Source organism: Crassostrea angulata, chromosome 3 (genome assembly GCF_025612915.1).
Source record: "Crassostrea angulata isolate pt1a10 chromosome 3, ASM2561291v2, whole genome shotgun sequence".
Lineage (NCBI taxonomy): Eukaryota > Metazoa > Mollusca > Bivalvia > Ostreida > Ostreidae > Magallana > Magallana angulata.
The window spans coordinates 2,595,419-2,667,507 of NC_069113.1; the positions used below are offsets into that span (position 1 = coordinate 2,595,419).

Consider the following 72,089-nt stretch of genomic DNA (forward strand, 5'->3'; position numbering starts at 1 on the left):
CTAAATATAACGAATACAAATATTTGTATGACTCATTTGGTCTACAGGACTATCATAGGAACTGTATATCATACAAAAAATATTGGGTTTTTTTTCTGAAAAAATATCCATGTAGATGGTCTGAACATAGAGTAGCAATTGAACAAGGTCGTTATAACCAAACTGCGCGTTTACGTCGCATTTGTACATTTTGTGCACAAAATAGTATTTAAGATGAATTTCACTTCATCCTTAAATGTCCAAAATACAGCCATTTAGGATGTTTTTATATTAGGAAGTATTACTGGTCAAAGCCTTTTTTACATACGTCTAGTTGATTTAATTTATTTTTTAAGCTTGTCTTATTGCTTAGTTTCAGAAATAAGAAACAATGAAGTTAGCTATGCAATTCTTTGTTATTATAATTATTAATCCACATGTATATTTTTGAACCAATTGCGATAATGTTTGTACATGTATTATACATACTTGTTTGCTTGATTATCACATTGTATATTTGAGGCAATATCTTATCATATTGGACGTGTTGTGTACTTACAACTTCGTTTACTAGAATTATACATTAGCATGTAATTTTACAATGCATATAAACCATGTAGTTTTGAGCTAATAATCGTACTATACTATACAATACATTTAATTTTTAGCGTTTCTTTTGCCAGTATCTGTTGAGACAAACTGTTGAGGACCAACTACAGACAAGTCCTTCATACACTACATCTTAACGTTAGGAGTATATGATGATTTTACTTATATCCATTAATGTATGACTTTGATATTCTTTGTTTCATCGAAACGCATGTTCATGTCTATGTAACGAATAGTCTAACGTTGGGCAGTTAAAGTCCAAACATCGTTGGATGTTGCAATGGCAATGCATTTCAAAATGCCTAATGCTGGAAATTATTGCATTAACAGTTGACATCTTCGTAATGATATATCGCCGCTTAATGATAGAATTGTATCATTATGTGTCACAAAAGTGTGTCTTGCAGATTATATTACAAATTGATACAAATCGTTACAAAGAAAATAAAGCAACACTAACTGCAAAACGTAAGCGATTTCATTCGTTTTACAGTCGTTAACATTATCGTTATAATTTTAACGACTGTAAAACGTCTGAAGATTCTTACGTTTTGCAGTTAGTGTTGTTGTTTTTTTTATATGTGTGTGTGTGTGTGTGTGTGTGTGTGTGTGTGTGTGTGTGTGTGTGTGTGTGTGTGTGTGTGTGTGTGTGTGTGTGTGACATTTTAATTTTAAAGTTGTTTCAAAAGTGTTTGTTGTAGATTAATTACTTTTTGTTATATTCTTCATAGTTGTGCAACAATGTAAGGAACTTTGATACTACAGTATGTGTGCTAAAAACAAGGATGATCTAGTATTCTAACATATTGTTAATCTGGTTTATACATTGTAATGATTCGGGGAAATTGTTTACTGCTACATGACTGCTTTTTGTAAAAATCAAAAAGAAATATAACACAAATTTTAAATATACTGTTAAATAAAACTACAAATACTGGCTTTAATTTCATATTAGTTATGCAATTAAGGTAATACTTAAGAAATAAACAACGATAATTCAGTGAACTTGGTGTTATGAAAAGCAATTGCTCTGTTGGTATATTCCATATGCCAGCAAAGCAATTGCTATTCATAACGCTATGTTTACTGAATTATCGTTGTTTGTTACTTATATTTGAATTTAACCCCATGCGGATACCCTGGAGTGTAACATATAGATAATTGCATCAAAAATAAACATTAAGAATGTATTTTTTTAACTCACATAGATTGTCAAAATCACATTTGTTACCAGAAGAAATGATATGTTACAACAGCAATTCCTTTAAAATTGTAATTTTTAAATGCACCAATTTTATAAGTTTGAGAGAAAACAAAGCTTTTTATATACCCATGAAATTTCCTTTCCTGATACTCTCACTTTTACATAGCGTGATTCGATTTTCCGGATTCCACACAGTAGGTTTCTGATTCCGTATCACCACTCTCTGATACTGATGACGTAGTACACATTAAATATCGTCGGCATTTTAGCGACGTTATAAGAGTTCGTTTAACATTAGATTTTTTAGATAATTTATTATTTTTCAGATACAATAATACACACAACTAGATACGATCTCGTTACGAGTAACTAGTAGGTCTTCCGTTCAATTTTTAAACGATAAGATTAAAATATCAATGAAATTTCAGTATTTCCTCTCAACCCCTCCCTTTTAGATAATGTATACGATTGTCAATATCGTTTACAATGCTTAACAAAGTGTTTTGCTTTTTCACATACAGCACATTAAAGATTTAATATTTTAGTTCCCTACAATCTCTAATTATGTCGTCAAAGGATGTGGCAATGAGTTTAACAAACTGATATTTTTTACGATCAACAACTTTGCTTCTATAATGTATTACAAAATCTTGATCGTTTTTAAGTTATGTGTAAGAGATTTTACGAGTGTCTTGGCCCCTAATTAAAGGGGCCAGTCCCGTTTGCTTGAGTTCATTCAAAAGGTTTCACAACTACTAACATTTTTGTTCTTACACCTATCTTTAATTGTTGTTCATTTTGTAGATACAAATGACTGAATATTTTAGGGGGCAGCTTTTAGATCCTTAATGGGGACATTTAATTGGTGTTTCAATTAGTGGAATCGATCAGTATTATCAATACAGACATTTTCTGTTTTACAGTGCTTAACAAAATATGTCTCCTACTCTAGATATATTGCGTCAAAGTTTAAGTACTTTAGCCCCTCAAAATCCGTAATTACGTTATAAATGGGCGTGGCATTGATTTAACTTGATGGATAGTATTACGATCAACAACTTTGTTTATATAATGCATTACAAAATCTTGTTTGTTTTAAAGTTATTTGTAACAGAGTTCACGAGAAGCTTGACCCCTAATTTAAGGGGCCAGCCCCTTTTTCATGATGTCTTTGAAAAGATCTTAAGAATACGAACATTTTTTGTTCTTACACCCATCTAAAATTGTTGATCATTTTTGAGATACAAATGATAGAATATTTTAGGCCCCAGCCCTCTAGATCCTTAATGGGGATAGACATTGGGGTTTCAATTAGTTGAATTGCCTAATATCATCAATGCAGGCATTTTATCTTCTACAATGTTAAACAAAATAGGTCTCCTTCTCTAGATATATTACGTCAAAGTTTAAGTACTTTGGCCCCTCAAAATCCCTAATTACGTAATAAATGGACGTGGCATTGATTTTACCTGATGGATAGTATTACGATCAACAACTTTGCTTTTATAATGCATTACAAAATCTTGTTTGTTCAAAAGTTATTTGAAACAGAGTTCGAGAGTAGCTTGACCCCTAATTTAAATGCCAGCCCCTTTTTCATGATGTCTTTGAAAAGATCTTACGAATACTAACATTTTTTGTTCTTGTACTTATCAGAAATTGTTGATCATTTTTGAGATACAAATGATTGAATATTTTAGGGGCCATCCCTCCAGATCCTTAATGGGGACAGACATTGGTGTTTTGATTAATGAAATCGATTAGAATTATCAATGCAAACATTTTCTCTTCTACAATGCTTAACAAAATATTTCTCCTTTTCTAGATATATTGCGTCAAAGTTTAGGTACTTTGGCCCCTCAAAGTCACTAATTACGTAATAAATGGGCATGGCATTGATTTTACCTGATGGATAGTATTACGATCAACAACTTTGCTTTTATAATGCATTACAAAATCTTTATCGTATTTAAGTTATTTATAATATAGTTTACGAGTGTCTTGGCCCCTCATTTAAGGGGCCAGCCCCTATTTCTTGGTTTTGTTGGAAAGAACTTTTAATTCTCTACCACTTTTATTTATATATGTCTAAAGAAAATATCAACTCATAAAAAGATACAGATCAAAATGAATGAAAATTTTGATTCAAAATTCGTATCCATTTTTCGATCCCAGGCGAGCTCCTAAACTTTGCGCCACTGGCGTAAAAAAACTGCATTGTGCACAACTTTAAACTATGGTCTACCTATCCTAAAAATTTTATATTCACATCTCTGATAGTCTCTGAGTTTATGTCTGCACAAAATTGGTCGTAAAAATTTACAAAATCGGCCGTAAATCGGAACCGGAAGTGACGATTTCAAAATTTAAAAAAACTTCTAGAATTATGACCACTGGCAATCATCTGTGAAAAAAAGGTCGAAATCAGCCGAATAGTTTTCGAGAAATCGCGTGCACAAATTCGTGGAAAAAAATAATGCGAAGAAGAAACAGTACGAAAACTATAAGGTCTTCCGTTGGAACACACATGTATTTAAATAACATGTAAATTATATGCATGTAATCTTGCCTAAGACCTAGAAATAAAAGAAAACATATAATAACATTAAGAAATGAAATTGTAGTTGTAATATGTACTTTGAAACTTTGAATTGCAGCATATCTTTCAACATTAAATTTTAACTTTAAATGACTAAACAATACAAGCAGGTTTGGCACCTTATTAAAAATCAGACAAGAAAATAAATACTGTATCATAGATGAAACAACAAAATTAATCATTTTGTTTTGACAGGTAAATGGAAGTTCACCAAATATAACATTAAGCATATCAAATCCAATCCTTGCAGAAGTCTTTTTGTTAATATGAAGACTCAATTCATTCCATGGAGTATAAATTTTATCACAAGAAAAAAAAATTAAGACTATGGCTTCTACATTCACAGATGTCAAAAGACTTAATTTTATTTTTTTTTTAAGGTAATACCAAACTGAAAGAATTCTGTGTAAGATTCTAAACTGTAACCACTGAACAGAAGAATCATTGGTTGTTTTAAAACAAACTTTAAAATTATCCTTTACTAAAATATCATCAATACCATGCCTTTGTCTTCCATTAATTATAGCAGTTGGGATAACCTTAAAAGAAGTCCTATCAATAGATAATAATTTCAAATATTTGAAAATTGTTGTTGTAATGATATTATATTGCATAATACATGTATCATTAAAGTTATGTATACGTTTAAATACATCAAAAACTAAGAGATTACAATTCTCATCAAAAAATTCTTCCACTACCTTTATCCCTTTTTATACCACGATTAAAAAAATGTTTTGTTGTCGACTTTTATATTATAATTATACCATACTGGAGCGTTTACAATATTGTCTTTAATGATTGACTGATTATTAATAGTTTTTATATAATATGACCAAGGATGGAGAACATCTTTCCAAAAGGCATTGTTTTCTTAATGTAGACATTCCAAAACAAAGGTTGTTTATCAACAGAGGCATGCACTCGTAGATTGAGGATTTACCAACTGTTTACCGCTCCCAGTCTTTCACCTTCCGAATGAATTCTATAAATCCATTAATGTATGACTTTGATATTCTTTGTTTCATCGAAACGCATGTTCATGTCTATGTAACGAATAGTCTAACGTTGGGCAGTTAAAGGTCCAAACATCGTTGGACGTTGCAATGGCAATGCATTTCAAAATGCCTAATGCTGGAAATTATTGCATTAACAGTTGACATCTTCGTAATGATATATCGCCGCTCAATGATAGAATTGTATCATTAGGTGTCACAAAAGTGTGTCTTGCAGATTATATTACAAATTTGATACAAATCGTTACAAAGAAAGTAAAGCAACACTAACTGCAAAACGTAAGCTGAATAATGCATTTCCCCGCACAATATTTTCATTTCGCGAGGGGATGATCCGCTTTGCGGTGCCCTTGTTTTATTTGCTTTAAACAAAAAATACCGAGATTCTAAGTTACAGAAATACTTCGAAGGTTTTTCACTTACTTCTATCCAACGAGCACGAGACCTTATCATATGTCCTTCTAATTTTTCTTTGCGGAGAGTTTCTAAAGGATTTTTTTTTCATCCAACAGACCAATATCCACAGAAATATTTAACTCAAAAGCCTCCTGCGACAATATTTTTTCTCTATTGTCCTTAACCTTTTTCTTATATGCTGAACATGATATAGTAACCCCCCTAATTTCATTAATACCTCCAAAAATAAACTTTCATTGATACCACTTTTACACTGTAAATCCTAACTTCCCATGTTTTCTAAATATTGACTACTAACAGAATGAATTGTTTTTTGACCTTTGACACATATTCTTTATCAGTCAAAAGACTATTATTAAATTTCCAAAGACCATGTTCTTTCCTAAAGGGATTAAATTTGATTTCAAGTAAAACAATAGAGTGTCTGACCTGTACCCTGGCTTTATGATACAGTTCTCAACTAAATTGGACAAACTATTAGAAATCAGAAAACAATCAAGACGACCTTGCTTTAATGGATTTTTTACGCCAGGTATAAGCTTTTTATCTGGATGTAAAACTCTATAGTAATCAAAAGTTGTAAATCCTCCATGACTTCTAAAACTTTGCAACGAGCCTTAGGGTTATTTATACCACCATTAATTATACCATAATTATGGGAATATATCCTGTAAAGGATTTAACACTGAATTAAAATCACCACATAATATATTAATGCGAGCAGATGTATAATCCAAAATGGAGTTTTTGTGCACTTTGTAGATTTGCAGAATTTGAGAAACATTGACAAAAATTATGTGACATATCATTATGACATATTAATTATACTAGACTTTGACCCGTGCATGCACGGGTTGATATTGCATATGATATCGGACATTTACGAAATAGATACATCGACGTACCGTATTGTTGACATTTACATAACCAAGCTCTAAGCCTACAATAATGCTGTTATAAATTTCACTACACTCTGCTTAGTTAGAATAATCTAACTGTGTCTCGGGACAGGTCTTCACCACAATTAAAATGCCACCCATATACAGCTGATATACGCGTAATGTAGTAGAAAATTGCAGAAGCGCTCCGTAACGATATTGAAGAAAATTAATGAAGCTGCATTGAAAATAACAGTCAAATTATTCATAACAAACCATTTTGAGGCTGTAAATACCGTTCATTTAAAAATTTAATTCATATCATTGAAGAATTCAACACTTTTTCACCAACGTTTTTTACTCATTTCAAGTTGACATTCGGAACTTTTGGGATTTTTCCTAGTGAATGCACTGTGTTAGAGTTATCTTCCGTATTTTCTTTGATGAACAGAATATATACATGTAACAAATTTCCAATGAAAATTTACCCGTATTTGTATTATCGTTTCTGAGTTTATCCATGCAAATCTGATATTGTGAAAATATAAACTTTATGCATAGCATCCCGTGAATTAGCGTAATTGTAATGCGCATGCGCAAGATTGTAAAATCCAAAAATCCAGACCATTTCCGGAACTATTTTAGGTATTTTCGTTAATTATTAATTAACGAAGCTTGATTGAGAAAAAATAAAAACAAATTGGTAATCTTGAAGTACCAATGATGTTCAAAATGTATAAAACAAAAGACAGCACTCTCCCTATTTATCGGTATTAAAGCCCAAAAATTCGAGTCTTTTATTTTAATGTAGTAGTGTAGATTTAAAAGACTTAGTACTATTAAACATAACTCGCCGCCTTCCGTTTTTTCAAGAATGTCTATCTTTCATCTCTTTCTCACTGACTTTATCTTTCTTTTACATACAAGTAGTGTACAAGTACAAATACACGTGTAAATGAGTTATATGTGTAGTATAGTATATATGACGAATTGACTTTTTTTGTATACACAAGTATTCTTTTGCAATGTCTTTGTTAATAGCATTTTTATATAAATAATAAAAAAATAAAAAAAAATAAAACAACAAACAAACAAAAAACGAGCAAAAATATTTCGAAAATCTTTTTCTTTGTAGATTTTATAAATCGATTAAGATCAATACCACGCAAAATAACGCTGCCTAACGTTATTCACGGGTCAAGTTATTACGTCAGTCCGTGCCTAACGCTAATAATAATGGCAGACGTCACCTGCAGTGACAAAAACGGTAGATCTATTATTAAGAAAAAAACTTCAAGACTTTCATAACTTTTATTCATTTAACTCTAAGCATCAGGAAAAAGAGGAAATTGCAGATCACAATATTTCAAAACACGAAGAGACACTTGAAAATGAAGAAATTCATTAGGACTTTCTGGTGGCCAACTTAGAAACAAAGTTAAACGACAAAGTCAATTATGAATGCACATTTTGGCCGTCGTTTCGTTGAAATTCAACATATGGCTGACCAAATGGTGTGTCAACAGTGTGGAAGACTGCTTCATATCCGGGACGTAATTTCCAATAAAACTCTATGGATTAGCAAGCGTGTTTACACTATTGTGCCGATCTTGCAACATTCAAGATCAACTACAAAGTTACGATAGGTATGGCAATAGGGTGCAAAAAAGGTAACAAAGCTATAGACGAGTATTCATAACTCACCCTCTCAATAATAACCCTTTTAATGATCTCACAAAGTTAGTATATATTTTCCGTCATTTTTAGTAGGTAATAGATTTTCAGGTATATCGACGACGTATAATCAATTAACAATTGTTACTTCCATAATTAGAACGATTATTTCCTGTTGTCGTCTAAGGGAAATATGACATATAGTTTGGAACGATTTCGTTGATCTGCTACACAGGTGCTTGGGGACAGGACCCGCATCCCCCCCCCCCCCCGACCCCCGAGGTAGTTGACGCTTTTTTGATAAAAATTCCTTTGAAAGGCATGTACAAAACATGTCACATTTAAAAAAATATCTGAAAATTGATTGAAAATAAACAATTGATTTAAAACAACCCCAATCTGGATATGAAAAGAGGAAAGGTATGCTACTCCGCTAGGCAACTGTGACGAAAGTAAACATTTGTCGGTCACTTTGGTACGATAACATCAGAGAAAATCTATTTAATTTTTTTGGCGCTCAAAAAGACTAGATTTTATCTGTTATACAGAGTTTTGTGAAACTGATTTTTTTTTTTTTGGATTTTTCTCTTCCTCTAATAATGCGAACATGATTATGTAAGATCGAGCCCATAACATTTACGTTTGATTTCTTAAAGAGTTTTTCAATACATTTTCTCGCATTTCTCAGCCAAATTTCCCCCTCTTTTTGAAAAATTTGTTGTTGCTGTTCCTCGTATAGTTTGCCGAAAGATTTTGTTTAATTGTTCACTTCCTCGCGTGCATTTGTGACTTTCAATGATGCAATGGAAACTCCTCTGAACCAGTTAATGAAAGGCTTCTCTGCAAGTTCTGAGATGATTAATAATGAGACACGAGAAGTGGTGGTGCCCCACTCCCAACCCCACCCTATCTATGTCCATGCGTGTATTAAAGAAACAGAGTTCTTTTTTCCAACATAAAAAACCTACATTTTTCTCAATAAAATGATTTTATTTTAAGAGAAAGTAGATTACTCTTATATTTGTCTTATAAGATGCGTTTTATGATTAAATTCAGGTTGGGTATCAAATAATAATTGTTTATATATTCATCTCTCTCTCTCTCTTACGAAAGCCGAGAAGGATCATTCGAGATTCGAGATTCAAATACGAGATTCGAAATACGAGATTCAAGATTCGAAATTCGAGATTCAATATCTAAATTAACCAATCAAATCATGGATCTGAAACCTGTATCCTAGCAACATCAAACTGTTCTAAATAAAGATCATTCGTACATGCTCTTTCCTACAAATAAAAGTCTTAATAGCTCTTATGTAATGGTTATAAATTGGTTAAACTAACATTGATGAATTAACCCCACACAATATAAACAATTGTTTTGCCTCGGACTAGAATGTCGCGACGTCATTGGATGAAACGCGTCACGTGGCTGCCTTACAAATTTCTTTAAAAGGCAAGCGTCAAAATTTATAGGGCAACATGGCGGACGTAACGTTATTTGAACTGATTTTCTACACAAACGTTTATTTACATATCAAACTTTAGGTCCTCGACAAAACAAAACACTTATTAGGTTTGTTACTGGCTGTTTAAAGTAATTTGTGGGGTCGGTAAAGTCCATAGAAGGCTCGGCTCCGCCTCGCCTTCTATGGACTTTACCGACCCCACAAATTTCTTTAAACAGCCAGTAACAAACCTAATAAGTAATATTAAATTAGTGATAAAACTGGTGGCTTTGCGAATCTATGTGATTTTGTTTGTCCTGTATGTATATTCGGTGTGTTCCCGTTTTGCACACATTTAATAATTGGGTATAGTACAATAGGTGTGAATTATGTTGTGATAGTAATTATAGTCTGCTTTCGGTCAAAGATTATACCTGGATTTTACCTGTGTTTTATCAGTGCCTTAACAATAAAACAAGAAAGATACAGATATTTTGTTGTGTTTTAGGTCTAATTAATAATAACTATCACCATTTTTTTTCGGTTGATAAAATAAAGATAATGATATATTTAAAAAGTCTGATAAATAAATAATGATTAGATTAGATGAATTGACTTTTCATTTTTGTCCATTTACCTTAAATATAAAACCAGATGAATTAGGAAAAATGGTCCAACGCCAATTGGAAGCTGGTTCAATGGATAATTATATGATGAAGGGGAAAACTACATAGACAGTCATATGGGGTACTCCGTGTCTCTTTTTACAATTGAGTTGCAAATTATGTAAAACGCATGTTTATAATTGATTGTCTGGTATCAACAGAAAGAATATTATGAAAGAAAACAGATTTTTATCACAAAATATTTCAATGTTTGAAGTAGCGCCCTTGACAGTAGTTCTTATGACATCACCGCTTTAGTATATGGCGGGTCACTTTCTAGTTTTTCAAATCGGAGGTTAAATACATAAAAAATCTGACAAAAATAATATTTTAATATTGATGCGATATACGGGTACCTCCAACTGAAAAAGGTTGAAAATGCATGAATTGGGAATACATTTGATAGGTTTTGTGAAATAATATTTACAGTTTTTGAAGCATGCATATAAAATTGCCTATTAATTTATCATCATACAGTTTGTCTATTTTCTTTGATTATTCAAGATATAACACAACATAAATGAAAAATATTTAGCAGCCTTTTCACTAGACACGTTTCTTCCATTTATGTCAGCAAAAGCAGTAATTAAATATTAAGATATTCTCTTCAAACTTTTAGCATGTACATGTACTTCCTATCGGCAGTTAGTTAAACAAACGCGCTACGTATTCAACACTTTTGCAATAATCTTTCTTGTTTAATAAATATAATGAAATTGTTTATGACCAAATTGATGTTTGAAATCAAATTTATGAATATGGATGTCAATTATTATGTAAATGTGCTTTTATGCAAGTTATATTGTAACATAAAATACATGTTAATTTCAATTGCGAGTAGATATGTTTTATTTATTTTATTGTCAATTGCCCTCGCAGGAACTGTGATATAGACTATAGCAATTAAGCAATTATCTCACCTGGTCAAATTCCCGTTTCGCACACATTTTTTCGATACCTAATTTTCAAATGTGTGCAAAACGGGAACAAATCGTATTTTCCCCCCGAACCATTTTAACCCGTAGTGTATTCGCCCCAACTGTGTAAAAATCGGCTCGAAAAAAAGATCTGTTTAATCGAAATGATTAAAACTGAGTGTGGTTTTAGCTATGAAACGAAATTCAATGAAATAATCGACATGTCAAAATATAGGTTATGATAAAGTTTTAAGCCATAGAAGATATAATGATTTACAACCTCGACGACAACAATCCAGATAGGAATAGTGTAGGGTATCAATGTCATTGTCGATATGAGAGAGAGAGAGAGTGAGAGAGAGAGAGAGAGTGAGAGAGAGAGAGAGAGAGAGAGAGAGACAGAGAGAGTGAAAGAGAGTTTTGTAGTGTCATATTCAATTTTGATTTAGAATTTGAAATTGTTTGATTTGATACAAGCATATACAGACAATTAAGCCTCTCAAAGGAAAAAAGAGAGGAGGTAGCTAGGGTAGGGCAGACCAACTAGCAAGCTTTACTTTGATCGGTGTTAGCGCACGTGTGATTTACATCGACTCTCTCTCTCTCTCTCTCTCTCTCTCTCTCTCTCTCTCTCTCTCTCTCTCTCATCACCTAGCATTTCCTTTTCCGTGGAGGGGCTTGGGGTAATTGTGATGTCTTACATTAGCTAGCGAAAATGATTAAAAAGAACATGAAATTTTCTTTAAATTGTGTGCGGTTGTTATACTCAATAATCTGTTTTCAGTATATAAAGGACTAAGACTTAGTGCGGTTTTATGCAATTTTTGCCCCCCAAAATCAAAGTTTTAGAAAGAGCTTTAAAATAAGGTAAAAGATAGTTAAAATCATATCGGAAATAAAGGTGTAAAAGGTTATCACCACAGTGACGTCATAATGTAGAAATGACGTCATGAATATTGCATTATTTTGATAAATTGATTTTTTGTAGCAAAATATGGGTGTTTTCCGATGGTTTTTCGACTGGGAAACATCGAGCGCAGGCTTGCTCAAGTACCATTTTTTAGTATAATATGTATAACTATCTGAAGAAAAACATATGTTAAAATCGCACTTGAGCAGACATGCGCTCTATACTTCCGAATGCAAAATATAGAGCAAAAATGAGAATATCTTCATTTGTTTGCAAATTTGCGGGAATTAGGTCATTTAGGTGACGTCATAGATAAACAGCGAGTGAGCAATGATGACTAAAATCAAGATTAAAGTTATAGGCATCCTCTTTACAATGATTTGTGAAGATTTCATTTTCATACAATACTATTTAAAAATTGGTTGAAATCGGGGGCAGATATTTGACCATACCGCACATAGTCCTTTTGGGGGGGGGGGGGGGGCTATATAGTCCTAATTTAATTTGTCAGTTAGTCTGTCCCCACTTCGTTCTCTCTCGTTTTCCAGGCTTTTTTTTTTTTTTATTTGGCTCGGCAAATTAATTTCAAACTTTCTGTGTAGCTCCATAACGATGCACTATAGATAAATTATGAGTATATATATATAAAAAACTCCTGATGATTTAAAATGAAACTAGTTGAGTTTATTTCGGTGTTGTGATTTTTTTTCATATATATATATATATATATATATATATATATATATATATATATATATATATATATATATATATATATATATATAAAAAATCCAAAATGAGTGAAAGGTGATATCACACAGTATAAATAATCAAAAAAGCCAATTACATTAATTACATTAATTACATTACATACTTAATTGGATTATGTTACGGATTCACACATAGAAGAAATGGCAGAACCAAATACTACGGATATAGTGAATAGAAACTTTGGAACTGTTCATTTTCTTTTTCTCTTTTGATTATTTATACTGTGTGATATCACCTTTCACTCATTTTGGATTATGTTACGGATTCACAGTGACACATAGAAGAAATGGCAGAACCAAATACTACGGATATAGTGAATAGAAACTTTGGAACTGTTCATTTTCTTTTTTTTTTTTTTTTGATTATTTATACTGTGTGATATCACCTTTCACTCATTTTGGATTATGTTACGGATTCACAAATAGAAGAAATGGCAGAACCAAATACTACGGATATAGTGAATAGAAACTTTGGAACTGTTCATTTTCTTTTTCTCTTTTGATTATTTATACTGTGTGATATCACCTTTCACTCATTTTGGATTATGTTACGGATTCACACATAGAAGAAATGGCAGAACCAAATACTACGGATATAGTGAATAGAAACTTTTGAACTGTTCATTTTCTTTTTTTTTTTTTTTTTGATTATTTATACTGTGTGATATCACCTTTCACTCATTTTGGATTATGTTACGGATTCACAAATAGAAGAAATGGCAGAACCAAATACTACGGATATAGTAAATAGAAACTTTGGAACTGTTCATTTTCTTTTTCTTTTTTGATTATTTATACTGTGTGATATCACCTTTCACTCATTTTGGATTATGTTACGGATTCACACATAGAAGAAATGGCAGAACCAAATACTACGGATATAGTGAATAGAAACTTTGGAACTGTTCATTTTCTTTTTCTTTTTTGATTATTTATACTGTGTGATATCACCTTTCACTCATTTTGGATTATGTTACGGATTCACACATAGAAGAAATGGCAGAACCAAATACTACGGATATACTGAATAGAAACTTTGGACATGTTCATTTTCTTTTTCTTTTTTGATATATATATATATATATATATATATATATATATATATATATATATATATATATATATATATATATATATATATATATATATATATATATATTTATCTCATACGTGTGGTGTATATTACCCGTGTGATGAACCTTTGCTATATCACACGGGTGATGCTATATCAAATACTTCCGGTCGGAACTACTTTTGACACAGCCCCTCGCTTCAACGCTTCAGTGACCTATTTTCGAAGATTTGCTAGTACTTTCAACATAACTATATCTACTACAAAAATTAATATAAAATTGATTTTGTCAAAGATTTAAATTACAAATATGAAGGAAAACACATAACTGCGTAGAACAGGCGTCGGAACCGGGGGGCTATTGTGAGTGGGGGGGGGGGGGGGGCACCTTTTTTGCAAAGTTATTCATAACCGTAACCACAAGACCCTTTTTTCTTGTTTGTCAAGATTTTTGATAAATTTAGCCCACTTCCAACTTTCAATTTGCTTTGTGAAGTTTATAAAACTACAAATTACGTTAAATATCAAGGAGTTCATCCTGACGACGCGATGAAAACAGAGCGCTCTGGTTGTGTTTATATACAAGAACTTACCGAAATAATGTTTCATGAGACTTTTATTCCACCACCAGTAAGCATCCTTATTCACTATTTTCAATTAGCCTAGTGTTTGTTTTATTAAACATCATGTATCAGCAACTGTTCCTCGTTCGAGTCAATTCAAACTAACGAACATTCGCAACTTTGTGTAGGCCCCCTATGTCAACAAACTTGATTATTCAAGTCTTCTAATCGGAATTTCCATTTAATCAAGTGAATAAGCTCTAAGAAAAATTATCTAGAGCTAAAACAATTATTTTAAGGTTTATTTCAGTGAAACTTTACATTAAAACAGTTAGATTTATCTCAGGAATGACGTACTAAATTGTATTGCGCAAGGTCACAATAGCCGCATAACACAACGTTGCATCATCGTTTTTAACCTTTGAAAAAAAAACCAATTTGGGTCACACAAGGGACTGTCTCAAAAGCTTCATAATATAAATCAAATTGTATGAGATAAATAGAACATCTATAATTGTGTGATTTTATATTTGCTTTATCCAACTCGTTGAAATGGTTATATTCGCTCGGCAAGCCTCGCGAATATATACACCATTTCAACTCGTTGGATAAAGCAAATATAAAATCACACAATATAGATATCCTCTATATATATATATCCGTACTTGATTAAATTTGACTCTTATAATCGGATTTAATGTTCCAATAAATACTAGGGTAGGAAAGAGTAGATGGAACTTGTTTACGCATATCCTACTGTACCATTCATTCAACACAGGTATTAGCACTCATCGAGTTCGACTTTTATTTTTTTATCCACTGGTTTTAAAGCTATTAATTTTTGAAAATATTTCGAATTAATGGCCCGATTATATATAAATTAGAGCTGCGCTGGTGCATCTATTTACCCAAATGGACCAAAATATAACAAAATGAATCTAAAAAAAATGACAAGATTAGTTTTAAACGACTCGTTTTTCAATTCTTATCGGGTATATGTCCTTTAGAAAAATCTTGATCCACACACGTTTAGCAAATAAAACGACAATTGTTTCATTTTTTTATGGGGAGGGGGTGGTGCCGGTAAAAGACATGTATTGTTTGTGGCAGTTGGGCTATACTCTCATTTGTAATGATAGGTAATACTACATATTGATATAAAATGAAAGTTTCCAATTACACTGTACATAGCTTCTATCATGCATTTTGACCCGTGCGATAGTTTAAAACAATTTTCAAAGCATTTAATGTAATTCAACTGATCCTTTTTGGAAATAATTTTTCTGGATCCCCGCCTGATACGTCCGCCTCCATGTACATTAGAATTACATGTACGTTGACTATATGTAAACATTAACTTAATCGGCTATGTTATGTGACGATAACATTTTTATCAATGTATTTGCAGGATAGGTAACAAATAACAGCCTATTTGTTGGTTTCCGCACTGGTTATTTGGTAATTTGCCGCCATCTTTTATGCATTCCCCACACCACACACAGTTTATTTGGTGTTCTGTGTGTATGGCGACAAATTGGTAAATTTGCACTTCTCGTCCCTTGTAGCTTCACCCTGATTACATTTTATCTGGCTAAGTGTAATGTAGTAGCATATTAAGTACACACATCTTTGCAGTGCTTATTTACATCTTTGGAGAGTTACTTACATACAAAGTGAACTTTTGTATGATTTATAGGCAATTATTGTCAATTTTGATGCGATTTAATAAATAATAAATACATATAGAAACCACAAAATAAATAAAGCACATAAATTAATAAACACAAAAGTTCATTTAAGCAAATGCATGAAAAATATGACCACACGCTAGAACACGGGCTACAACTAGTCGGTTCACATTTTTAATTACGGAATCACTGGTTTCTAACTTTACACTATACACTGACGGATATGGTTTTCCGATTATGACGTACACTTCCGTTCGCCACTTATCCTGAATCTTGTCGCGTCCTTTGATTCCTCTGTTGCGTAGATACACCCGATCACCAATCTGTAATTCACTGTCAACTTTTCCCGCTTCGTGTCTTTTCTTTCGGTTATCTTCATTGATTTGGATTTCTGCTTTGGCCCGATCGTACGCAAAATGTAACTTCTCAGAGTGTAGTTCGATCCATCGGTCCATGTTTAGATCGGTTGTTGAAGTAGCGTTGCCTCTCCCGAGTAGGAAATCTACAGGTAGGTATGGGTCGCGTCCGTACATAAGGAAATATGGCGAATATCCGGTGGATGCATGAGGCGTCACATTATATGAAAACACCAGTTCCCTGATGTATTCCGGCCATTTCCGTTTTCTCGCTGGGGATAGAGATCGAAGTAGATCATGGAGTGTTCTGTTAAACCTTTCACATTGACCGTTGTCTTGAGGGTGGTATGCAGTTGTTCTTGATTTCTTGATGCGGTATATGGTACACAGTTGCTGAATAATTTCTGCCTCGAAACACCTTCCTTGATCGGAATGAATTCTTTGGTGCTTTTTCCATTTTCTTGCTGAAAACGCAATTTCTATGTCATCAATCCAGTCATCAACAGATATGTCAGATTTTGATTTTGGGCGGCCACAAAATGTCTTTATTTTTCTTGTTTCTGGGATAAAGGTTTGCTTTTCAATGACTTGTTTCGATTGCGATCTATATTTTGCTTCTAGTAATTCCATTTCCAATTCATGGACACGGTGTTGTAAATCAGCTTTCTTCATGGTGATAATTTTACAATGGTATCAACAGTACTCATGAAAACGATTCACAAAGCGGTAAGTATTAGGGCTTTAACACAGACAGGGAATCGTTCGGCGTGATATCTACTCACTGACCCAATAGCAAGTCGAACAATTTCTTTCCGATATAAAATTCACTTCAATTAGAAACTAAGCTGCATATTTGGAAAATAAATTCCTACGGTGGTCAATGTTGGATATGTTTTCTCGCAGCGCCATGATGTAACCGAGCAGAAAGGAGACAGATGGTGATTTCAGTCGATTTATTAAGTAGATAAATAAAGCATTGACCTATAAACAAAGAAATAATACATTAGACATAAAATAGAGTTTTACATGTACATTTAATATGTTTAGTTTCTGAAATCTTTGACAATAAGCTACCGTTACTCCAGTATTCATTTATAATATAAAAACATGTTTTGTAACAATTTAATATTTGAACCTACAAACAAGTTTTAGAAAATACAATGACAAGTTTAACTGCAAAAATACGTTAAAGTATAAACTTTGCAATTAAAATAAAATGCCCAAATCACTAACATGATAGTAAAGAAATATATAAGTAAATATGATATTAACATACCACAAGATGCAGCAGATACACGCTGGATTGACTTACGATGTTGAAAATGAAATACTGCCTAATTTTACTTAGTTTAAACGGTTACTTATATCAAATAGAGAATTAAATTTATTGGATAATGAAAATAAGAAAGACCAATGAAATTAGAGAACCAATGAAAAACGAAAGACTTTACTCAGCCAACTCAATCAAGTTGCGCAGTGTAACTGGCGGTTATTTAAAATTTAAGACTGTGTTTAACAAAAACGGATAATAAAATTGATAAAACGAATAAATACATATAGAAATATGTTTCATACTATCACATATATATTAATAATTCCGTATGATGTGATAATATTTCAATGATTAGTTTATAATCATAGTACTAGTGTATGCCTGTATACATAAAAAACGATAAGTAATGCTTATATTTATTGGTGAAACCTGGACTGATTATTTATATTTAGATTAAATCATATTTTAGATACTACAATGTAATCTTCATGCGCGGAGGGGGTCTATAAAGAAGGGGGTCAGGGGGTCTGGACTTTCCTCGGGAAAATTGAAGCTTAATATACATAGTAAAATTATTGAAAATTGGCCTAGGAACCCCCCCCCCCCCCCGAAAAAAAATTGGCTCCGCTTATGAAGCTCTCTACCATAACCGCATTTTTACACAAAAAGGGTGAATAATGCCGGGGTTTAAACTATTGGTGGTGAAATACCCCAGGGTTCAAACGCATCAGGTGGAAATGCACCAGGGCAAACAAAATCACTTAGATCTGCGAAACACACTTATTACTAGTCTACTTGAATATTCTGTGTAAAAATGAATACAAACAATTATTTAGTTAGCTAGGGAGAAGTGAACATAGCATTTATTTGTATATAAGAGCATGTACTAATAATCTTTATTTAGAACAGTTTGATGTCGCTAGGATACGTGTTTTCAGATCCTTGATTTGATTGGTTAATTAGATATTGAACCTCGAATTTCGAATCTTGAATCTCGTATTTCGAATCTCGTATTTTGAATCTCGTATCTCGAATGATCCTTCCCGGCTTTCATACTCTCTCTCTCTCTCTCTTAATCATACATTTTCTCTTGCAAGGCTAAGTATGTTGTCATGATTTAGTTACCTTTTAATCAGAAAAAAAACCTCTCTCTGAAACTCTCTCTCTATTTTTTGCAGTTCATTTTTGTCATGATAATTATTTTGGTCCGGTCCAAAGTCAGGAAAATCAAAGATATCAAAAAAAATTCAAAAGTATTCCTATTGCATCACTATTTAATTTGAGCATAGCATCTCAAACCGTAAAACTAAACAAAACTCCTGTTAATGAAATATCTGCATTTACTTAATTGTGTACCTTTTACAAAGATATGTCAATAAATAGTTGATGAAGTGGAGTAAATGATTTATTTTTTGAAAAACTAGCTGAAGGTCAATATTTACGTAGAATCATACATTGAATCACATGATTACCTTTACATCCGTAATTCTTACTTTCTAACGCCAGCTGGAGATGGCTCAGTGGTCTTGTACACTATTAATTGTATTGACCTCTTTGAGAAGAAAAGTTCTTTGATGATAAAAGTAAAAAAATTCAGAGCTGAAATATTCGGTATTTTTCTTTACTAGATCACAGTTAATGGTTAAAAGTATCATATCTAAAAATACATTAAGACCAGATGGATAGTCTGCTGACCATCCGTTCTCCTTACAGAATGGTTTACAACAGCACCGAGTGTCCGTTACAACCGCCCTGATGGAGGGTTACATGTACTAATACACACACGGAGTAACATATCGGTCAATAAAAAATCTCGCTTCCATTTTTGTCACCGGGCAATCATCCATCAAAAGGGTTATAATTTGGTTTTCTGGCTGTCAAATTCATCATCCGTCGTCAGACGATTGTTACGAAATATAAGAAATGAACTCTGTTTACCTTTTCCCTGTAGATCTGTCGAAACACAAGGGTTTTTTTTAATTTATTAACTACTGATCATCTGTGGTTGGACTACGAAGATTAGGAATATAAGGTATCTACTTCTTTACATTATTTTCAAACAACTAAAGTTTTATCTATACTGTGTGTATCTTTTAATTGACCCCCCCCCCCCAACATATGACTTCAATTTGAATCATATTAGGTCTCCTATGAAAAGTAAAAAAAATTGACTAAAAGTCTGTTTGAGTGTAAAACTGATAATTTGAATTTAATAACTTTTATGTGCGGGGATACTCAGCATTTTTAGATTGAGGATGCATTCAAAGTTCTGAATTTGGTTTAAATTTTTTTTTAGAAGAATAGTGTCCTTTCTGATATATTTCATTTTATCAAATAAAATATACAACATGACTACTAGTTGTCATGTACAAATTTTGATTCTCAATAATCTAAATTTTTGTAAAGGACAATAGGAATACGGTTTGTAATTTGAATTTGATCAATATTCGTATCAGCTCTAGATATTATATAAAATAAAACAAAACTCATTTAAATCCTTGTATTCATTTTTTTAGCGTATTTCTAGCTGACAAAAAAAAGAGATAAATCCCGCTCAAGTTAGTGAACTGTTGCGTGGACAGAGAGGTCCACGCAGACAATAAATGCATGTATACGCGAGATAAAACAGGGTTTAATCACAGCGGCCAAGCCCGTTTTAACATTAATTTCAATGTAACCATAAATAAAGAAAGGGGTCGAACTCTGACCCGGAAAAAAAACTACCAGCTCGCTTCAATAGGTAAACATTCAGCTTGAGCAAGGCTAGCCTGGTTCCTGCGTAGGGTCATGGGTAGACCAGGGAACTAGTCTAACACAAGACATGATTGTATTCATTTATTTTAATCGGGATTTCTTGCCATAAGCATACGTTAAAGAGATTGTACAGAAGTCTGTAAACAGTACAGAAACAAGTTTTCTTTTTTAAGAAATGATAGGTATGTGATATCAATTATCAATTATCAACATCATTAATTATGTTATGACCGCGAAAGTAAAATATACTTAAAATAACATAAATTTGTGTTGTTTACCAAATTAGCTGAACTTTACTTATAAAATTCTTACGCATGTAAGGCAAAACATGATTAGAAGAACTATATAACTTTATCAAAGTTTGAATCTCAAGAAAAAATGTACAAAATATGTAATTAAAGATTTACACGAAGTTTTTACTGCATTGTTTACCAAGTAGTGCTAGGCGTAATTTGTGCGCAAATAGCAAAATTAACCGCATACATCATACAAACACAACTAAAGCCGATCACAAGCATGGTCATCACTGACTTGTAATGTTGGAATTATATGAACTCTTTGAATTCTGAGATTAGTAAAAGGGTCAAAGTTGTACATGTCATACACATTTAGAGGTTAATGACAATATCCAGGCTAGCTTCTATTATTCATCATCAGTGGCGGATCCAGCGCCCCCCCCCCCCCCCCCCCCCCGTTTGATTTTTTTTTTTTTTTTTGTGGATGATTTTTTTCTGATCATATAAAGTCATGCTTTACTTTAATATTAAATTCAATTTGTAAAATGAAAAATACAAAGATTTATAATTTGTAGGCATATTCATGTAGAAGTGTTATTTCATTCGATATAGTTTAGTAATTAAAAAAAATAGGAACGGCTCAACTTGTGTACGAGTGGACTTCTTGTGTAAGACTCGGTTTATGTAGTACATAATATTCACAGAATAATTACTCTTCTATTACTTAATCCTGTGTCGAGTGCTACTGTTGAACGAGGAAACTCAGCAATAAAACGTATTAAATCGTCCCAGAGAAGTACTATGGGACAGGACCGGTTAAACGCCCTTACTCTTCTCCAAATTCGCAGAGATATTCCCCTAGACTACAAGAAAATTGTCGACATCTTCATTAACAAAAACCCAAGAAGAATGGTGTCTAACAATCCATTTAGATAAAACAGCTATAATTGTGTACGATATTTTGAAGTATTTCTTGTTTTTATTTATTTTAATTATTTACGACCGACAAACTCATTGGTGCAAATTTTCTCCTGGACAATTATGACAAATAACAATATTATTGAGTAAAATTGCAAAAGCCTACAAAATGAACAAAATTTAGTTAAAAGTCTTATCCCAGATACAATGAAATAAATACTTCTTATTTGTAAGAGCTCAATTGAAACTTTCTGCAGCTTTTGTTATTTCAAAATTAAATGTCTCATAACATTTTGGTAACATTTCTAGTGACTAAAATGACGGGAAAATAAGTAAAAATTGGCCCTCCAGACATTATTTTGCCTTTCAAAATATCTAGATTTCAGGAGCTTCCGGGGGCTTTGAAATTGACACCCCTCGAATACCATCATCAATCTCCTCTTATTACAGTCGGTTTTTTTTAAATGACAGTAACTTGTTTTTATGATTTTGTATAGCCTACTTTAAACCTTTTGTAAATCAAAGACAGGCTGCTATTCCGGATATATCACGTAAGTGGAATCAATTACTAGTATTTCCTTGACATGACGCTTTCTATTAACATATTTACATAAATGATAACATGCTATAGTTCTCCTTTTAAGTTAAATATTCATGGAATTAAGATTGTCAATTGCTATAATTGTTAAACTTTAAAAAAAAATTACACTATTTATTGTAATGTCTTTCTCCTGCAATTATAATAATATGCCATGACTTGTCTGTCCTGGTCTCTCAATTAGAAATAAATGATCTATATCTTATACTTGTAGAACCTTCTCAGTAGAAAGAAGCAAAGATGTTTTTCGTAATAAAAAATCAAGAGAGGCAAAATTTGCTGATCTACCTAATAACATTTATTGTGACGTCCAACATGTTCACTCCAGTCGCAGTGACCACTAATAACCGGATACTGCTGAGCAGCGTGGTGGTAGGGGCCACTCTCGCCGCTTCTCTGTGTGAGTACCATACAGTGGTTCCAACAACATTCGTTAAATGCAAATTTTCGCATATCTTAACGTTTAGTTGATCCATGAAATTGATTTTTTTCAAAAGAGTGTAATATCTAATAACATAATGCATTGATCAGATAATTGTTCCTTTTAAATGGCATTGAAACTAAAAAAAAAAAATTCATTATGCACCAAACTTTATGCCCACAAATATTAATATAACCAAAGTCAACTGGTAATAAATTGTAATACTGGTTTGTTCAATCATTTACATATGTCGGGACATATTGTTGTGGATTTGAATTAGACTTTGTCTTAGAAGCCCATTATATATATGTCGGGGCATATTGTCGCGGATTTGAATTAGCCTTTGCCTTAGAAACTCATTATTTTGTTATCTGATTGACCGAGGAAATGGAAAACATAACAATCCAAAATCTACAACCATTTGTAAAAAAAAAAACCTAAGACATGTAAGTATATTTACATCTACCAAGTATAATTTCCTCTATTTCTTACGGAAACTTATAGTTAATTCATAGCTCTATAGAAACAGCCAGACTGAAATCTACACGCCCTATTTATCGATTGGTCGAAATCTACAGCGGCTAAAAGTGACAGGACTTAAAATTGACACGCCCTGTTTATAGACTGGTCTGAACCTACAGCGACCTTAGTAAAATCCCGGACTGCACGAAATAATCATGACGATGCCAGACTCAAAGTCTCACAGGAGACGACTTGGCTGTTTCTTTTGTACATTAACAGTAATTTAGGTAATTTTACTAAATTTTCATAATCAGTTTATTAATTAGTTGAAGAAAGATGTTAATATAAACAATAAAATGCTTTCTTTGATGATTCATGCGGGTTATGAAGGTAGCGATCATTGCAGGAAAAATTTACATAACCCGCTAACGCGTATTTTTCCTGCAATGTCGCTACCTTCATATCCCGAATGAATCACCAAAAAAGCATTTTATTGGTTTTGTAAAAAATATCTTATTGCAATAGAAAATATGTTATACTACATGAATGCACAGCAGGTTGTGTTGTATTACAACTGGATTCGGAAACAAGTTGTTACACGTAATATACTAATCCATTTCCTTTTCGGGCATGATGAACTATCCAATTTACAATTTGCCTCAGTATATTGTAAAAAAAAATAATATACAAAACATAGATCAATTTTTGTAAGGTAAAAATGAAACAAAGAGCTTCTTTTTTTCAGCTGGAAGGTTCGATTTGAGTGCAAACGATTTAGCTGTTCTTACGACTGTCATGCTTGTGTTGAACTTCCCGGGGCAGCATGCCCCCGCAGCCACCACGCCACCATCGCCAACCAAGCCACGTGTGTACTTTACCTTGATAATTTGATATCTTTCAAAGTATTCTACACCACTCGCGCAAAGTTTGTTCATTACAGTGAAGTGATAGTTTCATTTGCCACAAATTTACATATAGTGTTTCAGTAATTTTCTAGGCAGGGCATCAATTTTCGTAAACAATTTAGTAAACATCACACTTTAAAAGATACGTAATATTCGTAGTCACTATTATTTTTCAACAATAAGTGTGATTTTAACTAAATCAACCAAAAATAAATATCAATAAAATAATTTATCAACAGTATCTTGCAAAATAAAAAGTAATTGTAGTACTCCTATACAAACCAAGCCAAGTCTAAAATATTTAAACATTATACATGTTATTGTTTGTGTTAAGTCTGTGATACCGACTGGAAGGCATACAACGGTCACTGCTACATCAGAAATGCTGGTCCACTCAGCTTCGCAGATGCATCTGTGAGTATTAACATCTTCCAGATTTAGGAAATGGATCTTCCTCATTTTTTACACTATCTAAAAGGTGTATGTATATAAACATTATAAAAATATTTTGAATATTTGACATTTTCATAGAAAACATTTAATGTACTCGTACATTACGTGAAAAATTAGTCTTCTTAAACAAATTTGATTTGATAAACGGTTGATATCTATAAACACATGTAAGTGGCAAAAAATTGCTCATTTTTGGGGAAATTAATTTATGGTTCATTCAGAAAAAACGGCAAAGTACATATGCTGGAAAAACGAAAAAATAATTTTGGGCCATTTTCTTTTTTCATTTTAAAGGCAAATTGTCAACACGTAGGAGCATATCTGGTTGAAATTGACACTGCGGATGAAAACAACTGGATAACACAAAATCTGTTGAAGGATTTTAGTGAGTATCATTACACAACATGACCTTTTTCCATGCAGGATTATAAAATAATATAAGGCTACGTTTTTAGGATTTTTTTTAGGTTTGACAAAAACCAACCCCTTTAAGTCTTATTTATAAGATGAGAATAAATTAAAATTCTTGAAATGTATTTTATCTACCGTATCAAGTTTGTATTTGTAGTATGCGAAGAGAATGGTAGTATTCTTGAATGATGATAATACATCCCTGCTACCAAAACAGTATCATTGATGATAACAGAACTAATATCATAGCTTACCATGAAGTCTTATAAAGCCAAATGTTGTGTTAATAAAATTTGACGTGCATTTCAAATGCTGTGCCAATTTCAGAGAATAGTAGAATTGAAGTTATTATTAAAAACATTTTAACAAGAGCTTAAGATAGTTGTGTCAAACAGCAACAATGTGGCTGGATTTTGAGATAAAACTACGCGATCTATGCATATTTCACTTGAAACCACTTCATTTTTAAATTGTTTTATTTTGATTTTAAAAAAATATTAGATATATCTTAAAAGAAAGCCCAATGTCTTGTTAAAATGGTTCCAAAAGTATTACAAAGAGAAATAACAGTTTGACAATTTTTTGTCATTCAATCTTATTGCAGAAGCACTAGCATTGTGTTGTTTTTGTTTTATATTATATTTAGCGTCATTTTCAGGTTGCGCTGATCCCTACCAATGTGGATCTTGGACGGGTGGAAACGACATTGATAAGGAGAACACCTTTGTGTGGAAAAGCTCCAACAAACCATTCACTTACACAAACTGGTATGATTCAAACCCCGATGATGATCAAACAGCGGAGAATTTAGACTGTGTGGAAATCTTTTACCTTGGCTCGTGGAATGATAGGCCTTGCGTTGATAAAAGGGCGTTTCTTTGTGAAACGAATCAAAAAAATTAAGCAGGGTCTTTGGACTTTGTAGCATGAACATTCCCATCATTCTCTCACATTATTTTAATTCATCAGGAGCATTGAATTGGGCTATGATATGATTAAAACTTCTTTTTGGAAATGATTTGTTGATGCTTTTTTATATATTTTTAAAACTTTATGTTCATCTTTTTCTCTCAACATTTTCCCGTACGAAAAATAATTGCCGCATTGATGGTTTCTTATTAAAGTTTTACTCATTTATTCATTGGATGCAAAAAAATTCACCGTTATGTTAACTGTTTCTATATAAAAAAAAGTTTCTCCTCTTTACCTTTAACAGATTTTTTTTTCTCAGAAATTAAGGTTACAAAAGGAAAATTATGATAAACTTTATGTGACCTTGTTTTCTGTCTATTTACAGAAAGTTGCAGGGTTATTTTAAACAGAAAATACGATGTACCAAGCAAATAATTATAAAATCAGTGTTCGTTCCTACAGATATTACATTTCGTAGGTTACGGTACGACTTGCATGTACTACTCTATATATCTCATTTTTTATGTCCTATTCCCCATGTGATTTGCTGGCGTATGATTACGAAATAGAAGAAATGAACTCTATTTCACCTTGTTCTATCTAATAGATCAAAATATAGGTAAAGTTAAGGGGGCTAGGTGGTCGTGGCTATTTTACACTATATGTATTTCCTGAAAAAGAAGAGCTCCGTGTTAAGTTATGGGGAAACTAATCAAACTATAAAGATAAAATATAGGCATTTTCTATACTAAAAATGCTAAATAAGTTACACTGGGAAATGCATCTGTGGTTCGGTCTTTTCTTTATGATGCAATAGAAGTTATTGTGTAAAACTTAACACGACATTTTAAAATATATTATAACATATTTTCATCAAAAGAAATTAACATGTGAGCAAGGAACTCGTCTGCTATCTACAAAATGTACCAGTGTAATCACACAAGCATTCATACCTGGATATGTGTACACAAAGAAGATGCACGAATATATTTTTTTGCTTCTCTGTTACAAGTAATTAGATTGGTTTTTTTCATTGGCTAAAGCACGATTAACGAGATACATGAAATTAACAATTCGATCTAGTTAAATGAGGGCTTGCTATTAACGATAAGAAATAATTATGTAAACTTGTTGGTTAGGAAGTTAGATTTTTCTATTCTTGTGATGTATAAATTGTATATACAATTTATGTAACTTTTTTAAAAATCATATTCAATATGTAAAATTCAAATTTTCATTTCGTATGTGATGGTAAGATTTAATGTCAATTAGTCAACAAAACCTATTAAAGAAATTTCAACGCCTTGATGAATTCTTCTTTATGTTAATGCTGCTAATTAATGTAGAACCATTTTAACAAGACCTTGGACTTTCAGCAGGACGTAGCTATCTATTTTTTGCGTCAAAACAAGTTAAAAATGACGCGGTTTCAAGCGAAATATGCACCGATTACGTAGCATTAGCTCAAAAGCCAGACAAACCTTGTTGATTTCAGAGAGCCATGGCTGAGTGGCTGACAATGAAATAGACAGGCCTACGTCACATTGCTCTTTGACAAAACTACTTAAAGTCCAAGCTCTTGTTAAAATGGTTCTAAATCGAAGAAAAAATCATACTGAAAATATTGAAATGATAAACGGTACAGTGGCGTACAGTAGGAAACGATGGAGGCCTTTGGGACTGTAAAGTGGCATACAGTGCGGTACAGTGCTGGTCAGTAGAAATGTAAAATTACATACAGTGGAGGTCAGTGAAAGGTACATTTACAGTAAGTTACAGTAGATGTCAGACAATGTCAACATTTACAGTAAGTTACAGTCAATTTACAGTAGATGTCAGACAATGTCAATTTTCGATTACAACAGTTGATTTTGAGCTCAGTATGCCGAACCAAAGTAAATCATATACATACAATCTCACCAAAAATCCGTTAGTTTGTCATCAGTTTTGTACAATGAGAAATAACCTTGATTAACAGTTTCATGTATCTCATTAGAAGATCAAATTTAATACTTTTTAAAGACACTACGTTGCATTATTTTGTTTTTAACGTTTTGTTGTTGTATCAATTGGTTTGGATGAATACCATCAAAACTCGGTGGTTACAGTTGTCCGATTTGTGTTAAATCAACATAATTTATGATACCCATCCTGACAAAAGACTCGTTTGATCAACCAGGAATGTATATTTCAGTTTAAACAGCGTCAATTTTACACAATAGAGCAGAACCTCAAGAAAACGTTTTCCGATTTTGTCAGTCTTTGAATATTGATAAGCTCTCTTAGCAAATTCGAAGAAAAAGGTCAATTGTTTTGATTAGCAATCTAGATACATGTACAAATGTACTTACATCCCACTGAAGGCCAAGCTCTTGTTAAATTCTAAATTTTGATCAATTTGTCTGCTTAAACGCTAAATTTTGAACTTCATAAAACTGTTTTATGCGCATGTGATTGCATTCTTTCTTTCTTAGCCAAGTTTAGTACGTCACAGATTTTATTAAAATTCTTGCAATATATAACGTTTACATTTTAAAACAATGCCTAATTTTATACTTTTTAGTCTGATTGTACTCGAATTAGTTCTTGGATTTGATAAATGAACAGAAATCTACATAGACCACGCGCTGACGCCTGACAGACTGACAATTGACGGACAGACTATTGACGGACTGAAGATTGACGGACTGACTATTGACGGACTGACGATTGACGGACTGACGATTGATGGACTGACGATTGACGGACTGACTATTAACGAACTGACGATTGACGGACTGACTATTGACGGACTGACTATTGACGAACTGACGATTGACGGACTGACTATTGACGGACTGACGATTGATGGACTGACGATTGACGGACTGACTATTGACGGACTGACGATTGTCAGACTGACTATTGAAGGACTGACTATTGAAGGACTGACGATTGACAGACTGACTATTGACGGACTGACGACTGACAGACTGACTATTAACGGACTGACGACTGACGGACTGACTATTGACGGACTGACAATTGACGAACTGACAATTGACAGACTGACTATTGACGGACTGACTATTGACAGACTGACAATTGACCAACTGACTATTGACGGACTGACGATTGACGGACTGACGATTGACAGACTGACGCCTGACGGACCGAAGCTTGACGAACTGACTATTGACGGACTGACTATTGACGGACTGACGATTGACTATTGACCAACTGACTATTGACGGACTGACTATTGACAGACTGACTATTGATGGACTGACTATTGACAGACTGACTATTGAAGGACTGACGACTGACAGCCTGAAGATTGACGGACTGACTATTGACGGACTGACTTTTGACGGACTGACTATTGACTGACTGACTATTGACGGACTGACTATTGATGGACTGACTATTGACGGCCTGACGATTGACGGACTGACTATTGACGGACTGACTATTGACGGACTGACGATTGGCGGACTGACGAGTGACGGACCTACTATTGACGGACTGACTATTGACGGACTGACGATTGGCGGACTGACGAGTGACGGACCTACTATTGACGGACTGACGAGTGACGGACTGACTATTGACGGACTGACGATTGGCGGACTGACGAGTGACGGACCTACTTTTGACGGACTGACTATTGATGGACTGGCGATAAACCTGTAAGAAGCTGTAGTAGGATTCATGTTTGGCCATTTCTTGCTGATTGAAATTTTTTTTTACATGCATTTACTCACTTCATATGAATAATTGGAAAGAGGTTCAGAAAAGATGTAAATGTAAATAATAAAATACAATCCTATTTTCGTTGAGAATAAAAAAAATTAAACTCGTAAATTCTTTGTCGTTTAATCGATTTACTAGTAAACATGTATACTCAATTTTTAGAAAAGAAATTTTACAATCATTGTTAACTTTACATCTTTCTATTGCACCAGATGTTAAATGTCTGATCCACCCATTTCTGTTATCTCTAAAATCTCTCTTGTGTTCTAATGGATTAAGTACCCAAGTACAATATTTCAAGTATAAAGTCTCCAATAAAAGGCAATGTATCCTTATCTGATACATCTTACCCCGCACTGCCTTCTTTGTACATTAGCTTTTCTAAATCAAGCAACTTTTTCTTACCAATAAGTGTCATTCTAGGGATAGGATTTTTGACTAGATATGTTCTAATCAATCTGTTCCCTAGTGTGCACAGTATATCTTTTATAATTCACTGGCTGGTGATTTCTATCACATCGTGTTTTCTAACCCATCATCATATCCAAAATAAGCCAGTTATTTCTAAATCCATTAGCATATATCTGCAGTGTTTTCTAAATCCACCAGCGCTGCCAAATCCTCTAATGTATTTTATCCCACCAGCACATCAAAATCCTTAAGTCTATTCTATTCCACCAGCACTCCTAAATCCACCTGAGTCTCCTTAATTCTTTAGTGCTTTCTAATCCACCACCATTCCTAAATCCCCCAGTCAGTGTTATCTAATCCACTAGTGTCCTCCTGTACCGTGCCGTTATAGTTACCAGCAAAGGCTCCCTGACATCTTCGTCATTATGCGACACTTTATTTTTGTATAACTGCCAGACTTCCGGTATCGTTCTCGAACTGCGCGAGCTGACCTTGAACTCGGAGAGGTCAAAGTCGTCAGACCGGGATGGCTGGACCTCGGTTGAGAGGTTATCCATTGGAAACAGAGTACTGTTAGTCCCTTTTTCCAAGGCTATGGCGTTGTTTATGTTTGGGAGAGTTAGTGGTTCTGTGTATTCTACGTCCTGTTTCGCTGGGTTATCCGTTGCCTTTTGTGGAACTGTTTCGTCTGAGATATTGCAAGTTTCTCCCAGAATTTCCTCCAAATTATGCGTAATATCCGAGTCTTTAAAATACACTCGCGATTTCTGAAGAAGTTCTTCATTGTCTTTTCTAACATTCCTTAGCAGAATTTCCCTCTCTACTTTTCTTCGTTGCTGTTTTTCGTACAGTTTGCTTAGAGATTTTGTCACATTGTTCACTTTCCGCACAAACATCTGAGACTTACTACGATTCAGTTGAAACTCCCCTGATCCAGCGGAAGACTGGCTTGTCCCCGAGTTCTGAGATGATGAATACGAGACACGAGAAGGAGCGGCAGACGCACATTTTGACTGAAAAGCAGACGACAATGTGCTGGGGCTGGCGATGCTGAAAGATTGAGACCGCCTTAACGACTGCTGCCGGAGTCCAGTTCTTAGTGAAGGAGAACGAAGATTAATGTCATTCAACTGGTGCCGAACACTGATTTCCTCTAGTTCCAGTCTCCTAAGGTTAATATCCTGGGCCTTATTCAAAGACCTAGTAAACTCGTCCAGTTGGCGTTTTTCGCGCGCATTCCGTTGTCTAGTTTTAAAAAGTTCTTGGGCATCAAGAGCTGTGTACGCGTTGCTGATGCTGAAGTCGTGATACAGATGGCCGAGGGTAGGGTTGATCGTCATGATCGAGTAAAAGTTAGCCCATACTCCATTCGTCAGATAAATATAGACCTCACTAGAACCGCTCAAGTGCGGGTTACTATGTATTGTTGTTTTCCTCACCGTTTTATTTTAACTTTTTGATGTGAGATATTCCACTTATGATACGATCTAATATATCCTGGTACGTGTATCTCTCTAAGAGATTTTGTTCGACATTAAACCCGTAGTTAAAACAACATGCTTCATCTTGAGAATTTTTACTGGAATGTGAAATGGATCTCGATGGAAGGACGACATCTCCAGATTTTAGTGACACTTTCATTTGATTCTTTAAAATTATGCTTGTAAAATAACATCTCTCCAAATGATAAACAAATATCACAATGGTTCCTATTCTTCGGAAGCATGATCAAGATAGAATGTGTATTTACTCACGGACCCTTACATGGGACAGTAATTCTGGCGGCAAACAAGGAGTTAATCCGGGGGCACAACAAACAAGGTCTGGTTGTCCGTGTACCTACCCTCATCTCGTCAGAATACCCTCAATCACTGTTTATACTGCGACAGTCTGGTCGTTCAGAAAGTCACCAAGCTATTCAATCATCGCCTCTAATGGCTTCATACTCAGATATTAGCTATTCTCCGGGTGTCGACAAATTTACACGCTACGTAACTTGGCCTCTTGTCCGTACAGTGTCCAAATACTGAAACAAGACACGCACCGCACTTGTACAGCCCTGTATACATTAGAAATTACATGGGGGAGGGGGGTGACAGTGAGGAAATAAAGCACCAGGTTGTTATCAAGTCTAACCATTAAATCACATCCGCATTGAACCACTAGATCCGATATTGCATTTCTGTTAATGTTAAGAATTTAATAAAAAGATAAAGTTGGCCTCGGCTGCCATCTGGAGAGCTCTGCAAACAGGAGAAAACTATTTAAACAGCGGAAGTCAACGGGGGGATTAGTGACTTCGGTTCACCGTCGACAACATCAACAGCTGATGGATGACCACTTCACGGCACAGGGACCCGACAAACGCTGGAGTGGATTTATTCTTCTGTTTCAAGATTTTTGTCAAATAGTCAATTTAAAAAAGGAATGATACTAATGATCTGAACCAAATCAATACAAAGTTAGTGGTGTTCTCGTGTGACTTTTTCCTTTCTTAAGTTTAAAGCTCTTTGATTTAAATATTTACACTTTGAAACTGACAAAAGAGAGATTTAAGATTAAGTTTAATAGCATGTCGTACCTAGATGGTGAGTTTTTAGGAGATGTTATCGCAGATAATGATGACGCATACAGGTACAGGTATATGAGTTTATTAATTAAAACCAACAAGATGAACCAATGCCTCCCATTGTCGGAATTCAGTCTGCTATTTCTTCAGAACAAACGCACAATCAGTATAAGTACAATTTATAGCTATATACAGTCATATAGGAAAAGCAACATAATCTACCACATTTGCAAGTTATCGTTCTTAATACCTGGACTGATATAAGAGCCGAGTTATAATGCAAATGTATTAGAATTAAACCGTCATTGCTTCCTGTTCACAATTAACAACAATAAAGATTCACGGGGCAGACAGAGCAGATTATCGTTGCTTGTTTGGTTTACAGAGTACTCGTCGTTCAAAGGGTTGGGTGGGGGTGTAATTGATCGTTACAGACCTCTCTGTAGGCTTAGAGAAAAATCAGGTTGACAAAATTAAATGTATCCCGTACAACTATAGGTCAGCAGCTACATTAATATGTACAACAACGTTCAGTCAATGGATCCACGGGTGCGTGAACAAAGCCTCCTGCTAATATACACTTCCTCGCATATTCTCCTTAGACAATACTGATATAGACTGGTGTCAATAACATGCGCGTTAATTTGCACTACATTAAAACATTAAACACTCCATTAAAATCCAAGTGCTTCTGACTTAACGAGGAAAAATGTCATTGAGGCATCCATGTCCCCATTATCCGTGGCCACTTACCGGTATCACATCGTATCTCTCCATTCCTCGCAAAAAATATTGACTCTGTCAAAGCAGATGTGCTTTTGCAAATGTCATTTTTCTCGGTTCGAGGCTAACTTAGTCGTAAGAAGAAAACTAAAGCGATTGATATGAGCAACAACAACTTGTGTATATTATATCTAAAAAAAAATTTGTAAAAACGCACGGCTACACCGCTGCAATTTGTCCCTGAGAATTTCATAGTTGTCCAAGCACCTTCCAGACCGAGGCACTTTGCATGTTAAAAAAAAAACAAGACAAAATAATATTAATGAAGAATGAAAATTATACACAGCACTCAACAGTGTTCACATTTCGTTTTTCTGATTGCGTCCTCGTCTAATTCCCTCCTGAAACCGTGCTTTTAAGTAGTCGAACACGTGAGTCCATGCACGTGCAATGTCGGGTGTAAAGTCGTCCTCTAATTTTTCTTTAAACGTGTCACGGATCGCCGGCCATAGGAGCTTGAAAATAAAGATGATCTGATAGTAGTATTTATTATTAACAAATATTTTGAATACTTTCAAAACGTTTAAATATTTACTAGTCAAAATTGTTAAAAAAAAACGCGCTGGTTCTTACAATTACACCTTTGTTACTAATATACATGTATTTAATATGGTTCAGTCAAAATGATGTTTTTTTTTTATTTTCTGCCTCCTCGGATTCTACTTTGTTACTTACGCTGACCATTTCCGGACGGACGTTATAGCCGGCGTGGCGCTCCCCCATCACGATCAGTATGTTGGTCAGTATCACCGAGTCCTCCAGACTCTCCACCGCGGCCCCCAGACCGTCCATCACGATCCGGGAATGCGCGCGCAGCCTCTCCTCGTCCAATACCAGCTCTCCGTCAGCCTCTGTGTGGGTCATATTCTGGAACAGCCTCTTCAGGTCCTTGTTCTTCTCGAACAATCTTAAAATACAACAGAACTCATATCTCTTACTGGATTATTAACTAAAGTCATGGGGGTCTATTTTTATCACAGGTGCTTGAGGACAGGATCGACCCCAACCCCTGCCCCAATATATAGACCCCCGGGACTTAATTTTTCTTTTTTATTAAATTATCCTTTTATGACATATTTCTAATCTAATTTATTCATCCATTGCCCAAAATTACATAAAACAAACATTTTTGGAAAAAAATCAGACCCTTTGTACATATAATACAAGTAATAGCTTTCCAAAAAGCTTGCCAGACTAAACAAAATTATTCAATGGAAGCATGCATGTATCAATTAAGTGGGCTATCTTATCATAAATTTATAAACGGAACGTGCAAATTTAAGACGAAATGTCGGTCTTTTCTTCGATCTAGAACATGTACATATATATCACTTGTAAATCATTTATTCTATTAATTAAATTTTTTTTAGGAATGTACACATATCATATATGTGCATGTAAGCTTGAAAGCTGGAGAGTAAATAATAGTTTTTTAAAATTGTATTTGTTATATTAAGATGCTAAATCAACTGAAAGGCATTTTTAAAAGTTTCCAACCATATAAAATATGAAAAGGTATACAAACACATATTTTTTTTTTAATGTGTGTGAGCAACTTCATCAAAATCATCTTTACAAGCAATTAAAAAAGGGCGAATTCTCAAATTCATAAAAAAAAATGTAACTTCAACTCAATTAGAATTCCTTATTTGCAGTTTCATTTATTGCATGCTCCTACAAAAGTGGAGGGGGGGGGGGGCGTGAATCCAGCGTGAATCCATGATATTTCCAATTATCAAAAAAGTTAAGAAGAGTGCCAGCTGCCAAAAAGTGGGGAGGGGGAAGCACCCCCCCCCTCACCCAAACCCCCGATGCTACGTGCCTGTGATGTAAACACATGGTGTGCTCTGGGGTATTTGCATGATCCCAACGGACTCGTCAACTAATCGGTGCGCAAAAACTATGAATGTGACATTATGGCGCGAAATCCTGTTATTACCGTTCACGCAACAAATGAACTCATCCATTGGCAGAGATCCATGGGGAGGGGGTCAGATGAATTTTCTGACATTTGTTTTGTAACAGCAACATACATGTATATTATACTTTGAATCGGGTGTTTTGGAAGAAATCTAACGAATTAAGAAACACAATTGATTAGTAATTGTCAGATGTAGAAATGTACATTTAGTAAGACACGCGAGTTATGATCCCTTTTCAAGATTAATGAAATCGTCCAACTGAGCGAAAATCGGGTCACAACCCGCTTTGGCGATTTAGTTCCTCCAGTAAACATTCCAGCTGTACAAATATATATTTGTTTTAATCCAAACTGATGACTCTCTTGTAATAATGATAATCCAACACCAATTATTATTACATTGTACCCTAATAGACAATATGTTACAACTTGTTGCGATGACCCCCTCCCCCTTTTTCACCGTTCAAATATAGTGGAATGCTGATCTATTTTTAAATCAGGATTACACACGTGCACTTCATGGTGAACGTCCCTTTTACTTGAAAACTCTTGCTCGCTGTTGTTATCACATGCCATAAAACATTTTCATCAATTGTGAATGTAAATGCTGACATCTTAAACATGCATCGGTTAATCTTTTTTGTGAAATATCATGATATTGCTTGTCCCATTGTCTGCACTGTTTCGGAGAATGCAACTTTTAAACCTTAGAATAAGAAGGTTGCTAACTTCGTCTGCCAGCCGAGAGGCACTGCCGATGAATATTTGTTAAAATGTACTATCAAACTACATCTACCAGTAAAAGCGGTGACCTCATGTCGTAGCCCGATAATTCCCTTCACTGAATATCTGCATGCCATGCCCGTGTAAATACATTTATTAGGTAAATAGGACAATTTTCACCGACAAGTTGCAAGATTTGAACCGATTCATCTAGAACCAACGGATGTGAGGTTTTATCGCAAGGAAGACAACTCCGAGAGATTTATGAAATTGCATGGCAAACTCGAAAAAAGTACAATTCATAAGAAATATGAATTCTAATCAAGCCGAGAAAACTTTTTTATCGTCTTGGGAACTGGAAAATCTAAAAGAAGGCACTCATATTGAGTGTATTACAATGGAAGACATAAAAGAGAAAAAAATAAATTCTGTTACGAGTTATCTTCCTTGCGATAAACCTTTACTTCCGTTGGTTCTAGATGGACGAAGTTAGCAACCTTCTTTTATTATATGTACAGAGGGTCTGATTTTTTTTTCAAAAATGTTTGTTTTATGTAATTTTGGGCAATGAATGTATAAATTAGATTAGAAATATATCATAAAAAGATAATTTAATAAAAAAATAATAATGAGGTCCCGGGGGTCTATAATCTGGGGGGTGGGGGTGGATTGGGGGGGGGTCGATCCTGTCCTCAAGGACCTGTGATTTTTATGGATTTTAATCCTTTCAAAGATGCATGTTAGACATAATTAACTTGAAATTTGTTATTCAAGATGCCGCTCTATACTCCTTGCAATTTTGAATCTTGCGCTCATAGAAAGAGATTTTTTTAAAAACTCGGCATTTTATGTTTACAAACATCACGAATGTTGTTTAAAAGATAAGCATGTGCTATGTGTTAGGCTTCAACACGCAATGTCCCTAATATTATTTGAATAATCAAGTCAGTGTACTACAAACGGACTCCTGATCAACTACATCCCATAAGGGCGAGGTCCTCTTGCAGGCCAGAGACTCCCCCCAAGATAACGTGTTTATGTGAGAATAACGAGAATATAGAGATGAAAAAATAAACTCTACCCGAACTTTAAAATCGTCATAGCGGTCCGTACTCTTCGCCATATTGAATATATATCGCACCGAAGCTTCGTTAGTCTCAATCTTTATCATCCAGACGTTTGTGTTATATATTTTAGAGATACATATAAACACAAACGTCTGGGTGATACATACTAAAATCTCCTCGAAAGAGTTTAAACAAATTGTTCTAAAACTATTCGTTTGATTCTATTTTATTTGTAAAGTGTTTCTTTGCAAGTTTCTAGTGAATTTGATGGAGAGAAATGTAAATTTGCTATTTCATTCACCACCCCACCCCCGACCCATGGAACGAAAATAGAAACAACATGCGTGTGTACAAAAAGATAGGATGAAACCGTTTACTGATCCACAGTTCAGAGCATATAAAAGCTTCTCAAATATACAACAAAGACAAATTAATATAAATTCCCCATACATTCAACCTATTTGCTTCATTCCCAAAGTGTATTTGATCGATGACTTACTTGTGGAATACCATCATCCCCGCCCCGTCTAAGTCCTGACCCACTATTTTCCAACTTTCCTTCACCAACCGGATGTCCTCCGCTGTTACGTAAGTCTCCAACTCCCGCTTCTCTCGGTTGGCATCTTCAATTCCAGACAGGGTACAACCCATCGTTTACAAATTGATGACTTAAAAAAAGACACAAATTTTTGACTTACTGGATTTTCATCAGTCATTCTTTCACTTGCTTTTAGTAATTTCTCAAAATTAAAAAAAATAAAATCGTAATTTAGAAAATGTACACAAACTTAGGCACGAAAAAATACCATCGGATATTATTTTTTTTATCAAGCTGTGATGCTATCTATTCTTTTTCTTGATCTTGAATTTCAAAAGATCCTATCGAAGATTGATTTTCCTTTTAAACATACATGTTTTGTCAAAAAGCACTTTTTTAAAGTGTAAGACTCTTTATGATTATAGGACTTGACAAAGTCTGCTGCATACAGGTTCTGATTTAATTAAAAATCAGACTTTGTTGTTAATCTGAGCAAGCGGGGAAAACACAGTAACTGTACCCGGATGTAAGTATACGGATAATGGTTCCCAAATCAAGTTGATGAACAATATATGCAAGCTTCGCGATATCATTTATTCAATCTTCTCCAATTTTTAAGATCCACACAGAACTACCCTAACACTTGCTAAACAGAGCTTATTTGTCTGCAAACGATCGTCATAAAAAATAAGCAGTATTTCTCCACTTGTTGTAAAAAGTGTGATAATCACCTTTGAGAAGTTATCAGCCAACCAACCGACTGGGAAACTCATGCTAGATTAATAAGAACTTGTAATAAACTTTCGGACTCAGAAATACTTACTCTTTAGTTACCTATTACAGCCATCACCAATGTGTACTTTGTCTACAAGATAAAAGCATCGCACTAGAGAGAGATATGTATAGGAAAACATTGATTGACAACTTGACCTTACAGTTTCCAGTAATTAGAATCATTCAAAGAAGTGTTATTTTTAATTGATCAGAACCAACATCATTGTAATGTAACATCAAGTACCGCACTGGCATGAAACAAAAAAAGTTCAACGTTTACTTAGTTAGCTATATACTTGAAAGTTTAATTACAGAGAATGTATTGTGGTACAATTGGTTAATCAAATAAAGGCGCGCGGTGCCATTGATGTTAGAAGTTAATTGCCACCAAACGTCAACAGGGCAGACATCGGGACGGAAGCAATAGGGGAGCTTCTTGTCGAACCTAGCCCGATACTCAGTTGTTGACTTGTGTTTGTCCCGCAGACAATGACTGTGTAATGATGGCACAACTAATTAGTTACATAAAGCTAATTAATCAGGTCTAGGGGGTTCTGTTTATTAACAGATGATGAGTTTGCAAGACTCCAGATGCGCCAAAAATACCGTGTTTTAATCAACACGGCGAAATTTTGTTCATTAGCAAAAAAACGAACAAAAAAACCCGGAGTGAACTAAAGGTAAAGTGTCCACTAACGGCGCCTGCAAAACATTGCTTCAATAGGAAGAAAATTTACAACATATAAAAGAGTCTTTTGACGTATTAGATATAATCATAATCAGTATGTTCATTATGGTTTTCATTTCTTCATTATTTAAGACGTATATTTGCATGATCAAAACTTTGTTAATACTCTTTATTCTATTATTAATGAAATAAATCAAAGTCGTCAACTTTACGGAAGTCAATACATTTGAAGACAACGAAATCGTGTCCGATTGATTTTATAACTAACGGCAAAAACATGAAAGAATATGTAATACGGCCTTTAACTCGGGATATTAATATTACTGTTATCAGTAACAGTGTAGAGGAACTATTCGGTACCGGACGACAAAATACAAGACATTTACTGAGTCGGATTATACTACATGTATGTCATTACATGAAGTAATAGAGAGAAAAATACTGAATAAATAACAGATAACGAGTGTTAGCTCTTCCTTCTTTTTACTTAAAGTCAGGCTGATTTGAAAGTCCAATTATAGATGTGTACCTTTTGTATTATGAGACAGTGAGTATGTATTTTTTTTGTTATGAGAAAAAAAGGTTTGATGCTTGTGTTTTGTGTGCCATTTTACAACGTTTGCTTGAATACACGACATAACCTAACACAGTTCTTGTGCTTCATATCAAGTACATTTATCAAGATATGTTTGTAAATAAAAGGACAAGTGACTTGATACATATACGTAGACCATGAATCAGAGGCGATCTTTCACCAATACGATCCAATGTACTTTGAAAGGTTGCTGATGTAAACATATCGAAATATTAATGTTGTCCATTATAATTTTAGAATAGCAAAAATACATAATAAACTCTGGGGGCGATATAGCCTTTACTGTGGATAATATACTTTAAGAATAGCAAAAATACACATTAAACTCAGTAGGCGATATAGCCATTGCATTGTTGAACCCCTCTTTGAATTACTCTGGGACGTCATTACACAATCACGGATTTGACACGGTCTGTGAAATCTCAATCCGTTTCTCATTCATTTTATATTTTATATTTTTATAAGTTTCTAGAAATGGACGTTAATTAATTCCGCAACTGAGCCAAAGTCTCATGAAATTAAAATCATACAGAATTTTTGTCCTGTGACTAAGCCAGAGAATAGTGAAAATGGAGAAAATCAATTCGTCAATAAACCCGCCAACAACAGGTGATCAAAGGGGGTATTCAGGTGTACCAGAAACATACAGACTGTATCCATGCTTTGATTTGTTCAGAGTTTGTATTGTATCTCAGTTACTATACACAGTTGAAAGGAATGTTTAAAGTTTAAGCTAACGTGTGATAAACACGAGAATTTCTGTGGTTATTAATTTGATATTTTTTACACCAATAAACAGTACCTCGATTGTATAGAAAAACCGGGCATGTGATCGTATAAAGAGAGTGAAACAAAAAATGAGTGGAGAAAAGGAGCTTCTGCCGTCATCAACTTTATACAACAACTACTGCGCAGCTTTTATTTTTGTATGTGTGTTCCTTTTGTGTGATGAGACACCTACTACTTTTCTGTCTAGTAGCTTAAGATATGTCCGCGTATTAGAACCATTTTAACAAGACCATGGACTTTCGGTTGAACGTAGCATCAAAACAAGTTAATAATGACGCGGTATCAAGTGAAATAAGCATCGATTGCGTAGTTTTAGCTAAAAAGCCTTGTCGATTTCAAAGAGCCTTAGCTGAGTGGCCAGCAATGAAAAAGACAGGCCTACGTCACATTGCTGTTCGACAAAACTACAGAAAGTCCAAGAAATCGCACGTTTTTTTAAAATAAGAAAATATGTCCACAGCCATCGTGATTTTTTAGACCAAAATTTCATTTGATAAAATGAGACCATTGATGTCAAGGTTCCAAATGATAAACTCTCTGTCGTAATTCGTAAAACCTCATGTGATTCCGTCGCCTTTACTTTGCAATGGGATACAACAGACCTGCCATATGCGAAATATTTTGAGAGAGAGAGAGAGAGAGAGAGAGAGGAGTTCTTTTACACGATAAATTTTTGATGAGTTTATCTCATAATCAGCGGTATCTTCAATTGAAACAGTCTATAATATACGCCAATTTATCGTGTATGTGTACATATAGGCTGTGTTAATAGGCACATTAAATTTCCATTTCATACTTTAATTATTTAGCAGTTTCCGAATGCACGGTCCGTATTTATTGTTCCTTTGTAATAAAATGTCTACTTATAGTAAATCATCTAACTGAAATGTAGAAGCCCTATGGACAGATAGAAATTAATAAAATTTTCAATTAATTAGAAATGAGTTGCGTTGCTTGACATTCTATGTAGTATCTGGCCCCTACACCCAAAACTGAGAATAGGGTTTTCAATATAACTTTGCATATAGCTTTGAAAAATAAAATAGAATTTTAATTTGTGTTTTAATTTGTAAGTTTCAAATCGTTCAACATTATTGTTTAAATTAATCAAAGTATTTTTTTTAAATCGAACATTCACTTCAGTCTGTTCTCTGTAGTACCGTATTAGGTCCAAGGTTGTGGCAGACTGAATTTTGAATCTCATTATAATAATTCAGAATGAAATGGGAATGAGCATGTAAATTTGACCAAAACACTGTGTATATTTATGTTGCCTAATAAGCGCATTAATCTTGGAGCCATATTAGTGCTCTAGTAGATAATTAAATGCATTAGGTTACACGACACCTAAAGATGGTGCAGTAGGCCCTGATTATGAAACCTACTGGCTTAACTGGTGCCCTAACTGTACAGCCTAATGCCCCAACAGATGCCTCAACTATGGAGCCTAAAACCCTAACGGGGAGACCTAACATGTAGGAGTCAGACATAGTACTATATAAAGAGTGAGTTTTTTGTTCATTTGAGCTTACAGGATGTTCTTCAACCATCGCATTGCTATGTATTTTCCTGTTATTTTTCATTAAATCGGATTGTTTGGTTGTTTTTGTTTTTTTGCTTTTAGCGACCCCGGTCTATTCGGTGTACCTTGATTACATATCAATAATGCGTTAGTTTGTCATATGTAAGGTCACAGAAAGGTATACAATTCAGATTTATTGATTTGTGATTAAGGTTATTGTTGAAATGATGATGAGGAATTGGGATAGCATAAAAAATTAAAAGCAGAATTTTGTAAGGTATATGTCACTACCTCTGAGAGCGGCAATAGAGGATTTCCGTAGGCAATTCAAGTAAAGCTATAAATATGGTTTAAAGTAAACATTATGTATAAAATCTACATAAAACTGCTAAAAATTTGGGGTGTACGTGTTTTGCAGTATGTTATAGAAGTGATGCGGAACAGCTCGACGGATGTTAATTAACGTCGATCGGAAAAAGTATCTGCCATCCTAAAAGGCAGTGAACACGTTCCATTTATACCATATCCATCATTCACAATACCAAATGTCAAAAGTTTATGCAAAGGATCTTAGTCCCTTATATGAAAAACTTCGCCTTTATTTATATTTCCTTTAAAGTGCAAAATATCTATCAAATTCTACGATTTTATAGTTGGTTTGCATACAAGAATCAAACCTTTCACTACACAGTGTTGACCAATGGACGCGGTGTATTGTGTCCGGACTGGTACAACATGTTGTACCGGAACACTCGCCCTTCATGTAATTGTGTGCTATAAAACCAATTTATCGTTATAATAAAAAAGGAAATCTGCTTCGACACGTGTTGAGTTCCTGCGTATTTTAAAGAGGGCTGGATGGTCATGGCCATTTTTAGGCTAAACTGATCTCTTTTAGAAGAAGAGCTCTATATAAAAATAAAGAAAAGTCACCAAATTCAAAAGTTGACATGTATCGATTTTTCTTGACTAAACATGGGTTTGTAGCTTAACATATCATATTTAAATAAAAATTTAAAACTTTAAGCAGATCTGTTGGTCAATTTGTGGACCATCGATATATCTATATTCTATCTATACTTTATCACAGAATTCACTAGTTTTATACAAAATTTTAGCATTAATTTTAAGCTAATCAAAAAAAAAAACCAAATTAATCAGCAAAAATTATGGGTCATTTTTGCCATTGTGTTTCTACCATTTTCTTTTATAATTAACATTTATTCATTCAATAAGGAAAACACCACAAACAAAATCACTGGTGTACTTATACCATAAAGATCAAAATTCCATAACATAAATAAAACATTTGAAATGCAAATAGAGGGATACGCGATATATATTCTACCACATATATTTCTGGGTAATATCAAATATTGAAAAGCGTTTGCGAAATTCATGGATTCCTCTGGATCAGTTCTAATAAATTTATACACATGTTTAATGAGATATATAATGTACAAGTTATATCGAAACCTTTGTAATAAAGACAAATATTTCAGGCTACCTATATACCAGATTTACAGTGAACAAATTTTAAGGAAAAAAGAGCATAAATTCGAGCTTACCTTTAGTAAATTATCATTAAGTCCTCACACAAAGTGACTGAAAATCAGAGCGCCTTAGTCTTTCCGGTATTTAGAAAGATCGAACGGTTCTAGTCGGTTTAATTACGCAAGAAGATAAAATCTGTCGGCATGAGCATCACGCTGTCAAGTGTCGGTGTCTGTCCATTGTGACGGAGGAGGCTGGTGTCGATCTGTTTATTGGGTCCATTGTCATCAGAGCACGCCTGTTTATTAGGACCTTTTAACCACACATCCCGCCATTGTGGAATCGGTAGATCGGATATTGATGCTCATTAAGGTCTACTTGATGTACCGCCTTCATGCTGTGGAAGATCTCGGCGAAAAAAAAACACAGAGCAGAGTGTGTGTGTGTGTGTGTGTGTGTGTGTGTCTGTCTGTCTCTCTCTCTCTCTCTCTCTCTCTCTCTCTCTCTCTCTCTCTCTCTCTCTCTCTCTCTCCTCTCTCTCTCTCTCTCTCTATATATATATATATATATCTGCTGGTTACGTCATTGTGTTTATCATATAATAGCACAAGTGTATTTTTAGACGGGGGTCATATGACCCCTTCTATTGGTTTACTGTCAGCCGAAGTCTCAAACCGGAAGGCACGCGTAGAACACATGAATTGAGTCTACGCGTAAGAAAATAGTGCAGAAAGTTTCCATGCATTTCAGTAAATATTTTTTATAAAAACACGTGCACGCATTAAATCTTTTTAAGTCCTCTGTGTATAAACGAAATTCTATTTAGAAAATAAACAAAAAGTTTTATTGATCAAAATATTCTTGCTCGGGTTCAAATGTGGAATGAGTTACGTAACTGAATGCACAACACCGTTGACGATTAAGTTGGTGTACGAGCTCATTAATCAATAGAAGAGGTTGATGGTGGAATCGAAATTAAAGTTCCCAAACGCAGTGTGCCATTTTTGAAAAGTTGTGAATTTTATTTTGACAATCTTTTACCTTAATACTACCAAACTTCATGCGCAAGCCGAAGTTAAAATCGGGACGGGTTATACACAGATGTTTTACAAATCAAATATCGGTGTTTTATTGGCTTCCAGTCTACTTGCGGTATGACTGCTGTTCGTCTCTAAAGGAATTTTGTACACAGAAAATAAAAACAAGTCTGAATTTGCCTTCTCGTTCGTTGGATCTTTAGTTGATTAAATTGAATTTAAATTTTAAACAATGCATTGTAAGCAAAATCTATAATAGATTATTCATTTTGGAAGACTAATACATCATATCATATATACAATCTTATCGATTGAAGAACCAAGTTAAATGTTAATGTTCATGTTTTCCGGCTTAGTTTGAATCAAGCTTGCAGAGAATTACATTGTAAAATAATACATTACAGTGGAGCCTCAGTTATCCTGACGCTTTCGTTCCCAAGTCCAATCGTCCGGATAGGTGAAGCGTCCGGATATCTGAAATGTGTCTATTGTTGTCATGAATGATAATGTATTTGTATACAATGGCTCCCAATGTTGATAGTAGGTTTTTTTTGCCTTTCATAACATACAGCAACACATGCTAGAGTTGTCTGTTGATATGAACGTTTTCAGATGTAAAGAACTCTACTTTATTTCATTATTTTGTCATGAAATATTAACCGGACAATAATGATAACCGAATCTAGCTAAATTCTTTTTGTCCAAGTGTGATATGTGTGTGATAAACTGTTGTTCGCAATTTTCCAATTTTTGAAAGTGATTTGGGAATCCTGTGTGTTTATACAAGCTACTCATGAGGGTCAAGCACGTTAAACAGGTGTGAAACTTAATTGACAGGCCTAGGGGTAATCTTTTGTACTTAGTAAGGTATCATCAAATTTTACCGTCCGGTTAAATGAAGAACGATTAGTAGTAAAACAGTGTTTTGTGATAAGAACAGACCGTCCGGATCCGGAACACGGAATTCCGGACATTACCATTACTTCATGAATTAGGGCATTAAATTACCATTGTTATACTTTCATGTTAAATACTGAAATCTGATTGGTTAAGACGCAGTTAATAATATTTACTATTACCCTCAGCGTTAGCAACGCACTTGGCAACGGGTAACATTAAAAAATGTTACATGCGCGAAAATTATGCGCGTACGGTTCGCTGTAGAATTCACGTTATTCCTATATAAAAGCAGTAAAATTTTCTTAAAAATTTTAAAAAAGACATTCAGTATAACAAAATAAATAGTGCCTGTTTGGGATGATAACAGTTAAAATTGACACCCCTCGAAAACCATTGTCAACCTCCGCTTCGCGTCGGTTGACAATGGTTTTCGAGGGGTGTCAATTTCAACTGTTACCCTCCCAAACAGGCACTATTTATATATTAACATTACTTAATTTTCTCGAAGTAATGCATTACATTGCCATTACATGGGTAAAGAAATGCATTACCATTACTTTGTGAAAAGTCAGTAAGTTTTAAAAAAGTAATTTAAAAACTAAATAAATAGTTTTTGTAAATATTTCGCAAATAAAACATGCTTAAAATATTTACAGGTTCATGTTCATGTTCACTATCAGGTTCAAATTTAATGACTTATACAAGATTGCTGTTGCACTTGTAGTTCTCAAAGTTAGTTTGGTCCCGTAACATTTACATGCATGCTAGTGGCGGAGTTGACAATCTCTGTTATTTATGTCTCTGTTTTTCGGAGTATGATTTTTAATGAAAGGAACGGTTGTATCGTAATTCGTATTGGTGATGCACGAATTTACACAAAAAAGTAGTTAGTGGCGATCGGATTTATTTTTACCTATTAATTTTGCATGAATCGCAAATGAAGACAATCGTGTCAGATACGTCGGTCTTAAAATCAAAATGGCGACAGTGACAAATCTTTTTATTGTCAAAGTTCTTGGAATCTTATTCTAAAAAAAATATTTCTAACGGCAGGTGCCCGTGTTTGTTATCGGTATACAAATGTTCACTTTGTTTGTTAATTCAGCAGTTTTAGAGTTTTCGGGGTTTTCATGAAACTTTTATTACGGATACTGTCCGACTTGTGGTTTTCCATTGGATCACAAAATTGAATCAATCGCAACTTCTCGGGCCTTTCCGGCAGGCTCAGAAAAACACCTCGAATGTATTACCGAGGCGTCCATGACAACCCCCCTTTTTATAAAACTTTATGTAAATACAACACATTTTACCATCTGTTGAGATGTAAGCTAGACTTTATTAAAGTAAATTATATACCCTAAAATATAACACAGAAGCGACTTATAAGGCTGTCTAACCGATAGTGACTTTAATGGGAAGCGACTCCATTTTGTATAAAATTCTAACATCCGGTGATGTTAATACATTCAAGGTGTTTTTCCGAGCTTGCCGGAAAGGCCCGAGAAGTTGCGATTGAAAATTGAATAAATCTAATGATTAAAATTATCTACTTTGATATAGTTGTTGGATTTTCCCGGTTAGTAGTAATTTTTAAAAATTTTCCTTGGGGTCTTATTTTACATAATATACCGTTGTGTCAAATTTCTACAATTATGAATGCCGGGATTGAGTAAAGTGTAGACATCAAGTATCAGACAATTGCAAAAAAGCCGAATTAACATATTTGTAACAACTAATTCAAACTCATAAATTTTGGAAGCATATTTGAGGAAATCCAGAACAATTACAAATTCAAACTTTCAAGACCCCGTCTTTCAGTACTCTCAGTACTTTGATTATGACTCGCAATTGATCGCAATCACAACCAATAGATTTAAAATAAATATAGATAATACAATATCTAGAAAATAATGCATCATTTGTGCGTTTAGATTTATCACGATTTGATAAGAATTTGTGAATAAGATATTCAATTCAAAATGGCACAGTTTTGTAAATAATAAATGCAAGCTTAAGGGACAAGGAACAGTTAAAGTTAAACTATACATTAGTCATTTTTTATTGCATCCCAGAATACTTGGCTCTCAGTAGTAGTCCCAGCTTTAAAATGACTGACCAATCACTACTGAGTATTGCACAAGCTTTGATTAAACTAGACGAGTTCTTTTATCCCCCCTGTCCTTTGTTATTTCTCGAGATACATAATAAAAGCAAAGAAACAATCATACTAGGGGATATCCTATAGTAAGACGCCACATAGTATAAATTAGTTTATAACCGATCAGTGTGCCTTATACGTTTTCTTGAAAGCATTCCATCTTACATTCTTCATATTTATTTAGAATATTGTTTATTTCTGAGGTATGGATGATATGATTGATATGTTGTAACTAAAAGGGTATAATCTTGTTCCTTTAGAACGACATTTTCGTCGATTGATTAACTGTTGATTTTTCAAACTGCCTCTTTCACACCTTTCATGAGAAACTTTATATTTTGTCCCAAGTTCTTGTTTCCGGCACTTTTTGACGATATTTACGAAAGTAAACATGTTGCTGTCAATTAAGTTTAATTGAAATTGGTGAAATAAAAAAAATCCAACAGGAACGAATACAAGTTTCTTGCGAGAATTATGATGGGTTAAATATCAGTTAAAGATGCCATGGTTTCTCCTTTCGATAGTACTCGGGCATTTTTTTAACGTTATCATTTTGGGTAAGTTCTTAAAAGGAGAAAGTGTGTGATATTTAATATACTATCTACTACTTAATATACTATCTATATACTATACCATAAAGTATTTATGATTATCATATGATTAATACAACGTGCTGCTAAATGTCTTGATAAAATAATTGGGTTTTTTTTTTGGGGGGGGGGGGGGGGGGTGGGGATAACATTTGAACTTCCTTTAATAAGGCTCCTTCTTAGGTCACCGATACGAAGTCGGGGGAGCTTATACTATACCCCTGGGTCGGCATCCAGACCTGTTTAAAGTTTTTGTTGCCCGTCCTGTATCCAAGTTATTACTTATCTTTACCAAACTTGCATGGATGATGCACCCGGGCCTACCTATGGACTTGAAAGACTTGAATGCTGAATCTGAGCCATAGGTTTTGAATACTGGAGGTGGTTAAGGATTTTAGAAATGGTTAAAGTTTTTGGAGCAGGTGCCCACTAATGATTATATCTTAGTTACTACTGGTCCTAATTTCACCAAACTTACATGGATGGTGCGTCCTATGATATTGACGCACCTGACATGCTTAAATGCTGAATCTGAGGCGTAGGTTTCGGATGCTGAAAGGAGGTTTAGTTTGCGTTTTTTAGCAGGTCAAATGTTTGATAGATAAAAGTACTATTTCCATCTTGCATAGTTGATTAAACTATAATATGCATAAAGCGCAGAGTTAGCTTCAGGTGCGGAGCCTGATCTCCATTATCAAGAATGTTAAACTAATCTTCTATGTCACTCAAACCTGCTTGATATATGTGTGAATGATATAGCATGATTCCTATTCTATAGTATTGTATAATATGATACACTATTGTTTTATATGATACAATATTATATCAGATGTTATTTTGTAAAAGGTTGTATGATATGTAATGATATTGTATCATTTTTTTTATATTTTATGATATGATATTGTATCATGATGTTGTTATGCATAGTATTGTTTATAATGATACAATAATAATTGTAAAATATGATATTGCAATATATAATTACGGATATGATACAATATTTTATGATATATAAGATTATATAATACGATATCGTATAATATGATATTCATTTATGTAATATATTATTATGTTACATGAAATTGTATTATAGGATATTGTTATATATAATAATGTATCATATGATATACAATGTTGTAACAAATAATATTGTACCATATAATAGAATATTGTACAACATGAAATTGTATATATAATATTTTACTAAATCACATGATATTATATCATATGATACAATGTTTTATAATATTGTAATCTATGATACAATGTCATATTATGTATCAAATATGATAGGGTATCATACATAACAATATCATACTATATTATACAATATGCTATCATATGTTACAATATTGTGAAATATTGTGTAATAGGATATTGTTTCAAATAAAACTTTATTGTATCATAAATTATATATTGTATCATGTAATCAAATACAATAATTTAAAACATGATACAATCTCATATCATATGTTACATTATTTTATTGCATTATTATTTATTACAGTATTATATTGTATTATCTGATATATATTGTAAGTATGATAGGATGCAATATTGTTTTTTATATCTATGAATTGATAAACATTGTATCATATAATACGATTAATATTATTTTCATATGTAATTTTCAAGGTGGTCTCATAAAGGTGATTCCTCATAAAGGTGATGCCTCGTTTTGAGGAGCTTTGTAATCTGTGATTGTTTTACCTTTAGAGGGGCGTGGTGACGATTTGATCTACATTTAATTTTTGCATTTATGTTCGTAACTAATCTATCTTAAATGGTCAACCAAAATTTGATATCAGTGGCCAAGCTGCAAGCGAAATACAGACCTTGAATAATTTGTGGTTATGTAACCAAGGCTTGTGCTATGTTTTTATTTACATTTAGGTTGCTGGATGGAATTTATTTAAAGGGACCTGGACACGATTTCAGATGAAAATTTTCATTTTTGAATTCTATGTATAAATAAGTTCATGTTTGTATTTTGAATGATTTACCAAAATTTTAATGTTAGAAGTCATGTTACAAGCAAGATACAGAAAAAAGAAACCGTTGTTATGTAAACAAAGCTCGAGTCTTATATTTGTTTTAAATTACTGAAAAGTAAATAAATTGCCATTTCTTTATCAGAATAACTTGTGGAAACTGGTTTAATGGCTTTATAAATAATTTCATCACAGCAAACAGCAACATTAGATTAAAACTTATACCAATACAACAAATATGTAAACATTAACAGGACTCGGGCTTTGTTTACAAAACAAAGAATTCTGACCTCTGTAACTCGCTTGTAACTCGATATTTGCCTTTCAAATTTTGTCAAAGAATTGAAAACATCTATATTATATTAACAATTCTAGACATCGTGCTCAAATCGTGTCCAAGTCACTTTAAAACGAAATGAGATGTAACCGATTAATTTTTAATTAATATTCATAGTTAACAATTAAATGAAACAATCTTGAATAGAATTTTTAAAACTATACAGCCAATGTAAACAAAACATAGCACGAACTTTGTTTACATAACAAGGAATTATAAGCTTTGCATCTCGCTTATAACTCTGCATACTAAATCCACACTTCAGTTGGATTGTTAATGATAAAATTGAAAAAGAAAATTAAAATATTTAGATCAAATCATGACCATGTCTTTTTAAGGATACGAATTTGAACTTATTCAGATCTGGCATATATCTAGAAGGAAGATTTTGTAAAAGTTTGAATATTGCAGAATTTTTGTTCTTGATATAAAAAATTCTAAAAAGATCCATTCTGATTTCATATCATTTTAATAGTCTCCCTTTGTATGTAATAAAAGATAAAAGCTGTTTACACAAAGAAATTTCTGCCAAGTATAGTTGAAAATGGTCTTGCGGTTCTGGAGAAAGATAAAAATATGAAAAGTTAATGAAGACAATAACGAGGGCAGCAGACAACGGACATATGTGGCTTATATTAAACAAAAAGTTACAGAATCAACAGATATGAAGTATCAGGAATATATATTTGGACATACAATATTGATCATAAAATAAACGAAAATAAAAATTCAAAGTAAGCTATTCTAGTTTACATAACTTACACTACACTATTGCCACATATAATAATTGTACCACGTTGGAAATGTGTCAAAGGTGTTGTGTATATATATATATATATATATATATATATATATATATATATATATATATATATATATATATATATATATCTTTTTTATAGTTTCTTAAGTAGTTTAGTAGTAGCTTTAGATTTTGTTTTCTTTGTTTTGTACTCATGTAATTTATTTTTTGGTCCTAAAGAAGGGACTGGTTGTCCCGAAAATTTGACAATTTCTATTGTTCGTGTCGTTAGCCATTTTTAGTGCTTTATATATATATATATATATATATATATATATATATATATATATATATATATATATATATATATATATATATATATATATATATCATACTAGTATATGACAGCATATATGTGTTCCTGAGTAAAGAGCAAGCATGATAGTTGCACATTATAATTCTACCAGCGACGCCAAATGTAACACATTGGAAATGTATTGGGTTCTTTATTCCATTAATATAACATACATTGTAGATGAAAACAGTTCCTCTAGGTTAGGGCATACGTGATAGTTGCACACGCTTGAGCAGCACACTTCTTCACAGTACCTAGATTTCATAGTAATATGCGAGTAGAAGTAAGAAGGTTTCTCTTGACAATGAATGACGAAATCATAAGAATTGTCTGGCATGAAATGCGTTGTCAAATATGATATTACAAATATTTACAACTAATGCACAAATAAACTTTCCAATTTTGCTGAGTGGAAACCAACTCAACTATGGACCAAGAGGTCCCCAATTATATTTCAAAAAACACACACATGAATGTTTTTACACACATATAAACTTTAAAAAATAAAATTTTCTGCCTCTAACAAAATTCCAATTTGACAAGAAGCCCAGGGGCCACATCGCTCACCTGAGCAACAATTGCCTTAATTCTGATCAAATTAGCATTACAGTATCAAAATATCTTGAAAACTGAGTCCAGTAGATCTTGCTAAAAAAAATTGAAAATCTGCCAATTTTCATCCACCTCTTTTTTTTTGGTAAATACCAAGCCCCTTTTGTTGTTGTACCTGTAAGGAGATTTTTCTCTATTTCTATTTACCCCCCCCCCCCCCCCCATTTCGTGGCCCCACTTTTCTCTAGGGAATCATGGTTTCATCAAACTTAAATCTGCATAACCTGTGCTTTCACACTAAGTACTGAGTTTTGGACCGAAAACTTTCCCAGAATATTTTTAAAGATTTTCTCTTTATATTCCTATGTAAAAATTCAAACCGCCATCATGGTCCTGCCCTACCACTAGGGACTGTGATTTTGCAAACTTGAATTTACTCTACCCGAGGATGCCTCTACACAAGTTTAAGCTTTTCTGGCCAAATAGTTTTTAAAAAGAAGATTTTTAAAGATTTTTTCTATATATTCCTAAGTAAAAATTCATCCCCCATTGTGGCCTCACCCTACCCTGGACGACTTTTATTCAAACAAAGATGAATCTATATGATCTGGGGATGCTTCCACTCAAATTTGAGCTTTCCTGGCCTTTTAGAGATTTTCTCTCTACACTACCTGAGGATGCTTCCACTCAAATTTGAGCTTTCCTGGCCTAATAGTTTTTATGAAGAAGATTTTTAAAGATTTTCTCTATATATTCCTATGTAAAACATGATCCCCCTATTGTGGCCCCACCCTACCCCCGGGGACCATGATTTGAACAAACTTGAATCTACACTTCCTGAGGATGCTTCCATTTTAATTTGAGCTTTTCTGGCCTAATAGTTTTTGAGAAGAAGATTTTTAAAGATTTTCTCTATATATTCCTATGTAAAACATGATCCCCCAATTGTGGCCTCACCCTACCCCCGGGAACTATAATTTGAACAAACTAGAATCTACACTACCTGAGGATGTTTTCATTTTAATTTGAGCTTTTCTGGCCCAATAGTTTTTGAGAAGAAGATTTTTAAAGATTTTCTCTATATATTCCTATGTAAAACATGATCCCCCTATTGTGGCCCCACCCTACCCTCGGGGACCATGATTTGAACAAACTTGAATCTACACTACCTGATGATGCCTCCACACAAGTTTAAGCTTTTCAGGCCGAATAGTTTTTGAGAAGAAGATTTTTGAAAAATACCAACAAATTTTCAATAATTCTCAATTGTCTCCCCTTTAAAGAGGGTGTGGCACTTCATTTGAACAAACTTGAATCCCCTTCACCTAGTGGTGCTTTGTACCAAATTTGGTTGAAATGTGCCAAGTGGTTCTTGAGAAGAAGATGAAAATGTGAAAAGTTTACAACGACAACGACGACAACGACGACAGACAACGGCCAAATTGTGATCAGAAAAGCTCACTCAGGTGAGCTAAAAAAATTGTTAATATAATTTAACTTTGGTCTCCTATTGCTGAAAAGCACATCGACCTGACCTTTTTATCTGAATTAAATCGCGGATGCTATGCTTAAAAAACATGCACAATGCCTAAAACATGTAGAAGAAAATCCGTTTACAATGTAAGTACGATGATAAATTGTTATTATATAAAACGACCCCTTCATAAACTGTCCATGCATAATGGGTTTCTTAAACCAATAGACATGATTTTATTTAGTGTCCGGAATAACTTAAGTAATGACTACGAAAAAAATATTTTAAACTCATTTTTAAGAAAAAAAAAGGCCACTTGTATCATTCCTCAAACGTATTTGAAACCGTCTTGGCTGGGCTCTTCCTGAAAGATAATCAATCAGCATGCTAGAAAAAAGATTAAATAGGCTTTTGTTCATCTTTTAGTTATTTCTTAATCATTCTATAGTTATCTTCTATAGTTATCTGTCCTTATGTCTGTCTAGTTCTCTTAGCCGTTTGCTTAGTCTCTTGCACTCATGTTATAAATTGGTGCTTACAAATTTTGCTGTTTTTTACGTTCTCTCCTTGGGCCTTTGATGCCTATGCATTTATTCTTGTTTTCTTTTTTTTCATTTTAATATACCGTTACTATATTCTCAACATGTTTGCAAAGTGTTCTTTCTTTAAATTCTACGTCTGTTTGTTTCAATTACCTATTTAGTTTATTTTTTTTATATTTTACCATTTGTTCTGGTCGAATTCTGTACAAAACTTACCATATCGATGCTATTTCCGTAACATTTACGCAGAGGGAGCCTCAGATTTGAAATGGTGAGTTCATGGATATACTCAACTGTTATTCGAATTGTATAAACTTTAGACATTTTGTCATTCAACACTGTGACATCCATTTGTTGCAGTTCTGTAAATTTTTCCTGATGCTAGAATTGAACAGAAAATGGTAAAAATTATTTTAGAGTAAAAGTTCCTCGCTACAATATCCATTTTTTCTTAAAATTAAAGCGATTAAATACTCATAAAAATACACAATATAGTTAATGTAATATATATGTATTTCCGTCTCTGAAAACTGTTTGCAAATTGCAGATAAAAGCGCAATATTCAGTAGTGTTTAATTTTAACATCAGATGCCTATTAATAGACACGATTGTTGATAGAACTTTCCAGATAACTCTCAGAATGAGCTAACAAAGAACGCAGGCCGACCAATTGACATCATGATTGTGTAGGAAACATTAAATATTGATTTGGCACTCTAACTGTATATGAAATCTTTCTGGATAAATATACTAATACATTGGGGCGTTGCATCAGTAGGGGGGATATATTTTGGACAGTGTTAAGGTGGTTCGTATCAACAGTGCATTATTTAATTGATAAATAAAGATTTTTGAAAAATAATTTTACAACAAAATGACAAACAAAATGGTGAAGAATTTTATTTTTGAAATGATTCTGATCGGGATCGGGTTTTTTTTTTTAAATCGGAATCGGTTCAAATTAAATAAGTTGGAATTTTTTCCAACATTTTTCATCGTTTCAATTCCTGTAAGATATCATTGTTTGAGAGGAGTTTGATGTGAATATTTGTTATTCTGCAGATTTTATTCATGGATAAAATCTTAAATTAACTCAAACCAAATTTGAATCTCTACGTTCTTTTACTTGCAACCGAGATTTTTCACCTCGTGAAAATACAAGACACATTTCAAAAATATATAATTACGTGCATATATCCGTCTTTGAACAATTAAACTTGTTTCAGAAATGATATCTAACGATCAGTAAAACAAAATGTTGGTGTGAAATTCCACCTTCAAAATTATAGTTATATTTGACAGTAAATATATATGCAATTGAGGTATGACGTTTCAAGAATAGATAATGCAAAAACAGAAAATATTTTCATTTGCAACATAAACGGTCAAAAGTTTTAAAATATTGGTAAAAAAAATATTGGAAGAAAATTTGAACAGAGTATACACAAAAAATATGCAAAATAAAAATACGGTTCATCATACAAAGCCCATTGAATGTTTCTGCGCTTGTGCAGGATATCATCTAGTTCTAGTTAAATCTGAAACTAAATGACATAAATTTACATAACTTCACATCATTGTCTTTTTTGGTGGTATGTTTATATATAATACTAACCTTTTTGATCAATAAATTATTTCTATCCCAGAACGTCACATTGACTTCTTTTGCTATCTTTAGAGTGAAAGACAATTTCGCAATGCTTGAAGACGTTTCTGGTAAAGTCATGTAGACTCCTACCATTCCAGTTTTAACTCCCGCAAACAGAATTCCCTGGGATGTTTTTAACATGTTGTATATAAACTTCCCAGGGATAGAAATCAGCGTTGAGAATGCAACGTAGGCCACTGCATGGCAAGCTAAAATTAAAAAAATCAATTCTACCGGGAACAAAATACAATTTAGAAATATATGTGTGTATATATTTGAACAGACAATGAATAGAAACATTTGTATCCATTGTGTAATTGTGAAATGGATTTAGATTTTTTTTAACAATAACAAGAAGTATAAGATATTATTCATGACTTCAACACAATAGTTATTATTGGTAATAAGATAATTTAATTTCGGTTTTAACACCTCATTTGATAGGCTAACAAATTAAGTTATATTGTATTACACAACTTACCTACGTCACAATACGACACGCGTTCAAAACGTATTAATCCGCATGCTGTTACATTTAAATTTTGTAAATAATATTACGTAAAAAATTTAATAATGTCTTTTTTTCTAATATAAGTAGAAGAAAATTAGATGATAATGAATGCATTTATTGTTTACTTAGGTTATACAATTTTAGCATACCTCGGAACAGTTTTCGTTTCTTTATAAACAGTTTTGTGATTTATATACCATAAACTGTTCCAAATTATGTTACATCGTATAACATAGGTAGAAACTAAATTTATTCCATAATTAATGTTAAATTTTTCCCTAAAAATTCAGTACTCAAAACATTCCAATTCCTCATTAAAAGATCATTTTGATTGCTAATGTATAGTTACCGATTTCACATGCGTATCCTTCAAAACCAATAAAACATTTCGAACATATTCCTGTGCCTGGATAACATTTTTCACAATTCAAGGGGCATGGTCTTGTGCATTGAGAAATTTCCGCTATGGGACTAGGGCAACCTTAAAAAAAATACAAACATCTACTAATAACATTAAATTTAGTGGTGGAAATATTCAGAAATATTATAAACCAAAACAAAAAATTACCATAGACCTGTACTTCACATAGGTCTCCATAAGCATACGTGGAGTAGTCAGAAGGATACACAACTCTGGGTAAACGTTCGTTATAGAAAATGACGTATTTTCCGAAATACGGACAGTTTATGGACACTGTATCTGGAATGGTATGTCTTGTGAATGTTGTATCATGGTGACAAAGAATACCCTGATGTCGATTGGTGGTGTTCGAAATGTACAAGTAAAATCCAAGAAAAGCTGCCGTATACCCATTGGAGTCAGCGCCTTAATATCGTAAAGTTACATTTATTCAACAAACGAGTGCTCATTCATAAAAACAAATATTCCATATTAAAATTACAATATAAATAATTAAACTATTACCAAAAAAAAATGCAAAAACACCAAAAACAATCACAAACAGAAACACAGATATCAGCCAAACTTTGACAAATAACATATTTTCATTCATTTTTTCTAACATATATTGAATTCAATATATATCTTTGTTCTGTACAAATTAAATATGATAAATTAAGCCTGAATCACTTTTAAACTCACTCCATTTTATGTTATCCGTACGGAAAACCAGAACAACGTGGTTAATTCTGTATATCTTCCCCAGGTTGACCCACCATGTTACACGTCTTTGATTTGCTGCACCTAAGGCACATTGCCCGTCACGGAAATGGCGTGACGAAAAATGGCCGTCAACGGCCTTGTCGCTTGTACCATAAGCGGAATATGTCGAGGACTGCCATGTTTGCTTCATGTAACTCAGATTTTCGAGATCTAAATTTATAAAACACAAAACATTAGCATATACTTTCATTGTTTTAAACATAAACAATATATTCTATCTTCTTTTCAAAAAATTCAAATTTCGAGGATGTTAGTTTGCAAAATGCGTCTAAAGTTCATGAATCCCGTTTATGCCATTTTTAAGTAATGCTCTTTCTTATTTAGTGATATACAAATTAGCATTGTGACCAAAATAAACTTGCGGTTTTTGCACATGGCCATGCAAGGTACTGTGCACTTAGGAACTTTGTTTCCAAATTCCAAAATAGGACAACCTGAAAAAGAGCATATTAACCAATAAGGTGGTATGAGAAACCTCAATGATATTACGTACTATTTATTGAAAGAAACAATAAAATAAAGTGTAATTTCATAAAGTGTCTTTTCAATTATTATATAAGTTATGCTTTGGGTTAGAGTTTTCTCTACAAATCTGAATAAATTTGAATCCCGCTAGAGTTTCTAAAATTTCTACTTTTTCAAAAATATTTTATGATATTTGTTCGGCTAAATATTGTAAAATTCGAAAATTTTAACCTGATTGAAGTACGTTAATTATAATGTACTTTAATCCACATTTATATTGACATTTATCCTATACCACCTTAAATTACAATTTATAAGCTATGTTTAAAAATTAAAAAGAAATAGATTTAAATCCAATAAATTATATTACCGTAGACTTCTACTTCACAGAGGTCAGTAAAGGCGTATCTACTGTAATCATCCGGGTAATGGATTCCTGGCAGCCTCTCGTTGTAATAGATGACATATCGACCTATCACAGAACAGAATATATCAATGTAGGGAGGGATCGTGTCTTTGTTGTAACTTCTATCACGATAACAAATGACGCCATCGTTGTGATCTGTCGTGTTTGAAACAACAACTGTGAATCCAAGGAATTCTCTTGTAAATCCGTTGTTTGCATCTACAATATAAAAACTAGAAAATAAACGTTATGTAGCAATGCATCATTAGGGCGTGTAACAACTTTGGCAAACTAAATAGATTTTACACAACTGCGTAAATAGAAACTTTGAAATAATAAGACAAAATTTTATTTGATATAACAAAACTTAATTCATGTTATGAAGATCGTAAGATGTTAAAGTTTTTAAGTGAATTTATTAGTAGTGAAAATATATTATGTTTAACGCTAAACATTGCCAACATAGAACTTGTATGTTTAAAACTTTCTTAAATAGTTATTGTTTTTTAAAAGTTAACAACGTAAAAATTTCATTCCCAAATGATAAGCATGCATTTTTATTGTTTTTAATACATTTTAAATACTCATTCAGGGGTAGTTTTATAGAATCTGAACAAAATATGGGTTCACTAGCATGTTAAGCTAGGGCGGCTAACGCAACATGTATTCAAGATAAGATTTTACATGGTATTTTGCTATAATTTACTGTAAAAAATTATTTGGTACGATGTAGATAAAAACTGTACCGGATATTCACCTTAATGAAAAAAATGAACTCAGCACTTATATTTTAATTAATATTTAAATCTATCAATTGCAAGAAGCACACCGATGGTAAAGATCGGTAAAAAAAAATGGTGGGTTTATATTATTTTTATTCTAGTAATGACTTAACACTACTTGAACATGTTTGGGGACAATAATTAGTTGAATTAATTGAATTAGTGTTTCGAATTTATAAAAAAAAAAATATGACATCTTACCCCATTTCAAGTTATCGGTTCTAGAATAGACCATAATGCGTTCAATTGGTCGAGGTTTTTGTAAATCCACCCACCACATGGCGAATACTTTGTTGTTCTGTGTTGAGGTACACTGATTCCCGTTATAAGCTAGATTACTTTTTTTACCATCGACAACTCTGAAACTTGGCTGCCCTGCATTTAATGTGTGTAGCTGATAGGAAGGTCGATGGCCCGCCATGTTTACTATAAACAGTTGATAATCGGTCCATGTATTTATTCATATATAAACCTTTTCTTAAATCTTTTTTTCTGACTACCACAAGAGTAAATATTAAAGCTTAGTTTTGCAAAAACTACATACCAGATATATTTTGTTAACTACAAAATGGTTTTAATATCCATGTTTGAATATAATTAAGTTAACTAAAAACTTTTTAAATAAGAGATGAAGGCCAGGCATAGATCCGTTTATCCTTACATTATTGTGTAATGTTAAAAACTTATTGACAGCAAATGATTTTACATTTGTCATATGAGATAGATTTACTCACTTCGGTTGTAAGATTCACACGAATGACCGGTAAAACCAGGGCTACAGCCCCCAAGACATTCTCCGGAAACAACGTGACAATATTGGCAGCGGCGGGGACAGGGTTTGTCACAATCTTCACCGTATAAACCAAGAGGACAGCCTTTTGAAAAAAAAAATTATATATGTACAAAAAACTATACCACAGAAGTAAATTTAGCTACTCTAGCTTCTTAAAGCCATGACAATCTAAATGTTCTTAAAGTTATAAAACTTGATTTTTATTTTATAGATAACAATAACCAAACGTTTCCGTACTATGGTGAGGCAACTTTAAATATTTAGAATTTTTCCTTTTTCCTAGTTTTGTTTTAATTTGCAATTTTTTTAATGATAAAGGTCATTGTTTTAATTTCACCCAACTATCATTGATTTAAAAGTGTTACAAAAAAAGTTTAAATATTCGGATTTATTTATCTAATGCTTGCCTTCTTTCTCTCTTTTTTTTGTCCCTTGTTGTTGTTTCGTTTTGTTGTGGGATTTTGTTTTGTTTTAGGGTCATCCGTTTCCTACGGAATACCCTCTTGTTTTTCTACTGCTTCTTTCTATTATTATTATTAGGGTCTTCCGCTTCCAACGGAAGACCGTCTTGTTATTCTACGGTTTCTTTTTCTTTATTATTCTTTTTTTCTGACTTTTTTGGAGCGCTATTTCTCAAAAACTATTCAACCGATTTTCACAAAATTTTTATGAATGATAGAGCATGATCGGTGCTAAATTTTAGAACATTTTTAAATGATGACTTTACTTCCGGTTTCAGATATTGACGATTTAAAAAAAAAATTAAGGGTCATTTTGTGCACGCAACTCCTCCAAACTAATCGAGAAAGAAGCTTAAAATTTTTAGGATTTGTAGATGAATGTCTGTAGATGAACCCCAATGCTTCCAATTATAAAAATTGCTTAAGGCTTTGAAGCTCGCCTTAACCTGAAAATTAGCACCAAATTTGTTTACGAAATTTTCGAACTTTCTCTGTAATATCTTTTGACGTATAAATATTTTGTCAAGACATGTAATGCAAAAGTTGTTGCTTTCATTTGATATCAAGAAAAAGGACATGATCCCTACATTTAAGGGCCAAGAGGGCTCTAAAGTCTTTTTACAATAACTCTCTACTGAACAATAATTTGTTATCAATTGTAGAAGCAAAAATGTTTATTGTAGAGCTGTTTATCTATACAGTAAATACCTAAGTCATATATTACGTAATTAGGGGTTTCAAGGGGCCAGAAGTTAAAAACTTTGATCATTAATATCTGAAATGGGAGAAATATTTTGAAAAGCAATGTAGAACAAAAGTTGCTCAAAATAAGGTTCTGTACAATATGATTCCTTAAATTTGTTTGTTGATGGCCCCATTAAGGAGTTTAAGGGTCAGCCCCTAAAGCACAAACAAGAACGGTTACCAATTCGTGAACACTTTTTGAACAAAATATGTTTATATTTGCAAGACCTTTAATTTATTATCATTAAAAAGGATTTGACTCCTAAAATTAGGGGCAAAGAGGGCTATAAAACCTTCTTACAATAACTCCTTACTGAAAAATAATTTGTTATAAAGTATAGAAGCAAAAATGTTCATTGTACAGCTGTTTACCAGATGAACCCCACTGCTTCCAATTATAAAAATTGCTTACAGTACAATAACTAAGTCTTCAATTACGTAATTAGGGGTTTTAAGGGGCCAGAAACTCAAAACTTTAATCATTAATACCTGAAAAAAGGAGAAATATTTTGAAAAGCAATGTAGAACAAAAGTTGCTCAGAATAATGTTCTAAACAATATGATATCTAAAATTTTGTTGGTGGTGGCCCCAGTAAGGAGTTGAAGGGTCGGCCCCCAAACCACAGTTGTCAGTTTGTCAGAAACGGTTTACAATTTTTTAACACTTGTTGAACAAAATATGTTTATATTTGCGAGACCTTGTGTTTGATATCAAGAACAAGGGGCTGACCCTTTAAAGTAGGGGCCAGGAGGACAACACAGTCTTTTAGTAATAACTCTCTCCTGAGCGATGATTTGATGTTTATATTTGCAAGACCTTTTATTTATTATCATTAAAAAGGATTTGTCTCCTAAAATTAGGGGCAAAGAGGGCTATAAAACCTTCTTACAATAACTCCTTACTGAAAAATAATTTGTTATAAAGTATAGAAGCAAAAATGTTCATTGTACAGCTGTTTACCAGATGAACCCCACTGCTTCCAATTATAAAAATTGCTTACAGTACAATAACTAAGTCTTCAATTACGTAATTAGGGGTTTTAAGGGGCCAGAAACTCAAAACTTTAATCATTAATACCTGAAAAAAGGAGAAATATTTTGAAAAGCAATGTAGAACAAAAGTTGCTCAGAATAATGTTCTAAACAATATGATATCTAAAATTTTGTTGGTGGTGGCCCCAGTAAGGAGTTGAAGGGTCGGCCCCCAAACCACAGTTGTCAGTTTGTCAGAAACGGTTTACAATTTTTTAACTTAGTCCTTAATATTCTTTCTTCTGCCTTTTTTTTAAAGCTTTATTTTTCGAAAACTATTCATCCGATTTGCACCAAATTTTTTGGACATATAAAGCATCGAAAGGGATAAATGCTTTCATTTAAACTTTTTGATGACGTCACTTCCAGTTTAAGATATTGAGGATTTAATGAAATTTAAATGGTTATTTTGTCCACGCAACTCCTTTGAAACTAATCATGATAGAAAGTTAAAATTTTCAGGGATTGTAGATGAAAGTCTGTAAATGTTTTAAATATGGAGAATACGCAAGGCACTGAAGCTCGCCTGAGGTCAAAAATTGGCACCAATTTTTTTCCCAAAAATTTTGCACATTTTTTAAAAATATTTTTTAAACCTGTAAATATTTTGTTAAAACATGTACAGCAAAAGTTGTTTAAATTTCAACGAGCTTTTATGTAATATCAAGAAAAAGGGGCTGGCCCCTAAAATTAGTAGCCAAGAGGGCTCTAAATTCTTTTTGCAATAATTCTTTACTGAATAATTATTTGTTAAAAATTATCGATGCAAAAATGTTCATTATGCAGCTGTTTATCTATTCGGTACTATACTTGAGTTATATGTTACGTAATTAGGGGTTTCAAGGGGCCAGATGTCCAAAACTCTGATCATTAATATCTAGAAAAGGAGAAATATTTTGAAAACCATAGTAAAAGAAACTATTAGATTAATTGTTCTCAAATTTGTTCTCAAAGAATAAGAGGTCTTTCCACCTTAATATTTTTAATGAGCTGCTGGATTGCTCAATAAGGTATACACAAAAGTATTATGCTTATACTATGTGTTGTACTATGAAACGGGAAAACCACAAGGACATGAATGATTTTTAAAGAGATTTTTTATTTCAAGCCATTTCTTTAAGAATTCTTTGTTGTATATCGCAAACATCAATTAAATTACTTTTCAGATTTTTTCCCCACTTACTCTGAACAAAATTGAGCCAAGTGAATATTCTTTACACCAGCATATAAACAGAAAACCTAACAATAGAAGAGAGTGTTCTAGAGGCTAGCTGTTTTTGTACAAAATAAATGGGTTGACTGTAAAAATAAGTTCCACTTGAGTTACCACAGGACTTGATGTGATACCTAGCTGACCCAATTGAATACCTTATTGCACAATCCAGCAAGCTATTGAAACCCTTACTATAATTCTGCATTACAAAAGATATGTAAATTCATAAATTTACGGGTTTCTAAATGACCTTGACCTTTGATCTTAATGCCATTTTCTTCGGCCAAAAAGACGCTCAAATCCCAAGTGGTCCGGAGTCTCTATGATAGACAGTAAAAAAAGTTGGAAGTGGTTTTATCGAAGATTCAATACTTTCAGCGGCAATAACTACTAGAAGGAGGCCTCAGATCATTTAGGTATGAATAGACTAAAGAACTCTCTAAATGTACTGAAGGCATTGGTAAAAGTTCCAAATCTCTATCCCTTATGCTTTCAGAGGAGTAGCGATAACAACTATTTCGTACAATAGGGTAATAACTCTGTAATTGTTTCAAGTAAAAAGCTGTAGGGCTATATTTCTAAATGTCTTAAGATATTCTACTATATCCATGAACAAGTTTTTCTCTACCACCCGAAACAAAACAGATATAAAAACTCATTAATTAACGGATTTCCAAATGACCTTGACCTTTGACCTTTAAATCATTTTGTTTGGCCAATAGATGCTTCCATCCCAAGTGGTCCGAAGTCTCTATGATAAGTAATAAAAAAAGCTGGAAGTAATTCTATGGAAATATAAAATCTTTCAGGGGCAATAACTACTCATATCCTTTAAGTATGAATAGACTGAAGAACCCTCCAAGTGTACTAAAGACAATGGTAAAGTTCCAAGTCTCTGTCTCTTAAAGTTTCAGAGGAGTAGCGATAACAAGCATTTCCTTCTTAAGGGCAATAACTCTGTAAGTTCTGGGAGTTTTTTTTACACAGGGTCAATTGGTACTATAACTTCTAATGAGCAATTACATAAAGTTTGAATTGTCTGGATAACCCTAATAACAAAAAAAGTGACCCAAAGGTAAATAGAAAAAAGAAGAAGAAAAAACTTAAAGAAAAGGAAAGGTCTTTTACCTGAAAGGTGGAAAGACCAAAATATACCCAAAATACAATATGGTACCTAAAATTATTTTGTTGGTGGCCCCGGAAAGGTCGGACCCTAAAACACAGTTGACGAATATCGCTAAAACGGTGAACAATTCGTGAATACTTGTTGAACAAAATATGTTTTTTTTTTTCGAGACCTTTCATTTAATTTAAAGAAAAAAAGGGGCTGACGCCTCAAATCCGGGACCGGAAGTGCTACAAAGTCTTTTCATAATAACTTATTTAATAGCGACAATTTGTTATAAATCATAAAGCAAAAATTAAGAGCTTTTTAATCATAATTTTTTAAAACTGAAGTCCCTTTTAAAATCGGATAATGCATTACAGAGATATAGGGTTTTAAAAATTGATTTTTCCGGAAATTTTGATTCCACATTCTTGGTTACGAAAATAGTTTAATGTTCAGAGTTAAATTACTCGTACCTAAAAAATATTCAATAATTGTTAAATCGTACTTTGACACATTCGGAATTCGTATTTGCTAAGTCGTTCTGGAAATCGAAATTGTTTCTGTTAATTCGTACTTCGAATCAGTCGTATTTTGTTAACTCGTACCAAGAAAAAATCGATTTCATTCTTATGTCTTAGTTACTTATGCCTATTGGTTTTAAAACTCTGCCTCTTACAGAAACCTCTAGCTTTACTTTCAACATTCACGGAAGATCCGTTCTAGGTTGGTTTTTTTTTTTGGTTTTTTGGGAGGGTTTTGGGGTTTTGGTTTTTTGTTGTTTTTTTTTGTATTCCAAATAAAAATCGCCAAACGACATTGTCATTTTGACTCGATTGCAAATAAAATAGTCATTCATTGTTGTCGATACAATGCATTATGTTCTGTCCCAGGTTTCTGCATCCACCGCTTATTGTTTAATCATATATGTCGATAATCATAATAACCTTTGTGGCCAAAAACTACTAGAGTGGAAAACTTCCTATTTCTCTCTTGTGAGACGCTAAATCTATAACTTTAAGTTTTTATTATCTGCCAAAATAACTTGACTTTTTTCCCGTAATCAATGCTGAGGATTTTCGACATATCATATTATTGATTTTGAATGTAAAAACTTTTAATAATTTTTTATAATCATTCAACGCCTTGGTATAATCGTAAGGTAATAAAAGAACTCGAACAGCTTGAACATTAGAAAGATAACTCATTCCTTAGATGAAAAATGACAATAACAAATTATCAATTGCCTCAAAAATCCATATAGCGAAATACAAATTCAGAGCAAATAGGGACTATCTAAAAAGATGGAGGTGGAATCAGGTGCATATGAGGAGTAAGCATCCCCTGCCGACCGGTCGCACCCGCCGTGTGCTCATTTTCATGATCATGAAAAACGGAAGAAACCGTAGTAAGTCTGGTGTTGTATAGCGGTTTTCCCCATAGTAGCCCCCCCCCCCATAAACCTACCATATGGTAGCTTTTCCCCCGGGGGAAAAGCTACTATATAATAGCTTTTCCCCCGTAGTAGGTTTTCTCCCTCACGTTATTGGTTCAGATTTGATTTTATTTCCAGTAAGGATTAAAATCACTGCTTTTTCACTCTCATGATGCATATATCTGCATTCATCTGTAAAGGTTAATTTTCGCTTTGCCGATTTATTTATTTTTTTTACAGACAATGCTGAAAATTGAACGTGTGTGTAATTCTATTACACATAGAACTTTTAAGTAATTGATTGAAAAAAGTACTTGGTTTTTTCAAGATATACACATATGAATAATTCTGTGTTCTGAAATTGTAAGTGACAATGTTTCAAGAATTTTTTGATAAATCAATCAGTCCCTCTGTTTCTTTGTGCAAACTATATCAAGGCTAAACCTCTATTTTAGAGAAATTTTGTTTCCTATGTTTCAGAGCCCGATGTTTAAAATCCTATTATAATGATTATATGGTATAATCTTTAGGGTCCAATATCTCATAAACCAAAGATGACCATATTACTATATTTTCACAGTGGCAGTGGTTTATCAAACATGTGTTAGTTTTTATAATTACCCTTGTTTCATTGTTCGAAGAAATAATATGGTACACAAGTAAATCTATATTGCAAAAATATGAAATAGATAGTATGATAAGAGTATTAGGTAAGTAAGTCGTATATCTTGTTTTATATGGCATCGTTTTTCAAAATAAATAACGTTGTTAAAAAAATGTGGAAAGTAAGCACGCAGTGAAAGATATTATATGCATATGGTTAGTTCAGGCTCCATTTCACATTTTCAAAGTAACCAGCTAAGAAACCGACTTTGTTTTAGTGTGAAGCCATTTCATTTTTTTTTAAAAATGTTCAAATCATAATCAACACGTCAGTATGCTTGTATCTTAAGGACGTTGTACTCAGGGTTTGAGTTCTCAAAATCAGATTGTTATAAAGTTCAGTGTCATGAGTAAAATTTGTTCTAAACACAAAAAGTATGGAATGAATTATTATGGACATAACATTCGATATTTTTACTATTTTATGGAATTAGGTTCAAATAAAGTTATAATTTTTGCAAAAGAGATAAATTTGGACAACATTTTTCAGATTTTATTTTTACTGAAATATTTTTGGTCGTACTATAATATTTAAAGTTCAGATGTTATTTGCTAGTCAACATAATTTTGCATATTTTCTGTTAGTTTTATCTCACTTTTTTATTTAGATAATCGTATGGCACGCACTACAAAAGTATCGAGATATGTGTAAAAATGATAAAAGACATTATATCTCAAAGTGTTTATTATTGACCTCATATAAATTTTATGCCAGCAGACTAAGATAATATGTTTAGTTTAATAATATGAATGTTTTAGTATTATCATCATTCAGTTCTTTGTTACATTGAATCAAAAATGGATAGGGATTCGAAAACTGAGAAAGGTAATTCGGACAGGACTATTCATAAAAAAAAAATGAATGAAAACTTGAATGCTTTGTACATGTATCTATTTAGTATCTCTGCCATTCATGAACTGTATTTCATTTTTAAAAGAGTTAAGCAATTTGTATTTTTTTTTACAATCAAGAAATATTTTTAGGGATTTTTCTTATTTCCAAAAAGTATTCAATGACCATTTACTCAAAAGGTAGGTCACTTTCTCGTCCGGTATATATACCCCAGTGGCAGTAGAGGAGCAATCGAAACTAACATGGCGATCAAATGCTTAATGAATTAATGTCAGCTTAAAAATTTGCTTTAGTTTATGGCATTAACATCTCTTTTTTTAAAAAAAAAGATGACGAAACAATGTCGAGAACAATAAAAAAAAAAAGAACACAAACAATAGGTCTTCTCGACCAAAAGTCGAATACACCTAAATTGATTCCGGAATTTTTACATAGCAAACAATGTGAAAAAAAACCGGATGATAACTGTATAATGTTTGAAGTCTCGAGAGTTTTCGAATGTATAAATGATGTGAAATTTTCCCCATTTGTGTTTATTCAGAAAATATAAAAAATTGATGGAAACAATAACCTGTTTTAGACTATAAATAGTTACCAGTATCACTACTGCATTAAATCAATCTATCATGCTTCGAAGTCTTTCAACATTATAACTAGTTAATGTAGACCAGTATAAACGTTTATCATTAATATCTTATCAAAAATGAGTAATTTTTTTTACCGTACACCTCCACCTCACAAAGATAAACTTGAGCTTGATTAGTGTAGCCGTATTTGTTCTTCAGATTTCCTTCCCTGGTGTTGTAGTAGATCACATAACGACCTTGAACGTCACATCTTATGGTCATTTTGTAGGGAATGGTAGACAAAGTATGATTTGTCTCATGATAGCATAAAAATCCGTCTTCTTTCATCGTTGTATTTGATACGTAGACCGAAAAACCAAGAAATCTGCTTGCAAAGATGGTGTTTGCTTTGGTATGACAAAAGAAATTTTAAAAAAAATTAAAAATTTCATCTATAATAAACCTTTTACGATTATATAATTAGATTTTTCAGACATCTATTTCCAATGGCACTGTTAACGATCTACTAAAGGTGGTCAGTTACAAAATATGACATATATGTAAATATATATATATATATATATATATATATATATATATATATATATATATATATATATATATATATATATATATATATATATATATATAATAAAATCACAAATTGATCCTATTTACCGCAAACATTTTCGCCAATCCTGGCTCTTAATACAATACAATATACAATTCATGTAATACAATTATATGTATAATTTGTACATAACTGCCTGAAGAGCCAGGAATGGCGAAAACGTTTGCAGTAAATGGGATCAATTTGTGATTTTATTCTGGATATTTATTATTTTTAAATTATTTAAAACTGTGCCAATTTATTTTTTGTTGTATTGGGAAATTATATATATATATATATATATATATATATATATATATATATATATATTTAAGTTCTATTTATTTTGTTCAATAATTCAACGAAGAAAATATGTGTTTACTTGATAGTTGCATTTTGCCGTCTATTTATTGTTTTATTTATTTATATATCTTTTCAAAGCTATGATTTTTTTTAAAAAAGCACTTTTGAATTATTTCAACTAGTTCTTGATGCCGAGTTTAAGACTTTATGTTATCTAAACAAATATAATGGCATTATCTTTAATCTTTAATTCATATTTCACGTATTTAAAAATATTTTACGGTTTGAAAACCAAATCGGTTTGCAGTCGTATTTTTGACGTAGGCGTCAATTTATTTCTTGTTTTTTACTTTTTGTTTGAAAGTTTGCACCGAAACTGTATACCACATTAGGTTATACATATGTTGCATACTATAAATAATAGACTTGTTAAGAACTCACCAAAATTCTCTCCATCCGTTAGGTGATGTATGACTATTGTATTTATACTTTGTATGGCCTCTAAATCAACCAACCACGTGACATTTATTGACGCGAACGATACTGCGCACCGGTTTTTTGTTGTCCAGAAATCTGAAGATCTGAAGAGTCCGTCCACAGCATTATCGGATGAAAACAGATCAAATGTCTGCCAAGTCGGTCTTTTAAACGCCAGATTGTCTTTAACAATAAAAAGTAAAATAAAATAGCTACAAAAATTAATTTCATTTTTTATTGTTTGTAGTTATTTAAAATAATCATAAAGAAACAAGGATTAAGTTCTCTAAATATTTCCAATCCTGATTTCTGCTAGTTGTATCTACAATTTCACAAAGCTGAATGAACTGTTTGCAAAAAAATTAAATGATAAGACTAATTTCTACTGCTATGAATTTTTCTCTATCTTTTTGCTTAATACAATCTATGATAGGATGTTTTTTGTACTTACAGCCGAATGTAATGCTCAGCGTCGGGATAACCAAAGTCACCACAACAATTATGAACCGTATCATCTTCTTTAAAAACTGATTTGACTAAACAAAATAATATTCTCTTATATGCAGTATTATCTCGTTTCGTTTGTACCCTCTTACATGAATAAGTTATTGAAAAGGTACATTTTAAATTTGTTTTTCTGCAATACCTTAAAAAACAAACTTGTTTATTTGCACTCTTTTCTAAAGGAGACATATTTAAACAGTCCGTCGCCAAATTATTGAATTATGATCGAATATTATATAAGATCAAATAAATTAAAGATTGTAAACACTTTTAATATCATTTTTAATACATTTTAAGATAAAGGTATGCACTTTTAATCCAATTCAAAATAATGCATTCTACTTGTCTTTTGCTTTTACTATATATTGAATTGATTCATTTCGCGGAAGAAGTTCCGCATACCCTTTCACAAATGTGTAGATCTAATCCAAAATGTTCTATCCGTAGCGCTCGGGCATGTTACTCATACGGCTTTAACAAGATATATTTATTGTTTGCATTGGAAATCTGCGACATTCAATTCTTATGAATACTTTTGGCCTATCCATGCGCCATGAGCAGTAATATAAACGTCATCATGCGTTTGAGTATATTTATTATTTTAAGATTAAATGAGACTTTCAAACTTACATAACAAATTTTATATGTTTTTAAGAAATATAATCGTAAAATCATCGACTTGCTAATTAAAAAGATTTTTTTCTATAAAGTTTCTGACACTATATTTTAGTCGCGGAAGCGAACGAATTAAATATTGTTAAAATGGCTGTTCCATGTACGTTTCATATTCCTGATTAAGAGTGTACATAAAAGCTTTAAAACGATGAAACACAAATACTTTATGTAAATCAGCTAATAATAATGATTATGGATCGGCCTTAAAATGTTTTATTTGCACTTTTTTAAACAGGAGACATGTTTAAACAGCCTGTCGTCAAATCATCGCATTATGATGCAATATTATATAAGTTCATATAAATTAAAGATTAAAAACGATTTTTGATATAATTTTTCATACATTTTAGAGAAAGGTATGCACTTTTATTCAAATTCAAAGTAATGACTTCCATTACTTAATAAAGTTTCTGAAACTATATTTTAGTCGCGGAAGCGAACAAAATAAATAACGTTAAAATGGCTGTACCATGTATGTTTCATATTCCTGATTAAGAGTGTACATAAAAGCTTTAAAACGATGAAACACAAATACTTCATGCAAATCAGCTAATAATAATGATTATGGATTGGTCTTAAAATGAGTTTCCTACAGATATTTCAAAAACAGTTATTAACTTCTTAATTGTTTGTCAGTTGTATGTCTAGAATCGCATGGATTGTGTTGGATATTAAATAAGCTGCTTCTGTAAAGAAGGGCTTCAGTTGTGACTAGTCTCATTCATCTTTGTCTTTATTTTGTTCTGTCTTGTTTAGTTTAATATACGGAGGATATCACTCTTGTAAGAACTTTTTGATATCACACTGCGTATTCTTAGGCAACGTCATAATTAAACACTTTTACTTTACATTTGTTTAAAAACATCTGGAAACAAAAAAATTTCTACATTATTGTTGAACAAATCGACACACCTACAAATCAAATAATGCAAATAAAAGCCAAACAATGTTTCAATATATGAATAACTACATCAGTTTTATTAATTTCTTGTACCCAATCTTTAGTGTCCTAACTTTTCTGTGGGTGATTGATCCGCTAGTTTTCAGATCACCTAGAACAACGCTACATTTCAAAATACTACATTATCAGTTGCAGTCGCAAGTACGAGATTAAAATGTGACACATTCAAAACTGGCAAAAAAAGACAAATTGGTAACTTATGTCCGAAGCGATTCAAATTCAACATTCAAAATAAGAGCGGCCTCAATCTTCGATTTGCTATTGGATTGGTTAGATTCCAACTTAACAAAATAATAAATTTTGAG

At 32.9% G+C, this 72,089-nt stretch overlaps 4 protein-coding genes across 5 annotated transcripts; 1 reads left to right on the forward strand and 3 right to left on the reverse strand.

Moving 5' to 3' along the window:
• The first annotated feature begins 22,764 nt into the window (after positions 1 to 22,764).
• Positions 22,765 to 27,405, forward strand: LOC128178125 (perlucin-like protein). The gene is made up of 5 exons (XM_052845145.1): positions 22,765 to 22,943; positions 24,172 to 24,291; positions 24,666 to 24,749; positions 25,098 to 25,169; positions 25,854 to 27,405. The coding sequence occupies exons 1-5, from the start codon at positions 22,784 to 22,786 to the stop codon at positions 26,096 to 26,098; spliced, it is 681 nt and encodes a 226-aa protein (XP_052701105.1). The 5' UTR covers positions 22,765 to 22,783; the 3' UTR covers positions 26,099 to 27,405.
• A 2,541-nt stretch (positions 27,406 to 29,946) lies between these two features.
• On the reverse strand, positions 29,947 to 32,417 carry LOC128176793 (uncharacterized). The gene has a single exon (XM_052843332.1). The coding sequence runs from the start codon at positions 31,588 to 31,590 to the stop codon at positions 30,604 to 30,606; it is 987 nt and encodes a 328-aa protein (XP_052699292.1). The 5' UTR covers positions 31,591 to 32,417; the 3' UTR covers positions 29,947 to 30,603.
• A 468-nt stretch (positions 32,418 to 32,885) lies between these two features.
• On the reverse strand, positions 32,886 to 44,086 carry LOC128177236 (neuroglobin-like). 2 transcript variants are annotated; one of them, XM_052843864.1, is made up of 5 exons: positions 43,788 to 44,086; positions 38,675 to 38,716; positions 37,813 to 37,981; positions 34,278 to 34,509; positions 32,886 to 34,057 (listed from the first exon to the last, which is right to left on the reverse strand). In XM_052843864.1, the coding sequence occupies exons 3-5, from the start codon at positions 37,962 to 37,964 to the stop codon at positions 33,902 to 33,904; spliced, it is 540 nt and encodes a 179-aa protein (XP_052699824.1). In that variant the 5' UTR covers positions 37,965 to 37,981; positions 38,675 to 38,716; positions 43,788 to 44,086; the 3' UTR covers positions 32,886 to 33,901. The 2 variants fall into 2 exon arrangements, with proteins under 2 accessions (XP_052699824.1, XP_052699825.1); XM_052843865.1 differs by lacking the exons at positions 38,675 to 38,716; positions 43,788 to 44,086 and adding an exon at positions 38,372 to 38,569.
• Positions 44,087 to 54,095: 10,009 nt separating this feature from the next.
• LOC128175590 (uncharacterized) lies at positions 54,096 to 70,159 on the reverse strand. The gene is made up of 12 exons (XM_052841341.1): positions 70,096 to 70,159; positions 68,410 to 68,661; positions 60,121 to 60,261; positions 59,588 to 59,812; positions 58,569 to 58,823; positions 58,096 to 58,167; positions 57,653 to 57,883; positions 57,119 to 57,376; positions 56,900 to 57,031; positions 56,007 to 56,248; positions 54,608 to 54,772; positions 54,096 to 54,213 (listed from the first exon to the last, which is right to left on the reverse strand). Exons 1-12 carry the CDS (start codon positions 70,157 to 70,159, stop codon positions 54,178 to 54,180), a joined length of 2,073 nt encoding a protein of 690 aa, XP_052697301.1. The 3' UTR covers positions 54,096 to 54,177.
• Between the last annotated feature and the right edge of the window lie 1,930 nt (positions 70,160 to 72,089).

Excerpts from the sequence above, each read along its gene's own strand:
- LOC128177236 (XM_052843864.1), bottom strand. The coding sequence starts at position 37,964 with ATGGGTTGTACCCTGTCTGGAATTGAAGATGCCAACCGAGAGAAGCGG. Across the intron at positions 34,510-37,812 it reads GGGATGATGGTATTCCACAA|ATTGTTCGAGAAGAACAAGG; the intron begins GTAAGTCATCGA and ends TTGTATTTTAAG. Across the intron at positions 34,058-34,277 it reads TCCGTCCGGAAATGGTCAGC|CTCCTATGGCCGGCGATCCG; the intron begins GTAAGTAACAAA and ends TTTATTTTCAAG.
- LOC128176793 (XM_052843332.1), bottom strand. The coding sequence starts at position 31,590 with ATGACGATCAACCCTACCCTCGGCCATCTGTATCACGACTTCAGCATC.
- LOC128178125 (XM_052845145.1), top strand. The coding sequence starts at position 22,784 with ATGTTTTTCGTAATAAAAAATCAAGAGAGGCAAAATTTGCTGATCTAC. Across the intron at positions 22,944-24,171 it reads CACTCTCGCCGCTTCTCTGT|CTGGAAGGTTCGATTTGAGT; the intron begins GTGAGTACCATA and ends TCTTTTTTTCAG. Across the intron at positions 24,750-25,097 it reads CTTCGCAGATGCATCTGTGA|GAGCATATCTGGTTGAAATT; the intron begins GTATTAACATCT and ends GTCAACACGTAG.
- LOC128175590 (XM_052841341.1), bottom strand. The coding sequence starts at position 70,159 with ATGATACGGTTCATAATTGTTGTGGTGACTTTGGTTATCCCGACGCTG. Across the intron at positions 56,249-56,899 it reads AGGATACGCATGTGAAATCG|CTTGCCATGCAGTGGCCTAC; the intron begins GTAACTATACAT and ends TTTTAATTTTAG. Across the intron at positions 54,214-54,607 it reads ACGGAAATAGCATCGATATG|GAAGAGCCCAGCCAAGACGG; the intron begins GTAAGTTTTGTA and ends ATTATCTTTCAG.